At 35.5% G+C, this 72089-nt stretch overlaps 1 protein-coding gene across 3 annotated transcripts; it reads left to right on the top strand.

The window, feature by feature from the left end:
* Positions 1–30852: 30852 nt before the first annotated feature.
* Positions 30853–65341, top strand: LOC131062892 (uncharacterized). 3 transcript variants are annotated; one of them, XR_009110981.2, is made up of 7 exons: positions 30853–32616; positions 32715–32747; positions 56035–56182; positions 56523–56699; positions 56863–56946; positions 62042–62324; positions 63984–64025. XR_009110981.2 is itself a non-coding variant. In XM_057996632.2 (7 exons), exons 1-7 carry the CDS (start codon positions 32282–32284, stop codon positions 64226–64228), a joined length of 885 nt encoding a protein of 294 aa, XP_057852615.2. In that variant the 5' UTR covers positions 30857–32281; the 3' UTR covers positions 64229–64375. The 3 variants fall into 3 exon arrangements, 2 of the variants coding, with proteins under 2 accessions (XP_057852615.2, XP_057852614.2); XM_057996632.2 differs by lacking the exon at positions 62042–62324 and adding an exon at positions 64199–64375 and having other exon boundaries at positions 30857–32616; positions 63984–64061; XM_057996631.2 differs by lacking the exon at positions 62042–62324 and adding an exon at positions 64199–65341 and having other exon boundaries at positions 30860–32616; positions 63984–64065.
* Positions 65342–72089: the final 6748 nt, after the last annotated feature.

Below are 72089 nucleotides of genomic sequence, written 5' to 3'. Positions count from 1 at the left end.
ATCTTTCAATCGGTGACAATTACTTGTCTTGTGTCCTCTTCCTTGATGGAACTCACAGTGTTCAGTATCTCTCCACCATGCCGGATTGACCTGAGGCTCATAGTTTGATAACTTAGGTAGAGTGATCAAATTTTGAGAAATGAGTTGTCGCAACACCGTTTCAATGGGTTCCCCTAAGGGAGTGTATGCACGTTTTTGTTTTTGTGGACGAGGTCTTGGTTCATCATGAGATGTGATGTGACCTTGATTGGAAGGAACATTTGTGTTATTCTGAGGTGGAGGATTTTGTCCTGCAAACCGAACCACAGGTTGTGTATTTTGGATAGTTCGAGCATCCACAACCCCATCGTTGACGATATTCTTATTCTTGTTCCAGAAGTTTGGTTTATCACTATTGAAGCGCGGGCGAGGACCATCTTTTGGTTCATTAAAGATTTTGATGAGTCCTTTCTTGATGAGTGCCCTTTCACATTTTAAACCCTTGGTGATCATATCGTTAAAAGAGTCAGTGTCTTTGACATCCAGGTGAAATTCCATTTCTTTGTTTAAGTTGGAAATGAAAATTTCCACTAGTTCTCGTTCAGGTAACTGAAGAGAACGTCTGCTAGACATTTGGCACCATCGTTGTAGGAATACTGAGAATAGTTCACCTGGTTTTTGTTTGGTATTGCACAGATCAGCCATAGTGATGTCACGTTCAATATTATAAGAGTAATGAGATAGGAACTTCTGGATGAGTTCCTCAAATGTTCTAATGCCACCTGGTAGTCGGGAAAACCATGATGTGGTTGTTCCTCCCAAGCTTTGGGGAAAAAGGCGCATTAGGTATGTGTCTTCATATGCCACTTCAAGACAAGCGGAATGAAATTCTCGGACATGATCTCGGGGATCCCCCTTTCCTCTATATTTTTCAAATTTGGGTGTTTCGAATCCTCGTGGAAAGGGTGGCATATAAAGATTCCTATCAAATAGATAGGGATAGATGTCGTTAAGTGAGAATTGATTGGTCTTAACACCACTATGAAGTTGTTGGGCGAGATTCTCGACTTGTTGCCGCAACATCTCCATTTCATTTCGAGGAGGAGGTGGTGGGTTACCTCGAGGAATGTTATATTTGATGTGATTTCTACCTCTTTCCTCCTCATGGCGACTTTGTCTTTCTGATGCTTGTCTTAATTGGGCAAGATCAAAGTCAGAGGGGAGTTTGGCTCCTTCTTGAGCGAGTTTTAAGAAGTGAGCATTCGCATTGCTTTTGAGTATTTCATCAAACAATCTGTTAAAGTGAGGGTTATGCTGAACCCTTTCGATTGTTGAAGGAGTGGGAGTACTTGGGTTTTCGTCATTCACATTTCCTCCAAGTGCTTCTTGAAATTCATTGAGATTTTCGTCTTCTTCTTCCTCAATTTCTATTTCTCGTTGCCTTGACCGTGATCGGGTTTGAGCCATTTTGCTTGCAAGTTTTTGTTGAAGTTGATTGAAGATGATGATGAGTTGTCAATGAAATGAAAGATTGATGGTTGGTGATTTGTATTGTATGGAGATCTCTAACACTTTAAGGTAGATGTAACCAAAATTCCTTCTTTGAATTGCTTGTTTGTTTGAGGAGTTTGGATGTGATAAGGTGTAGAGAAATCTGAGATGTGTTACAGATTTTGACTACCTAGCAATGAGAGGATTCACTCATGAACTAGTTTTAACCTGCGTAGATGTGTCTCTTAGGATGAGCTTATCCTAGATGTAGAAACAATCTAAAAAGTGATGTGATGTGTTTGATTTCAAGCAATATCTAAAAGAGAACTTGGGACAAGAACCTCTTAATGTTTTGAGAGTTGGGACAGATTGATGATGAAGTGATAATGAATGAGTAAGATGATGGATGTTTTGTTTTCAACTTTCAATAAAAACTTTGTGTTACAAATGGAACGAACTCTACTTCTTCCCTTTCAGGCGTTGGTGGCACTTCTCGAGCTGTGTTGTAGGTGATACAGATGTTTGGGAAGAAGTTGGGATTAATCTTTCCTCCTTGATTTTTGTGATAACTCAGAGCTCTATATTGCATAAAAGCTCTGAGGTTCAAGGATTCTGAATCAAATTCGTTTGTTTTGCCTTGAAGGTAGAGACGCATGCGATGTAGAAAGACTCTATGTGAGACAAAGATTTATCTATTTATATAGAAAAATTTCCTCCTTTTGATCAAAGCCTTTGAGCTTAATGGTCTTCTTTTCAAGTTGATATTCTGATGACGCTTCTTCTTTCGCAAGATGTGAAGAATGGTCATAAAATTTGACTCTTTGTTTGTTTGTACTTTGTTTTTGATGTGTTTGGTTGGATGAATACTTTGTTTTTGGAAAGTGATTTTCTTTTGGATGTTTCTTTGACAAGAAAACAAAGCAAGCACACAAACACAAGAATGTTGCCTAAAAGGCACAAATGAGTATGGGTTTAGATCAACCCAATCCTTGGACTTGTATATGACCCTTCCTTTAGATGTATTTTAAGGTGTATTTCCAAAGCCTGAAGTCGGCTCAATTTGCACTTGGTCTTTAAAATGAACACACTTCAAACACTTTTTATCCCTAAGGTCAAATGGCCAGTTGTGATAAATTTAGCCCACATCTTGATATTTCTTCAACTTTGGTACTACATACCTTATGAATCCCGCCTTGGCAGGTAAGGATGTGATATACTAAGTCTTGCATGAGCATAACAAATAGATGATCCCTATGATGGGGGAGTCACCACTTTTATCAAGCCACAAGTGACTTTTCAAAAAGCTATATTTCTACTCAAGGAAATATGTATGGTGAGTATCTTGGGAGCAAAACCATCTATGCTCTTGCACTAAATTATATCTCAAATATCCTCAATCAATAGAATGGGTGGGATACTATTTAAAGGTGTTTAGTCATGTTCGATGTTTTTGGACATAAGTTCATTCTGCAGTGACTCACTTAAGAGCCTTGTAACTGGTGGTGGGGCCCATTTGTCCTTTCGGCCAGTTACACTATAGGAACAGCTATACCCAAGGCTACAGCTTTCGCTCACACCTGATTTCTATAGCGGCTCGAAGGATTTACCGCTCGAGGTCGTTCCCAAGAGTGATGTGTCTCTTGGCAAGCCTCTCTTAAAAAGATAAAATTTTGAGTGTTACTAACACTTTTCTTTTGCACCTAGGACCACGAAAGCCAAGGGAGAGGATAGTGTGTGTTAGAAGTAGGACCACTCGACCAACTCTTTGCACAAGTGTGCCAAGCACGAAAAACACTTGTTCTTTTTAATCTATCATTGCAATGTGATCTAACTATTTGGAGATGTTGCTCCAACAATCATGGTGTTCTTTTTAATTTTCAAAGGCAATTGTTTGAGTAAACTAGAATTTGAAAATCCTGGTCAACTTAATGAAAAACACGTTTGCATGAAGTAAAATTGCTTTAAAAATGAGACAAGTTGATTGTGAATTTTATTTGCACCAAAAATGGAAGTGTGGATTGTGAGTTTTATCTTGATGCAAGAAATAAAATTTGCCTTGTTGATTTTAAGCACCAAAACGAAGTTTGTTTCTTAACTTGCAAAAAAAGTAAAGTTGTTTTTGTATAAGTTTGTGGTTCTTTTTACCTTGGAACAATGAAATTCTTTTTAAGAGCCCCAAACAAATGTGTGATTCTTTTTTAAAAGCCCAAATTTGAAATGTGAAGTTAATTTTAAACCAAAATAAAAAGTGAATTCATTTTTAAAACCAACTTCAAAAAACAAGTTAGTAAAAAATATAGATCTACTTTTTAATCTAATTTAAATCTGCACAAAAGAGAAAAATAGTTAGTAAAATCTGCCTATTTGGTGGGCTTCTACAAGCCTAATTTTTTTTTTTTTTTTGGTTACAAGGTGATTTGTACAACGTTTTGTTACAATAGCGCTAGTCTGCGTTTGAACAAAGGCACTATTTAACACAAACGCACTAAAAGAAAGGGAAAGACAGAGAAGGAAAAAACACTGAAACAGGGTGAATAGTGCCAAAATAATGTCAAACGCACCAAAACAGTGTCAAAAGCGCAACCTGTGTGACATTTTCAACATTCAAATATGTTATTGGTTAAAAAAAAAAGTTGATCTTTTTGGTGTTTGGATTCACGTCGGGTTCACCAAATGATGCTCTGCAAAAAGGATTAGAAAATCTGTTTGATGGCAACACACACAAGAGCACAAGAAACAAACGTTAGTGTTAGCAACAAAAGATTATCCTAAATAGGCATATCAAGAGAGATATTAAGCATGAAATAGAAAGCATATAAACATAGAATAAAATAGCTAATCAAGATGCTCATAGTTGCTCCTCCCTTGTTCCTCTCCTCTCCAAGTCCCAAATGAGTGTAGCTCTCAGCTTTTAGCACTAGCCATGGATGCCATATGGAGATTCAAGATGGTTGAATATGATAAGCAAATACTATGCAAGAGTAGATAGTGATGCTATGAAAAAGCTCTATTCTAATGCCAGTATAACAACAATACTCTAAAATGCTTCATTTTTCTTGAGGAGAAGGGTTCTATTTATAGAAGAAATGGGGAAATGAAGGGTTAAGATTGAATGGTTTAATCAAGGGCCAAGTTTGAAAGTTGGGGATCCATGTGCATAATTGGCACCAATAAAATGGTGACAAGTGTCAACATAGGATTGGGTTGAGAGAAGAGGTTGGAGGCATTAAAGGTCTGAGAAGACCTCATGGTTATCTAGAGGCTAAGCGTCAAGTCCAAATTAAGATTACCCACTGGATTAAGAGTTAATCCAAGGATGAACCTTTGTGCAAATGTTTAAGAGATAATCATGATCAAAGCATTAATGGCCTGATGAGACCTTTGGGTTGGGTAGAGGTTGAGTCAAAACAAATGTTTTAACCATGTGGGAGGGTTTGAGGTAACCATTAATGGTTATTGGATACTTTGGGGATTAAGTGGTTGAAGGTTGAAAGCCTTCAATAGTTATCAAAGACTTTGAGCCATTTAGTGGTTGAAGGTTGAAAGCCTTTAATGGTTATCAAAGAGTTTGAGGGTTTGAGAAGTGACTTCCCTTTTGCTTAGGAATGTGACAAAGTTTAGAGAAGGGGTTAGGTTATTTAGAAGTGATTAGAAAATTCTAGAAGGGGTTTAGGCATGCAAGTGGATTTTGTAGGAAAATGCAAGTAGGAGAAATTTTGGTATTTTCAATTAAAATAAAATCATTTATTTCAATTAAATGGTGTAATTTGCATTTGGATAAATATTCAAATAAATATTAATTTATTTAAATGAGAAAAATGAAGATAAAGCATTAAAATTCTTGAAGACTTTGAGGGAAACCATTAAAGGCTTGAAGACTTTAAGGAAAACCATTAAAGTCTTAAGAAGACTATAGAAGGAAGTCGTCAAGTTTGAATATTTTAAGGGAAACCATTAAAGGTTTCAAGTGGGTGAGGATAAATAGGATTTTAAATAAATAATTTATTTAAAATAGTTGTGCAACTTGCTTTTGTAGGAAAATACAAGTGGGTGGAGGATAAAGGTGATTTAAATAAATTATTTATTTAAAATAATTGTGCAACTTGGTTTTGTAGGAAAATGCAAGTGGGTAGAGGATAAAGGTGATTTAAATAAATGTTAATTTATTTAAATGTGAGAGGTGGGATTTTGGGGGATTTAAATAAATATTAATTTATTTAAATGTGAGAGAATATTTAATTAAATAAATATGATTTATTTATTTAATTAATGGTCTGAATTTGGTTAAGTGAATTAAATCAAATAAATTGAATAATTTATTTAATTAATAGGAGAAGAGGGTTAAGATGAATTAATTAAATATTAATTTAATTAATTATTAATTGATGGTTAAATAATCAAATAAATACTAAGTATTCATTTAATTAAGTGGACAGATTTATGTGATTACACAACTATTAATCAACATGTGAGCTCACCTGAGTTCCACCTTTTGATCGTTATGTTCTACCTTTCAATCAATCATCTCCAATAATCTATAAATTGAGCATTCAATCTCCATTTTCAACAATCATGAACTTTGAATCTTTGTGGAATTTGCAAGTTGCCAACGCGATATCTGAGAGCCACCATACCACAAAGAAGAGAAGAGCAATGTAAGCTATGTGTAGTCATGGAATAGGAAGAATTGATTGATAAACTTTACATTCCTGTTTCTTGCTTTTGCATTATTTCATTGTGTTTTTGTTTGAATTCTATTAGGATACAGATTTGTGATTTCCCTTTGATTTCTAATTGATTACAAGATGAATTCTTACATACAACAGATTCCAAAAAGAATATGTGTTGTGCGACATTACTAGTACATCCTTCTCAAAGTTGGGCATCTTTTGCATGTTACTCATTGTGTCTTCTTCATCAAAGGTATTGCCTCCTTTTCTTTTGAAAATGCTTGAATTTGTAGGGGTGATGTTTCCTAGGTTTCCCCACATAATTTCTTGATTGTCACCTCCAAAATCATTCCAATTTACTATGTATGTTGTACACAAATTCTCTTTATGTATGCTTCTTTCAGTATCTTCTCTTCACTTGTTGTATTTGTATTAAATGTATTTGGCATAAGGGATGACTCCTAGTCTGCATTTTGTGATTGTTCAAGGTACCACTTCAATTCCAAAGATGACATTTGGTTAGTTTTTGGCGTTGGTTCATATGTACTTCTAATATTCTTTTAGGATTGAGACTAACCTCCTCCACAATTTCAATTTTCTCATCTGACTTTGATGGCTTATGATATCTTTGCTTTCCCTATTCTATTCTTGGCTACACCACGTCCCGCGTTCAATTGCATCCTCTTTGGCATGCTTACCCTTCCCTTTAAATTTTCTTTTGTAAAGTTTCCAACTCGCTATTCATATCTCTTTTTCATTTCTTTTAATCTTTTGTGGTGTCTTTCTTCTCTATCCTGAGTTTGGCTTTCTTTCCTTTCACTAGTTTTCATGCCCATTTCTTCTACAACAAATTCTTTGGTCTCTCTTCTATTCTTACTCTTTCCTTTTGACATAGTACTTGGTTTTGGTGTTCTCCATCTCTTCATATATATGTATTTTCATCATCTAAAACTTGAACAATCATGTCTTATCAAGGATCCTTTTAAATCTCGCTCTGCTTTCCATTTTTCATCCTCTCATTAAGGTAGCCCTTAGGGTGTAGCACAAATTAATTTTCATCCATTTGCCTCCTTTTTCTACTCTAAATTTTCTCACCATCCACTCCAAGGTCCCAACAATGAAATTAATGTTAGCAAGTGGAATGGAGAAACTACAATTTATTGATTTGTACCCCAAGTAGTCTTTATACCCAAGAGGACACAGTAAAAGAAATCAACAAATGTGGAAGTCAACAAAGATTAAAAAAAAACCACTCAATCATCAAAATCCATAGAACAACCACCATAATACACATAAATGGATCAACTACAATATCAATATCTTATGTTGTCACTCTTCAAAATGCAAGTCATACATTACATGTTCTGAATATCAATGTTTATTCTCTGGTAAATCATCCTATCATCATATTCTATATTTTGGATATCAAATGCAATATAATTATATACAATTCTCGAGTTTTGAATTAACTCCTATAGTTAATTAGAGGTCCATTTCTATAGTATAGACCATATGTGGTATCCTGAGTTAGCTTTGTTGTTGTTCTTTTCCTACCAACAATCCTTATAGATTTGAGGCCAATAGTACTTCTCACTTACCAAAAGCTACAATCTTGTTAGTGCCAAAGTACCCTGCTATTCCTCCAAAATGATTCTCTTTAATTAGATTCTCCCACATTGAGCTTCTGAGAATAAATAGTTTGTTCCATTTGAACAACATATCATTTTGAATGAAATAGTCCAACAACTTGCTCCTATCAATTAGTATCATATCTCTACTTGCCTTATAGGCTTCCACAAAATTAGGGTCAAATTCATACAAGTTCTCTAACTCATAAAACCCCATCACTACCACTCTCATCTGCATCATTAGATTTATTCTCCTACTTAGTGCATCAACAACCCTATTTGGCTTCCCACTTGATGTTTCAAGACAAAGATATAACTCTACATAAATGCAACCCATTGCATATGCTTTTGGTTCAACTTGCCTTAACTATTTAATACTAGAGAGACTTATGGTCAGTATATAGCACAAATTTTTTCAATAGTAGATAATTCCTTCACTTCTTCAGAGCTTGAATTAAGACATATAACTCCTAGTCATATAATGAATCTTATTGGGCATCATTCAACTTCTCAATGAAATATGTAATTAGCCTCCCTTCTTGACTTAAGACTTGTGATGCCCGCCAAAATACCCTACAGAAATATAACTATCTAACATGCAAATAGAGATTTTTTTATAAATCACCATCTAATGCAACACCTATACCAAATACTCATATACATCTAACCTACATATACATAATATATGCATATCTACCATGATCTAAACATAAAAGCATAATCATATAAACTCATTACGCAAGCGGAAATAATTACAATCAACATTTATCTTCCCTAGGGTATCTCAACGTCATTACTTAAAACACAACCATAAGAAATAACATCATCATGATTAATTCTAAAATCTAATGCAAATTAATTCTAAATTCTAATGCAACCCTCACATCTAACAATTACTTCTTCCATACATATACATACATCGTCTACAAACCATCTATCATGATTTCTTTCATTTTAATGCAAATGTTGGTAATTCCATTTAAGATTCATTTTAAGAACACCAATCCAAATGATCCTAATTCCAACCTCACATCATTATCATAACAACTTTAAGCCATTTTTATGCCATCTACTACATGTCTAATCCATTTCCAGAAAGTAAGATTATCTACTCATCTCTACGTCAAATCTAAGGTACAAACGTTCCTTATTTCTAATAGAAGATTCCACACAAGTCTAAGCATACCTTTCAACACAATAACATCATTATTCATTTGCGAACCTTAATCTTTAAATTCATAGATACTGACAAACCAAGATACGAAGATTACTACACTGCTACATTCATAAACCATTTCTAACCACAATAGACATACATACTACGCTAATTGCACCTCAATAGACCCAATTACATTATTTCCATCTATAAATCAATATCCATGACACACCAAGATACATAAATTTACAAGTTTCATAACCATATCCTAATACATCAACTACCATTACATGTACAATATCCATTTACATCAAGGAGCATAACTCTCATCTACAAATACAAATATCTCATGATATCTATATATACATATGCCATATGAACCATGAACATCAATCTGCTACAAGTATCCATCCATAAGCTGAAGAGATAAGAATCCACATCCACGCACAAGAGAATCCAATGAAGAACATCCCAATGGAAGAAGGCATCAAACCACCCGACCATGTGGAACCAAAGGAACCACCCCCCGTGCTAGGAGATGACACAAGGTCCCACACGTGTACACTAGACCTAGGTTGACACCTAACAACCAAAGAGAGCTCAACAACTCAAGAACCACAACCAAGAAGTAACACATAACCAATAGGCCATCCACATAACAAGGCTAAACATAAAACATAGAAACTCCTAGAGGCATATCAACAACCATGGCATAAGGAACAAGGATACATGTAGGAGTGGAGTGTCATCACATGCTATCCTCACATAGAGGGGAAAAGCCGCACCTTGATAGACATGTCGTTCCATGCTATCCTCACAAGAAAAGGGAATATCAACCCTGATAGACATGTGGAACCATTTCAACCTATGAGAAATCAAGGGAGTTCAGTTTGCCATCACAATGGCCTTCCCAAGCTTATCCAAAAATATCCTCCCTAGAATTAAGTCTTGGGGATCAAATTCAACCATTATTATCTTGTTTAGATGAATCCTAATTACCCAACCCATCTAATTAATTATTAATATTATCACTTAAACAAACAAGGAAAACTTTCAATGTGCCCTGGTGGTCTAGACTCCAAACATCCTTACTAGGAACCTCTTAGTAGTCTATCTCTCATGACCCTAGTCATCACATGAAATCCCACTCCCCCTAACCATGTTCCAAGACCTTAGGGTGACATAAACAATTACATCAATATAACAAGGAGGTTCAATAGCAACATCATAAAAGTATCCACAACACACGAGCAATAAGCACAATAATCAAATGCCAAAATGCCAATACATAAACAAGAGCCTCAACAATATCCACATATCAATAAACAAGAGTAAGGAACATATCCATCATACTCAGCCACAAACAATATTAAATCCTCAATAACGAGGCACAACCATCTTGCTAGAGCTAACATGAAACTATCCTCTACAGTAAGGCTTATCAGCTCACTAGAGCAATCAATAACACATCCTCAACAACGAGGCATATAAACTTTTTCAGAGCCATAAAAAAATCAAATAATTAAATCTGAACTATAAATAGTGCTAGAAAAACTCAAAAATATTATCAATGCCTTTTTTACAAAAGAAAAAACTGGAAAAACGAACACAAAAGACCAAAAACATCAAAAAACAACTAGCAGGACAGACTGGCGCTGAAGAGCGGAAAATGGAATGAAAGGTTAAATGATCCAAAAACACAATGAAATGAGCAAAAAAATATTAAAACATCAAAAGATCATTTATAATTTTTCTATTTTACCTTCTCCTTCGGATCGAACTTGATGAAGTGGATGATGAGGATGCGCCATTGATGCTCCACTTGATGTGCTACTTGCTTGATTTGGATGTGGAATGCTCTCCAAGTGCTCAACAAGAATAATGGATTTGATAGGATTATTGGATGGATTTGAATTAAAATATTGAAGAAAGAAGAGAGAGGAGAAGAGAGCAACATGATAATGCATGAGAGGTGGATTCTTTGTGAGGAGAATAGGCTCCAATTTATAGGTTGGAGGAGGCCAATGGAGGGCCAAGATTGATTTGATCATGAAGGGTTGAGATTGATTTGAGATAGAAGACATGGATCAAGGGTGCCTTGGGAAAATAAATAGGAATATAAAATTCCTTGGAAAAAGGGGGGAGAAATTTGAATTTCAAATATGAGGAATTAAAAATTTCAAAATAAGGATGCATTGAGGGATTCAAAGAAATTTGAATTTCTTTGAGAGACTCAATGTTGATGTGACATGAGTGGGAATTAAAAATTGAGGGATAATGATAATCATGATTATGAAAGATTCTAGAAGGATTAATTAGGTTGAGTGGGATTAGGAAAAGTGATTTGTAGGAATCACATGACTAGCTTAATTAATTGGAATTAATTAACTGAGTGGGTTTAGAGGAAATGATTATTCGAGGGGACTTTAGAGGAATAGTGGAATAATTAATTTATTTGATAAATTAATTATTGGACAATAGTGACAGGATTAATTAAATTAGATTTAATTGATTCTGAGAGGAATGAGGATAACACAATTAAATTAGTTAATTATGTTGATAGGCTTAAATTAATCAAATATTAATTTTAGATGTCTACATTTTGCCCCTCTTTGATATAGCATCATGAAATGATGTTATATCAAAGAAGAATAAAAAATGGTGGAGGAAAAGGATAGGGACTAGTAGCATGATGCCCTAGTCATGAGATGAAGAAAAAGGATAAGGACTAGTAGCATGATGCCCTAGTCATGGGATGAGGAAGAATGATAAGGAGGAAGGATGATGAGGAAGCAGTGGTATGCCCCCTCGAGAGGACATGTGGGTTTGAAGAACACGGGTGTGCTCTAGAAAGGAATTAGAAGAATAAGTGATGAAATGATGAAGATAATGAAAGAGGGAACTAGGATGGGTTGGAGTGTTGTGAATGAAATGAGACAAAGAAATGATAAATGGATTGGATTTCTTGTTGAGCAAGTATAGAGAGCAAACCTAGATTTGATAATGCCATGGATAGTCTACACCACTGATTATAAGAACCAAGATGATATGAAGATCTGAGGCGTCGACTGACGCTCAGTCAAATAGGAATGCCTTGCACACAATCATGCAAGTGTTGATAAACACTAATGCAGGGTTGTTGGTTCATACAAGGAAGACCTTCAAACACACCATGCCATGAAAAATATGCCCCATTATACACGAGCCAAGACATACCAAGATATAGGATGATCGAGGCAGTCCTAAACAAGTATAGTCCTGGGACACATGATCAAAATAAAAGCAAAAGCTCAAGCATGCCAACAACATGCATATGACAAACTGACATATCTTGCCAAGAGTAGGACATGGATTTGGATAAACTGTCGGACTAGGGAAGGAGACATCCCAATGGGCAGGTGATGGATTTTGATGAACTACCAGACATGGGAAGGATTCATCCCGATGGGCAGAGTGATGGATTGATTGATGGATGACAAAATACAAGTTGGATGTGCAAGATCTGCAGATGAGAGGATTCTTGCTTGGATTGGATTAGCAAAGTATGGATGGGTGCTTGGATTAAGCACAAGTCAAAGCGAGCTCAGGTAGATGGGGAAAGCTTAGTTTGATGGATTGGATAGGATTGGAAGAAGGATAAATGATTAGATAGGATGAAAAGAGGGGATGGATGATTGGATAGGATTGGATTAGGGATGGGATTACTGATTAAATTTGAAGAGATGGAGAATATGATTGGATAAGATGGGGTGGATTGGTGGATAGGATTTGATTGACAAGAACCAATGATAAGGGAGAACCAAAGATTGGTAAGAGGATGGATGAATGGAAGGAGGGAGTTATTGTTTGGATAGGAGACAGGTGGATGGAGTGGATGGATATGGATAAGATATGGAGGAATAAAGGATGGAGGGTAGGGTGATGGAGACCCAAGGACTATGCTGCAAATGAGTGCAATGCCCCACACTAGAGGTAGTGGAATTAAGGATGCAAGGATGGTGGGTAAAGATGTATGAGGTGGGAGGATAATGTGTAATGGATATGGATGGTAGTGAATTTAAGGCTATTAAGGCTTGAATGCTCCAAAGTATGCATGCATATACATTGTTTTGCTTCTTATATGATCGAGATGAAAGATAGGAATGGAGGATTTATTTTGATACGATGAGGGATATGAGATGGAGGATATGGATAGGATAGTCAAGATCAAAGATAGGAAAGGAGAATGGACTTAGATATGATGCAGATGGATGGGAGGATTGTGTGGATGAAGCTTGCCCCCAAATTTAGAGTACAAGAGGATGAGGGGATTACACATGACACTTGTTTGCCAAGTTTTCATCATGGTACTTACCCAGGGTGCCACAAGGAGTGGTTTTCACCATTGGATGAAATGATTTTTCTTTACTTTTTCTATTTTTTATTTTTTGTATTTTTCTTGATTTTTTGATTTTTTTTGTTTGAATTTTTGGAATAGTTTGGATGGATAAGGATGAGGATGAGTGGATATGGAATATAGTGGATGTGTGAAGGAGGAAGGGAGGACTCAAGCATATAGCTCCATGGATGGTATCCCTTAGTATTTCTTTGAAGTGGAGGTATGATCATAGATGTTGGTAACAATAATTGGGGAGATGAAATGGGTAGGAGATGGAAGATAAGGATTTGGAAAGGATTGGACTAATGGAAGGAGATTGTGAAAAGTGGATGGTGGATAATGGATGGGGTTTTGAAGATTTTTTGGAAGATCAACATTGGCACACACCTTGAAAGGTGGTGGAGTAGTGGATGAGAGTGTTTTGAATTAGATGGAGGATAAAGTGTGGATTTTGGGAAATGAGGACCGAAAATAGAAGAAGGGGATGATGGAGTTGGGATGGTGGATTTGGGGACATAGGGACCCAAAATGGATTTTGAAGATGGAGAAGTGTTAGATGGAGGATTGGAGAACTTATGAATGGATGGAGCTTTTGGATTAGCAAGTTTGGATGTCAATTTTGATTTTACTTTGGGATGCATTGCTTCTTTGGGAATCCACATAGTTTTTAAGTTTTTCTTTTGGGGCCTTTGTGGCCTTTTTGATTTTTCTTTCTTTTGAATCACATTTTTCTTTTGAGCATGTCTTTTTGAGTGGACATGTTGATCCTTTGATTTTTGTGGATTTTGAGCTTTATGCTTTTAGATTGGGCATCCAAATTGCTTCCAATAGCAATGGGATGGGTGCATGAGGATGAAGGATTGATGGATTTAATGGATGGGATGGTGGAAAGAGAGTGCTGGGAGGCATCAAAGGATGTGTGCCTTTGTTGATCTTGCTTAGGGATTATTTGAGGTGATGGAGTGGTGGATGGAGAGATGTAAGGACCCAATATGGATGGAAGTGATGGAGGATTGAGCATCAGAACATAGGGGCCCAAAATCGATGGAAGGAATGAAGGATTTAACTTTGGAACATAGGGTCCCAAAACAGATGAGGAAGATGAGGGATAACGAGATTTTGATTGGTATGAGGGAAATTTGGATTTAGGAGGAATAGAGGATGTACCAACATCTTGAGCATTATCTTGAGGACCCTTATTATTTCAGAAACAAGATGCGAGTCCATTTTGAGGGGGATGAGACGTGGAAGGAAGATTAGGGTCTTTAGATGGATTTGGATCATGAGATGGAGATGAAGGGATACTTTGATCTTGACTAGGGAGGGTATCATGAGATGGAGTGGGAGGGTTGATTGGATCATGAGATGGAAGAGGATCATGCAATGATAGAGGAATCATATGATCATGAGAGGAAGTGGAGGGGATTGGATCATTAGATGGAGTGGAGGGAGATGCATCATGATATGGAGAGGTTTCTATGCTAGCATGCTTTTGAACAAGCTTTTGGCATGTTTGGAGTTGTGGGATCGTGTGATGGAGGAAGATATGGAAGCTTTGATGTGAGTAGATGGGGAAATGGGAGTATCATGAAGTGTGGGGATTGGGATTTTTTTTTAGGTGGAGGTGATTGGGGTGGATGGAGGACTTGAGGAGACTTGGCAACTTTGCTTTGAGGTGAGGATTTTGTCTCCTTTGCTAGCATGTATTGGATAAGATTATGGATGATGGATTTGGAGGACGTGGACAATATGGATTTTGAAGGATTAAGATTAGATGGAGAATTGGGATTAGATGGAGGATTGGGATTGGGATTGGATGGAGGATTAGGATAATGGATTAGGGAATTAGGATTGATGCTCCAAAGAATGTGGAGTAAAGGATTTGGATGCGGAGTAGAGGTAATGAATGTGTTGTGAAAGGATGGGGATTGGGATGTAGATGGGAGGGGAGATGGAGGTATACATATTGGATTAGAGGAGTACATGGATGAGGGATAATATGGAGATATGGATGGGGAATAAGATGGATTTCCCTTGTCGAAGGTAGAGGAAGGATAAGAGATATAGTATATATTGGGATTGGGTGTAATGTGTTGAGATGGGATGGATGAAGGTATGATAGGGGAGTGGGAGATTATGGGGTTAACTTGGTAGGCAGGTTCATGAATTTCCATGAGCAACTTCTCATACCAAGATTTGAAATTTTGGGTAGTCATGTTGAGAGTGAAGGATTAGATTGGAATTGGATGAATATGTTTTGGAGGGGAAAGATTATGAAGATGAAGATGATGTTGAATGAAGACGAGGATTAGGACTTGGCTTGGAATGATGATGGATTAGATTTGATTAGGTTTGGATTGGATTTGATTTGGATTGGAATTGGTTTGATTGGATTGGTCCTTGGATTAGGACTTGATTGGAGTGGATTGGTCCTTTGATTGAATGAATTTGATTGAATTGGATTGGATTGGATTGGATTTAATTTGATTTGATTGGATTGGATTGGATTGGATTGGATTAGGTTGGATTTAATTTGATTAGACTAGATTGGATTGGATTGGATTGGATTGGATTGGTCCTTGGACTAGGACTTGGATTGGATTTGATTTGGATTTGGATTTGGATTGGATTGGATTTTTGGATATTTGATTGGATTAGAGGAATAATGAATATTAGTTGAGGAAGGATGATTGTTTGAATGGATGAAAGTGGATTGGGGATTGGAGAATTTCTTGGATAGATAGAGATGGATTAAAGATTTGATGATGAAATTTGGAAAAAGGGAGGATTGATTGGTTGTGGGGGATGGACTTGGCAAGAGATGTCAAGTAAAGAAAACACAATGGTCAAAAGAAGTTAGACTCAAAAGACACTCATACTCCTTCACAATATATCCTATGGTGAGAAAAGACAATAGTCAATGGATCCCAATTGGTTTCCCAGCTACGCTTACCCAGAGCGGACACTTAGATGCTTGACCCCACTGGCTCCCCTCCACGGCACTCACTTATTTGGGGCAACCAAGCATCAATTCCCATGAAAAATCCTCATGGCAAACTTTGTGTCTCTACTAAGAGCCGTAAAAATATGGGTGGCTTTAGAGGTCCGACCTCCTGCACCAATGACTAGAAGGTTTTTGGCCACTGTGCACGAGGTGTTTAGTATGGCTTCCCATTAGGAGCTACCCTTTGCAGTTATGCAAGATCAATTGAAGCCTATAGCCCAATGAAGCACCAAGAGCTTAGTAGTCACGCAAGCATGATTGAGATCTCTAGGATCCTACTAAGCACCCAATGTGAGAGTGAACTCTCATATAGCCCCAACCATTGACCCTTTCGTCATCAATGGCCTATTTATTATAGTGAGTTGGAAACCCCAAATCTGGGTGTACTCACTTGGGTCATTCCCCTCTTACCTTCTCAAAGAGCGATTTGGGAGGGCAAACCCGCTAAGGGCAACACAAGCAATAAACTTAGAAAAGACCAAAGGGGTCTAGATTTCTGATTGCCTAGATAGGCAAGAGCATACTCTCCTACCCTTTGAATCTTCAATACAAGATTATTTTTTCCCCTAATTAGATATAGGTGCCTAAGAAAATGATTAAAAGGACACAATGTTTGCTTGTATCTCCTTAGGCAACCTACAAGAATGATGGATTAGTAGTTTTTGTGATAATCAATCTTGGGAATTCGAAAGAAAAGAAGCTGTAAACACAAGATGATTAGCCCCAAAAATATTGCAAATATTAGTTTCCTTATGATTTTCTAAGTAGTTTCAAAAAAAAGTTTGATAAAAATTAATTTTATATGCTAAAAATATGGAAATCTAAAGTTAAAAAAGAAAGGGTTGACTTTGTATGTGTTAAATTTTTTTTTGTAAATAGATATGAAAAATCTAAAGACAACCCATTTTAGATCTCTGAATTCCCTTTCCAATGCATTTTTAATTTTTGAAATCCGACACCCAAGCGAAACGTTATGCCCTTTTTACAAAACCAATTTTTTTTTATCAAAACGCACGCACTGAACTCGTGGCGCTTGCGCTGTTTTGTAGTTGCTCGTGCTAATTTAGAGGCACTCACATTGAAGCATGTGTGTAGGCGATGTTTTGTAGTTTTTTATGAATTTTGACTATGCGCACATGTTTTGGCATGAGCGTAAGCATTGTTTTGCCTGCGCACGCGCTATTTGATAGTTTTAATGAAAAAAACATTTTTTTACCAAACGCACGCGTTGATTGACCAAAAACTGCAAAAAAGGAGCCAAAAAATTCAAATTTTGAATCGCCCGTGCTGTTTTACCGGCGGACACGTTGAAGTGGAGACAGATGTGTTAAAACGATAATCTGCAATCTAAAAACACTTCAAACTCATAAAAACGTTAAAAATAGGGACGTGGGTCCCACTAGGCATGTCAAAATGAAGAGGGGAAAATGGAATGAAAGGTTAAATGATCCAAAAGCACAATGAAATGAGCAAGAAAACATTAAAACATCAAAAAATCATTTATACCTTTGCTATTTTACCTTCTCCTTCGGATTGAGCTTGATCAAGTGGATGATGAGGATGCATCCTTGATGCTCCACTGATGTGTTGCTTGCTTGATTTAGATGTGGAATGCTCTCCAAGTGCTCAACAAGAATAATGGATTCGATAGGATTATTGGATGGATTTTGGATGGATTTGAATTGAAAGATTGAAGAAAGAAGAGAGAGGAGAAAAGAGCAACATGATAATGCATGAGGTGGATTCTTTGTAAGGAGAATAGGCTCCAATTTATAGGTTGGAGGAGGCCAATGGAGGGCCAAGATTGATTTGATCATGAAGGATTGAGATTGATTTGAGATAGAAGGCATGGATCAAGGGTGCCTTGGGAAAATAAACAGGAATATAAAATTCCTTGGAAAAAGGGGGGAAAATTTTGAATTTCAAATATGAGGAATTAAAAATTCCAAAATAAGGATGCATTGAGGGATTCAAAGAAATTTGAATTTCTTTGAGAGACTCAGTGTTGATGTGACATGAGTGGGAATTAAAAATTGAGGGATAATGATAATAATGATTATGAGAGATTCTAGAAGGATTAATTAGGTTGAATGGGATTAGGAAAAGTGATTTGTAGGAATCACATGACTAGCTTAATTAATTGGAATTAATTAACTGAGTGGGTTTAGAGGAAATGATTACTGGAGGGGACTTTAGAGGAATAGGGGAATAATTTATTTATTTGATAAATTAATTATTGGACAATAGTGACAGGATTAATTAAATTAGATTTAATTGATTCTGAGAGGAATAAGGATAACACAATTAAATTAATTAATTATGTTGATAGGCTTAAATTAATCAAAAATTAATTTTAGGTGTCTATAGGCGCATCTACAAAATAGAATAACGCATTTGACATACAGATTAACACCTTTGATAGGCAAGCTAGCGTTTTTGACTAATGGTTCGACGCTTTTGTAGGATTATGAAGTTTTTAATAACGCATTCACAATATGAACTAACGCTTTTGAATAGGGAAATAGCGCATACACAACATGAGATAGCGCTTCCAACCAAAATAATAACACTTATGCGAGATAAAACATTCATAGATAAGTATAACACATTCATACCAATTACTCAGAGATGGAAAAAACTGAAATACGACAAAGCTCAGAAAGCAATAAAGCTTATAAATTGACACCAAATTAATCCAAAAGGTAACATAATAGCATTTATAAGCCAAAGGAACAAGTAAAAATCTCAATAGTCAATCAATTTATGAATATAAATTCACTCTCAAATGCTACAGGAAAACTCATAGCTCCATAACTCAAAATCCAAACACAATCATGACTGACATAGAGTACCATCTACAAGAAGTTTGATCAAGAATCTGCCAACAGTAATAACCAAAATCTCAAGGCCACGCAACAATCCAACACAAAGACTCCAGACAATAATGAAAATATAATCATGCCATTCGCAACAATGCTACAAACAATTCATAGAATTAATATTTAACAACCCCTAAAACATTATATTATAAATTATATCAATAATCTAACTGCAAGATTATAACTCCCTCTCACAGAGACAAGCTTAGCACAGGCACGAAGAAGACAATCTTTTTTGAAAATAAAATGCATAGAGGAATAAAAATCAACCAACCTCAAAACAATAGGAGTGATGGCAAGAGGTTTGATGAAGAGCCCAATTAAAATCCAAAAGCCTAACAAGCCAAGTCCAAGCAAGCTCCAATCAACCCAAATCTCCAAAATGCAAAAAATAACTCTAGAAGCTAACCCGATAAAATGCCCAGAAAACTAAATAAATAGATTTTATACCAAACTATAGAACATGTCAGCTAAAGGAAAAATAATATGAAATATAATATTATTCTCTCCCCCAAATCTCAACCAATAGGAATATAGGGTAGGTAAGCTTTATAATATTTAATTACTCAAATAGAAACAAGAGAATGCAATAATATAATAACCAATAATAATAAATCAAAGCCCAATAGGGGATGACCCTTTGGTGAAATGGTGGGGCTTCTTTCCTGTAGTGCCTACAGCCTAGGTTCAAACCCCATAGGTTCATCTCTACCCTGTTAACAATGGAGTACACTTTACCTTGGGGAGAACCTTGGAGAAATAGTGGGGCTTCTTGCTTATAGTGCTTACATCCTTGGTTCAAACCATAAAGTTTTGAGCCCGCATGGGTAGCTGAGTTGGCTTAGGTCGTGAGTTTTCTCCCCATTGGTCTCGGGTTCGACTCCCTCCTGGGTTTAAGAGGGGGGATTGCTTGATGGTTGTGGATCCTCCCCGCAAGGGACTAGTCTTGCCTCAACTCATCCCTTCCTCGACCCCAACTTGGCAATAAAGTAAGTCCAAGGTAAGGCAGGTTGGGCGCTGGGTTGGGTCGCAGGGATACCCCTGTTGTTACCAATAAAAAAAAACAAAACAAAGCCCAATAAATAAATCAAAGGCTATATAAATAAATGCTCCAATTAAATATAAATCCACAAATAATATAAATTAATAAAAAAAATTAAATAATAATATCCTCACAATCTCAACTCCCAAGAGGGCCAATCATAACAAGAGGTAGGTACATAAATAATAACAAATAAATAAATAGATAAATAAATAAACTACAAGGCAAATAAATAAATAAATAATCAAAACAATAAATAATTAGATAAACAATAAATAACCCAACAATAAATAAATAAATAACTAAAGGCTCAAATAATAAATATTTAAATAAACATTAAACCATCAAAAAATAATAATAATCCATAAAATAAACATTAATGAATACCAATCTCCCAATAATAATTATGCCACATTAATATTATATATTAATGTCATCCATTAATTTATTTAATGCTTAAGAAACTATACAAATCAATTAATTATTAATTAAATAATCAAATACTCGCAACAACATGAGGCAACCCAACATAGGGTCAAACATCACATCACTAAATACCGACACGATGACTCACACCATGACACTTAAACCGACAAGGATGACAACTTAAGCCTATAGTGTGTAGAGGGAACTCATGACATCTTTAATCAACTTGCCATTGGGATAGAGACATGCTCAGACCTGTGAGACCGGGTGGAGTCGATGTATAGTACCTACAAATCTTGCAACCACCATGAGACAACATATACCATAATATATATCATAAATGATCAGGCAAGTGAGAGAGTCTCACAATGTCATATCATGCTCATAATGAGTGGTATGGCATTGTCTCTATCACGAATACAATAGTAAGACAATCACAATCAACAAAGCATCATCTCATCCATTACAATCATGAAGTGGGGTTAACACTAATAAGATGCCATCATATCCTTATAAATAATATAGTCCATAAATGAATAATGAGTGCATCTAGATCACTACACATAAGTCTAATTATCATAATAATCCAGGGCATAACTTCATCCACTTAAATCATAATGAATCCACTAATGTCAAAGAGAGACTACCAATATAAGAGTGAAACAAGAGATATCAGAACATGCACAAATCTAAAAGTGTTTATCACATCCTCTCATAAAGGATGAGTTAGGGAGGGGCACTATAAGACTACTCCAATAACATTGTCACTAGCATCACAACCCATTTGAAATACCTTGTTGAAATTTGGTAAGGCTAGTACCTCAACCTGACACTAATCGAATCTTCTTTGTTACATTCGCCACACGCTGGAAACAGACAGTTAGTAGCATCAAAACTAGAGAAAATAAAAATACAAAACAAAACGAATTTCAGCATTCTAATGCAAAATTATATTAACATGAATAAAAAATACTAATTTAATGGATGCAAATCACTAACTAAACTAGCATGAAATATTGTTGAAACGATTGTGAAACAGCATAAGGATGAATGCGACAAGGGTTTCTATGAAAAACTAAAAATAAATCATAAGCTGCAAAACAAATAACTTAGATTTCACAGATCTTGGTTAGAAATGTAGGCGCATCCGTGGGAGCATGTTGTACTTGAATATGAGGGCCAAAACTCGTTGTTGATATTGGAAATACTTGATTTGTTCTTCTACCTCATTGACTTGTTGTTTTGCTCTCAAATTCCTATAATACTATCTCAACTATCGTCAATAATCTACTTGTTACTTCAATCTTGCAACTTTAACTCTTATCCTATGGGCCATTGGTTAGATGCATTGTAAATGAGATATGTAATTAATCAACAAAATGTCTAGAATTGGAAAACTAACTGAGATTTGAAACAAAAAGGAAACACAATAGCTAACAAAAACGAGTGAAATGCCTTATGTTGTCTTTACCTGTGATGCATGCGAAACACTCAATAAGCGAATGTGAAATACCATCTCAACACATCCAAAACATCATCTTAACACATGTGAAATACTGTGGATACAAATGCAAAAACCTGTGCACAAGTGTGAAGTTTCGTACACTGTATCTGCCAAAACATAAAAAACAAATAAAAGTTAGGTGGTTGTTATTTCACTTCAGGTTCACCAATGTTTTTACGGGAAATTTAGGCATGAGAAACTATAATAGATGAGCTAACCACTAGAACTCAATTCTAATTAGGTAAATCCATAAATGATAATGAAATAGAATCAAAATCAACAAAATGAAAGATAATCTAATTGAAAACCCCCTTAGTAATTCAAATCATGGCTTTCATTGCTCTTTTGCATTATCGTGGTTGCATGGCTCTTAGTGTTGCACTGGGATTCCTGCATAAGATTGACACAATAATTTTGAAGATAGTGGTTATTGAAATTGGGAAATGTATGCTCAATTTATAGATTTCGAATGAGAAGATTGAATGGTTGAGATGCATCTGAGAATAGAATCGATCAATGGTTGATATCAATTGAGACATAATTGATTGAGAGTTAAACTCATTTGATTGATGAGTTAATTGAGTTGATTGCTTAGTGAAATGGAAAGATTGATCATATGACTAAATCGATTAGTTTGTTTCAAAAAGCCAATTTGGAGTTAGAAAAGGTGATTGGGGAGTTAACTAAGTTAACTAAGGAGATAACTAAATTGACTGAATTGATTGCCTAGTCAGACTAAAAGTTAGTGCCAGTTAGGATTTTGACGTGTTGTAGGAAATTGATTTGAAATTCAAATTTGGTTTGCATTTGGCTTGAATTTGAATTTTCGAAAATATGAAATGAAATGCACATTTTATTGAAATTAGACGAAATTATAATTTGGGGATTTTCAAATTTTGAATATTTGAATATTTAAAAATAATGAATTAGTTAATTAAATAATTTAAAGAAATTATTTAATTATTTAGAAATTGAATTTAATTAAATGTAGTATCATAAAATTGTGACCCTAGAAATTTTCAATTGCATTAGGGTCCTCACGCATGCGAGTTCGAAACCTCTAGCCTGATCGGAGACCGGAGATTGATCAGCCTTCAGAAACAACTTCTTCCTTGGCCCTTGCATCACCCCATCCGCACTCTGCCCTAAAGAAAGGGGTAGGACAGGGGCCTATCCTTGCAAGAAACTCCCCCAATGTTGGCCCGTGACAAAATTTAGATCCACTAACATGTATTTAAGGGGGCATTCATCCTCTCATTTGCAAGAAGTTGGATAGGCTGAATTTGGATAGATTCAAGTTGCATAAGCGATCGAGCATTCTTTTCTAGCATTGAGTATTCTCAAGTCTCCCTTCAAGGCTAGTGTTGAATTCAAGTCAAGGATTCAACCACTGAAGAGAAGATTGATTTCAACATTCAATTCCACACAAGCACTTATATCAACATTGCTACTACAACCTCCCTTGAGGTGATTTACAATTCAATCTTTTATTTACAGCTACTTGCAATTACTTTCTTTCATTACTTGGTTAATTCCAAAACTGGGGTTTGACCTAAAGGCAAACCCCCAATCCCAACCCATTTTCCTCTCTTTTTTGTGTGTAGGTTGCAGGTGCACAGTTGTACTTTCAGATTCAGGCTTCATTTGTAGAGGTGCAAAAACTCTTTTCATTTCGTGGATTTTTCGAAGGACCGTGTACATTCCCACCATGATCCGGGCAACTTTTCCTCAAATTCGCAAGGCAACTTCGTCTCAACATATTACTGCCAGATCCAGGTGCACAACTTCATCCCATATTTCGATCTCAATCTATAATCAATTCTTTGTCACTTTTGCAATAATTCAATCAATTTCCTTTCCATTTCAAACAAGGAAGAGGGGATCAACTTAACATTCCCAATTCATTTAGAATTCAATCTACCATCTTCATGTGGAGAGATTGAATCTAGTGAATTATCCTCTCCTATTCCTAATGTAACATGGTGAAAAGTGTTTGAAGGGTAATCAATAGCGAAACTCTCATCTCTCTTTGAGGGAAAGGGTAGTTCACCACATTACATTAAATAATAAAGATTATTTAATTAAAGGTGTTAATTCAAAACTAATTAAATAATAATATTATTTAATTAATTATAAGAAAGAGGTAAAATGATTTAATGAATAAGATGGAAATTGAATAATTAAAATATGATGAAATGTTAATTAGAAGAATAAAATTAACTTAATTAAAAAATTATTTAATCAATAAAGAGGAATGATTAGCATATTAGCGATGAGACATTTTTAGGTATCTGTAGATGGTACTAAAACTTCTAATAACCAAGGTCCAATTAAAACTTGTCAAGCCATGAAAAGATCTTACCTCCCCAGGGTCTATTGACCAGTTTTTTCCATTTCACAATTGCTCTCACTTTCTTTGGATCCATCTCCAGTCCTTCCACAAAGATGATCAGCCCCAAATAAACTAGCTTTCTCTTCATGAAACTACATTTCTTGATATTGATTAGCAACTTCTCTTCTCTCAGTGGTTGAAACACTTTTTGATATGCCTCAAATATTTATCTTTTGTCTTGCTAAAAATCAGAACATCATCTAGGTAAACAATGAGGATCTTACCTAGGAACTTCTTCAACCCCTCATTCATCAACCACATGAATATGCTTGGTGCATTAATTATTCTAAAGGGTATGCTTAGCCACTCATGTAATCCCTCATTAGTCTCAAATGCAGTCTTCCACTCATCACCTTCCCAGATTCTTATTTTTTATGATATCCACTCTTGAGATCAATCTTAGTGAAGTATTTTGTGTCACTCAAACAATCCATGATTTCATCCATCCTTGGCAAAGGAATTTGGTACTTTATTGTGATCTTGTTGATGCCTTTGGAATTTGTACACATCCTCCATTACCCATCCTTATTTGGTGCTAAGACGACATGTACCACACAAGGGCCCATGCTTTCCCAAATCAATCCCTTCTCCAACAACTCCCGTAGCTGTCTACTCAACTCTGCATTCTCTGTCGATGTCATATAGTATGTTTCTTTGTTTGGTAAACATGCTTTGAGTATGAAGTCTATGTGATGGTTAATACTTTGAATTGACAAAAGTCCTTTTGGAACATTCTCCAACATAATTTCTTGACACTCCTTCAATAATTTTGAGACCTTCTTTTGTGATACTTCTTTTCCCTTTGCGGTGACACTCCTTGTACCTTAATTGACACACTTTGTTTGATTTATGATAAGACATGTCTCAATCCATACAAAACCTTCCTCCCATCTACCAAATAAATCTTGTCATTGCCACATACCACATTCTTCTATTCTTCCTCAAGGGGAATCAAAACATGCTTCTTCTCATTCATAGTCAAAGTGTAGGTATTCTTTCTCCTATCATGTATAGCCCTCCTATCATAATTCCAAGGTCTCCCCAATAGTAAATGACAAGCCTCAATTGACATGATATCACATAGTACTTCATCCCTATATGATCCAATGTTAAATTTGACAAGATATTGTTCACTTACCAAGATTTTGTGATCATCTGAAATCCAAGCAATCTAGTATGAGTTTAGGTGTTTCATCCTCTCCAGGGTCAACTTTCAGATCATAAATCGTTTGTGCTACTGTTGTCAATGATGAAATTATAAGATCTCCCTCTATGTCAATTTCTCCTTGATCTCCATCTGCAATAGAGTTTTTCTAATGACTAGAAATTCTCCTCTTTTTGCATGTCCCATAGATTTGGATGATCCATCTGGTTTTTCCTCGACATATGGTGCTTTGGCTCTAAGCTCTCCTCACTTCCTCACACTTTCTTGGTGGCACTCAAAGGCATGATGTCTTAGTTCTCATACTTGAAACAAGTTCCCTAGAATGGTCCTCGATCAAATATTCTTTCATTCCTCCACTATCCATCATCATTGTGGTAGTCATCACCCTCCTTCATGTTGCAGTAGAAATATTCCCTGGGTCTTCATTCCTCCTTCTGGTATTCCACTTATTCATTCAATGTATGGCCTCCTTTCATTGCAGTGTGATCAATCTTCTAGAATCCTCTCATTCTTTCTTTGTGGCATCTGCTCCAATGTGTTAGCCAACTTCTCTTCTACCCTCAACACAAATTGGTAGGCTTCCTCCATTGTGGTCATCTAGACCAAGCTCAATTCCTCTTGGATGTTGGTTTTGAGACCATTGATATATCATGCGACCTTATCCCTTTCAACTTCTCTATGCCCAGTCATTATGATCATTTTGTGGAGATCCTCTATGTACTCCTTTAGTGTATTCTCCCTTTGGCTCAAATTTTGAAGCTTCTTCGACATTTCTAGCTTATACTAAATAGATGCAGATTGACTCTTTAGTTTCACCACCATCTTCTCCCATTTTGTGATTCTCTCCTTGCCTCTTTGATTTCTATCTAGTTGCACTTCTTTTCACTAGATAGTAGCATGTCCCTTCAATTTAGTTTGCGCCAACATGACTCGCTCTGAATCTTCAACTTCTCCATATTCAAAGTTGTAGCATCCTAATTTGTACACCTTTAATTGGGATGTCCAATTTCACACTCTCTTAGTACCCATTTTAGTGTTTCCTATTCCTCATTGCATTATGAGACCCTTATTGATTTACATAAATATCTAATTCAATATTATGATTCTTATTCTACTTTAATACATCAACACTTTATTATTTGGGCCCTTAATTCTAGGTGTGCACCCTTTATCTTTTATTATCTTGATTTATTATAAATATTGCTTCATTTCAAATCTCAAGGCACATTTCCCCCATCTAAACATTATATATTTTCATACAAATCTATTTTCAGCATTAGGATCCTATTATTTTGCATTCCTAAAAAATTGGGCTGAAATTGTTGGGACGGGGCCATCCAAAGCCATCTTATCCGATTCTTTTTTCCCTGAATTTTGAGAGGATAATATCTAGGTCCTATCCTATTCAAATCTAGCTCCATATGAAAAATATGATAATTATAAGTCAATCTAATGGTTATTCTATTATGGAATCCCTATATAAGGTATCCCTCTCAATTCCTTACATTATCTATTATTATCATCTCATCATTATGATTTCACTCCAATTCAAGAGCAATTATTATTCTTCAAGAGCATATATGATTCAAGGAGAAATAAGTTATATCAAGACATCTTCAAATATGTTTTTCAGTTATTATTTCATGGTGGATTTTTTGTGATTTATCATGTTTTTGCATCAACACATGGAGGACTTAGCCTAAAGACATTACTTCATCAATTGAAGGCATAATCGATTTAGTCAATCATTTCAATTCAAGCATTTCCAATTCAATTTAAATTCAATTCAAGGGTTAATTCCAATTGGGATTTGACTTAGGCGAACCCCTATCAACAACACCATTTCCTCTCTTTCTACGTGTAAGCGACATGTTTAGGAGCCACAATTACATAATTAGGTAGAGCAAATAGAGACGGCCAAACCCAACTTTTGCATGGGTGAAAAGAAAAGGATTGAGTTGCCCCAAGTGACCTAGGCTTGGGTACCATTGTCCTAGCTTCTGGAATACATTCTAGGTAGCATTTTGATTTTGAAAGTATCTTATTTGTCTGCATTTGATAGTTGGAGGAAAAGGTAGCCCCAAGCTCCCCAATCTTATACTTTCGAGCCAATTTTTTAGGCACAAGTTCCTCTCTGTTACCTTACCTCAAATCTAACTTCGTGTTTACATACTACATCTATAACTTATTATTTATGCTATTTTATACCAATCTTCCATCATTTGCCCTAGATCTAGCATTCAAATTACATCCTTTCAATTGTATTTTAAACTCAATCAAAAGGAATAAAATCAAATTAGCATTCAAACCTCTTCCTAATAGAATTGAGGTTGAATCTATTGAGTTCATTCTCCTTTTAATGTGATGTTTGTGAAATAAGTTATTTACATAGCCAAACTTGTGAACCCTATTTCTAACCAAAACAAAAGTATTCTTCCATTTCAATTATCCAGTCAATCAACTCCTCCAGATTCAAATTGCTTGCATAATTATGGATCTATATCCTTGGCCTTTTTCCAATCCTAGATTAACTCTTCTTCCTCTTGACTCTCCTCATTGTCACTGTCCTCCTCTAGTCTAGGGCTTATGCCCTTTCACCTATCCTCCTCCACCACATCTAGCTAGTTTTTCATTTCCCTCATCATGTCCATTATTTTCTATACCCTTCCAATGACATTGGCCATTGTAAGAATCCTCCTTGATGGCATCTTTCATGTTAATTAGGTGCAACTACCTCAGGCCAATGATCTAGCTACAAGGTTATAACTTCCTTAATTTGATGGTTGGTTGACAACACTTGCAGTTTGCCTTAGGTCAATGATTTGTTGAAAATAGGGTCTTCTAGAACACACACTCCCTTAAAGAATTTTAATCTCACTTAATACCACTTGATGTAGTCAAGAATGGAGGGTCCATAATGGATTGTCCAACCTTGCAATAGAATTCGATGCAACACAAACAATATAAAGAAATATGAAGTTTTCTTGATTGGAAATAGAAACCATACATGCTCACCGGCCTTTCTATATGTAGATTTCATTAGGTCCCACTGGCCACATCTATAGGCACATAGGCTCGACAAGCTTATTACAAACGATATGCATAAAATAAGTTTCAGATCCTAATATCCTAACTCCTAACTCCCTAGCTACCCAACTAATTTCCAATTACTTCAGAGGATGATTAAATACAAGCTCCAAGCATTAGGATTAATTTGCATAAGTTTGAGTTAGGTTCCAAGCACAATATTTAGCGAAACATGTGCATAAACTCAAGGAGGATGAAAGAAACATCAAAATTCAATGTGGAAGGGTGAGGATCCATATGGAGGTTTCCTTGACCCATATCCACTATGTGATGTGATGTATAGGCTCCAAAAGGTACATAAGTGTTCCACATGCTATCTCTCATATATTTGGATTCCAACTACTTGACATGAAAATATTTTGGGGAAGAGAACTTTGGACAATAAGTCCTCGATTGTTGTCACCTCAAGGCATGTTGTAGTAGATTCCCCATGACGTCCCCTTTCTAATATACAAAGAGAAATTGGTTGTTGCAATAGGATGTGATAAGGTTCTCTGGGATGCTATTGCATCGATTACTTACAGACATAATTAAATTACATAAAACAAATTTTATTTGTGAAAGCAATAGAATTTCCACACATGAAACTAGAGAAGTTACATATGCAGAGCATAATTGATTGTGTTGGTAGTGTCCTCACTTTCCTAGATTCCAACTTCTTTCCCACTCTTGCTATTTTCTACTGATAGCAAATCTCCAAGGAAGGATGCATAAGGTTTTGTAGATTGGATACATGATGTAAAGGAAGGAATAATGATTAGTGTCGAGCTGTACAAAGGCTTGCAAGGATAAATTAAGCTTCAACATAGGTTGCAAGAAATGAATTTCGGTCACAAATTATGAATTCATGGTGATTTGTGTGGGTAATCCAAAAAATAAGCACCCTTAAATCACCAAGAAGAGGTCTATAGCCTTTTTTAGTTCAAGATTATATTTTTGGGTATAAATTTAGTTGAACTAGGCAAAAAATTAATGAAACTTGCAGATTTGAAAAAAATCACATGTATGGATAAACAAAACTAGTTCACTAGTTTTGATAAACTCATTTTTTTGATAGAAAATTAGTTTACCAAGGTGAACACATCTAGAAAGTGACATACTTGTAACTATATGAAGAAAACAAGATTTCTAAATAAAACAAAGAAGTAAACAATCAATAGATAACAATGAGAAATATGAAAGACATGTTGAGAACCCTAAGAGGTTAGCACATGGTACCTTGCCTTAAAATAGTAATTGAACATCACATTTTTTTGGATTGCTAAGACAATAATTTCTAGCTTGGCTTGATCCAGGTAGGGCTACAAATGTGGGATGTTATCCTTGACACGAATGCACTACATTAACAAGAATAATCCAAACCTATGAGCTTTGTGCTTCTATTGGGCTACAAGGCTCATGAGCGCACTAGCCTAGTGAGGGTTTGACATCAAGTCACTAACATGAACACCGATAACTTCAATGCGAAGGTTCAAACCTATAAGCACAATGGATCAACAAGGGCATAATAGATCAATGAGGACACAATTGCTCTTAATCATGTTGACCTAGGGACGCAACTATTCCGACTCCAAAAATGCCAAAGCATACACCATGTTATTGACATGTTAGTCAATCGCAACTATTGTTTGCAAAATCTATGGTGTAAAACGTGCAACTAACTTGCGTGTTATGCACATTGTACTACCATTTTTGGAACCAGAATAGCTTCGTTTGTTGACCTAGTAGAGGTTTACAATACCACAATTTAACCATTGCACTATGCCATGAACGACACTTGAACATCAAATACCACATAATTTTTTTTTAAATCAATACTATAAAGCTTAACACAAATCTAAACCAAAACAAATTATAATCATTACATTCTAAAATATTTTTACAACCAAATTTTAAAATCTGTGACATCTTAAAAATTCTTTTTAAATTCATTTAATTTTTACAATTCATCAAACATTCAATATTTTTAATTTCAACTCATTTATTTAAATTAATCAAGTATTAATTTATTTCCAGACACTTCGAAATTTGAGCTCCACCTCTCTCATATTGTCTTTCCAAGTATTCAATCAATATGATAACTGTCAAATCCAGTCTACCTGAAAATGTGCTGCTTCGATTTACTTAAAAACAACTTACAAAATCCTTATCATTGCACCGTCTTTCTGTTGATCCAAGCTACAAAATTTTCATGGTAAGGCCAGAACATCTTCCTTGCATCCTTCGAAAAAAAGACAGACGACATTAGCGAGAAATAAGAATACTTCCAACACTAGCCAAATCCGGACTGGCCGCATCGTTCGCCTTTTGTCTGGCAGAGAGTCTTTAATGATAAGTCTCTTCCCCCAATATACTTATCCAAATTCATCGGTTTACTCGCACTGAACATTCTTTCTTCATTTTACACGCAACCCAAATGCTTAGGCACGCCTTTTCTCAATACTACCCAATTCTATTAGGTTTTTAATTACCCTGCTGTATCAGCGCAGGGGCATTGAAATTAACAAGAGAAATGTTAGAAATATATTGAATCTTCCTTCAGGATTTCTTCTGCTTCGGGGATTTTTACCTGGGCTCTTTGCCAAAATAATACAGCTGCCTTTGCTTGGCTCCCAAGTATTGTATAAACTCTGGGACTTCCCTATCTATGGAATTGAGGGCCTTTCAAAGCCTTAAAGAAAATTCAAAATCCAATTGGGTTTGTTTCACTTAATTCAAATATCCTTTTGTCTTTAGTATCAGTATGTGAAAAAAGCATCTGGATATGCACTTTCTGTTTTAGCTGGTTTCTTGTTGCACAATTGTGATATTTCCAAACGTCTACAATCTCCATCCCCAAAGCCAATATCAGTAGACCTGCACTATTTCAGTTTTGTCTGCTCTCACCTAGTACGGGTTTCATACTGCTCTAAAATTTCCACACCTAAATTCAGTATTAACAGATTCAATTTATTTGTTGGTTGGGTTCTTTTCATACAGAAGCGCCATAGCCTGCAATCTAGTAACCAAAACTAGCATAAGCAGAACCAGTTTTTTATTAGTGGTTTCTTTCATACAATTGTCATATTACCTATATTATGATTACAAAAAACTGTATCAATAGACAGACTTTCTATATTTCCTGGATTACCTCAACACAAATGTCTTATTGAGTATAATTGGTACCGAAAACCAGTATCAGTAAATCTAATTTAGTTCCGTCCCCTGCCTAACCTCCTTAATCCTTTTATAGTACCAGAATTCAGTATTACTAGATCCAATTCCTGCTAGAATTGAGATATATTTGGTCAGTGGATCATGATACGCGGTTGCATCATAAGGAACCCAATTATCCCAAAACAAGGACGCCAATATGCTTTAGAAAGTATACTTTCATATGGCTTTGCAACATCCAATTCTAACTAAAAGTAATTAATCACAGGATAGCTTCAGGCCTTGAACTTCGGATCTAGAATTCAGGCAGGTGCAGGGCCGTCGGCAATGGGAACACTTAGTTTTGATATGTCGGAGATTTTCCAAAGACCAGCCATTGTGGAAACTCTGGTGCATGCTGTGTCATGCTTGGTTCCCTTGTGGTTAGCAGTTATGGTAGGAATTGTAATTGGATGGTCGTGGAAACCGAGATGGGCGAGTTTGGTAATTCTGGGATTGAAGAGCAGGCCAAGGCTGGCATGGATAACTGCTCCTCCAGGTTTGGGTGCTCATCGCCTCTGGTTTGCTGTGACTGCCTTGTCCGCCTTTCCAATTTTGAGAAAACTTTGGTACTGTTTCAAACCTTACAGGGACAAAGACGAACAACCTCCAGGTGATGAAAGGTAAACCTGATGTGAAAATTTGGTTTCTCTTTGCAATTTGCTGCCTTGCCCGCCTTTCCAATTTTGAAAAAACTTTGGTACTGTTTCAAATCTTACAGGGACACAGACGAACAACCTCCAGCTGATGAAAGGTAAAACTGATGTGAAAATTTGGTTACTCTTTGCGATTTTTTGTGTAAATGGTTCTTTATGGTAAAGAATTACGCTGAAATGGATACGAATTCTGTTTTTTTTATAGCCAGTTTCTGTAATGAATTTTCCCCAGAAACTGAATTTTGGGTCAGTCAGCTTTTTCTTTCTAAAATTCAAGGAGTACAACTCAAGTGTCTTTTAGAAAGTCAGGACAAGCGTTATAAATTTATTTGGTAACCTGTTCTATTTATGTTATTAAAGGATTTGGTCCAATGTTGAAACTTTATCCGCATGTTACATCCATAAATATACCAGATTTTAAAGGCAAACGAAAGTCAGAATAAGCTTTATAATTCTCTCTGGTAACCTAATTATAGTTCTAGCTGTTGAACTGACTGAAAGGATTTAGTCTAGTGTTCGAACTTTAACTTGTATGTTGCTTTCATAATCGCACCAGTTTCATTTCTACAGGGTTATAGTCAAATTCAAATGGAAGACAGACCAACCATTATAATTCTATTCGGTAATCTATACGCTTATCAGAATTTAACTACTGAACTGACCTGAAAGGGCTTAATATATGAATCTCATTCAAATTAAACCTGTATGTTGCCTTTCATAGGGCCATCAGTTTTGAATTCTTACACGGTATAAGAAAAATCAAATGAATTGAACTAATCAGTTATGGTAATTCTATTGTAACCCATGTAATGTATGATTTTAACTGCTGAACTGACAGAAAGGGTTGGATTTAGTGTTCAGTTAAATCGGCATGTTGCATTCATAAGGGCATTAGTTCTATTTCTACAGGGTTCTAGTCATAGCCAAATGAAATCCAGTAACAGGCACTTGAACCTATATCATGTAAGGCTTTAAATCCTGAAAGTACAAAGAAGGCTTAGCCTAGCGGTCAAACTAACCTGTATATTACATTGGCAAGTGCATGGGTTCCATTCTTACAGGGTTATAGACAAAGAAAAATGTGTTCAAAACTTTGAGCATGTGGAACTTGCACAACATAACTTTTTATTATGTTGAAGGCAGTTTCAATAAATTTAAGTTTTCTGCTTCATAACATCAAATATACATTGAGAGTGAATGTACTTATTTTTTATACCTCTTGTACGGGATAGCAGGAGACTGGGACATTTTCAGCTATGGGAGTCCATGAGGCCATTTTCGAGAGATGGATATATTTCCATATATATGGAATTTCTTACAATTGTGATTGTACATGACATCAAGATTCAAGTTTAGACATTAACATAATACATCAAACAAGAGATTCAATGTTCAATGTTTATTGATTCAAGTATAACAGCGTTACAAACTTCACTGGTTTCATTACAACAATAGGCCCTGAGGCTACACAATTGCAGAATGTCCAATAATAGGTATAACCGTAACAATACAGATATAAAAATATACAATTGTAAAAAATTTAACCTCCTAAAGCAAGGCCTCATTTGGGCTATCAATATCGAAATTGGTCTGACTTTGTGCCCTCTATATCAAATTGCGATTCATCCAATGACACCCCAACCAATCTGTGATGCACCACATCATCAATTTGCTTAACATCTCTAGGATTAGCACCAGAACGTACAGCCAGAGTATATTGATTCTTGAGAGTTTGTTGATTATGAAGTTGCAAGACACTATGATCTGCAACTAACTTCTCTCTTTCCCTAGAGGTGAGCTTATTCCTCTTGACCAAGTAGATGAAGCTATTGGTGAACCAATTCCTCTTTGTAACTTAGGAACTAGCTGCCTATGAGATTAGGTGAATGGCAGACAACTTTAGCTCCACTCTATCCTTCGCATGCCATGTTGACCGTCCAATAGCTTCTTTTTGAGCAAGAGAATCCTTATCTGTGGTAGCCTTAGGTTTGTTGAATGTTAGACCCCAAATATTAACAAATGCAATTCACTGCTCCCAAAGTCTAGATGCATTCTCAATGCTAAGCATCTTCCCAAGGGTGTTTATAAACCAATTATTCCCTCACTATCATTAGAAGAGGGAACTTACCAGCCCTAGGTGCATAACTCTTGGATTTAAGAGCATATGCTGCCATAAGTGATGTCCTGTTCTAGAACATTTCTTATATTTACCTTTAAACAATAACTCTAATTCAAATTGATAGCTGCATTATATTTATAATATGACTTTATCTAAAATTATGGTTTTTTTAATGATATTCAGATTTATAGCTTAGGGCATAATTCTGAAAATTGAACTCATCTTGATTTTCTGCTATAATTCTCCTTCCAATTTGCAGCTAATGATTATCCCTAATATCAACTTAAGTTAGGGGTTTTCATTTACCAACTTGCTAAGAGAAATTAAGGGGTTTCATCCTTGGATCTCTCAATTTTCCTTGGAGAGGCTTTGTCCTTGTCGGCTGTAATATTCATTTGCAATAAGTCATAATATTCATTCTTAAATTTCCTGTCTTTCTCTTCCTGATTCACCTCACCTTTCTTATATAACTTACTTTTAATCAGGGGAAACAACCCTTCATAGATCTTTTGACCATTCATAACTTAACTTTAATTAGTGTTTAATAATCATTTATATCTTCTACCGTGCAATCTTCTTCCAAGTGCTTTTTCCAATGACTCGATCTCTTTTCATTTGCTATAATTTTGTCTTCTAGCGCCTAGACAATGTTTACCTTTACCTTTAATATGGCTGGGTTGGTTTGTCATATTTGGCACCATATGTAATTTATTTTGTTTTCCTTAGCGAATTCCTTTTATTTGGGATCTTTTTGTCTTTTAGTGCTGTTGTGGTTTGTCTCATTCATCATCTCTAATTCCTTTTGTGACTTCTGAATTTAGTGTTAGTTTATAAAAAAGTTACATTCCCTTGTCATGTGGCAGCTGCTCCTAAATGGGGTCTCCCTTAATAAATTAATAATTTACCTAGATTTAGGGGCTCTATAATGAATGGTTCATAAGGCACAACACTTGTTGAAGGTTTTGCAAATGGGGTTGCAAGCTAAGTGGGCTTAACCTTGGAGGAAACTCCATGGTTAAGCGCACTTGAGTTGGAGTAGTACTGGGATGGGTGACTGTAATGTCCCCTACTTGATTAACATAATTTACCTATTTCAATATACTAAAATTGATTGAGAGACTAATCATGAGAACCAGTCATTGATATTCTTCAACTTATTAGTTATTAAGAAGTGCTTATTTATCTTCCTCATTAGATAATTAAATTCATTATTCATAGTTCTTAATATAGATATCAAACCCTGCTACTACTTTAGTTTTTAGGGATAAGGGTCTATGTACGTTATCAAAGCGCTTAGAGACCAACTACAATAGGTTCCCTCAAATTTTACATCCAAGCCCTTAACTATCTTGGGTCTATACCCTCAAGGCTTATGGGTCGCTGATCCCCACCCTATCTTGGGACTTAACCTATTGCTTGGATTTAGACTGCCCCTCTTTGGAACACCTCATCCCCATCTTCATAAATACTGATAATAGCAGCAAGAATGAATAGTATATACATATTCTTCTTAATGTTTATTACCTTAAGAGTTCTTTCTGATTTACAATCTAATATTATTATTTTTTCTAATCAACACACACACACACACACACACACACACACACAGATATATATATATATATATATATATTCATTTATTTTTCAGACATTATTATAAATATATATAACTGCAGAACAGTTCTCAGAAAGAAGCCTCGATACTATAACAATTTATGAATAAAACATACTGATGGCAGCAAGATACAGCAATCTGCTTATATCCACCGATCTCTATTTTATTTCCTTATCATTCGATGCCTTCTTCCCCCTGGGAATCCTGTCCTTATAATCTTTTTTTAATGGTCTTGTGTGCAAGGATGTGGCTCTTAGTCAACACCCTTTCCTTGCACCCCCTTCGGTCATCATGAGTTTCTTAATAAGCTGTTGCTAAGAATTAATGGAATCGTGCTTTTTCAAACAGCACTTCAATACTTATATAAGAATATAAGATAGAAATTGGTTATATAAGAAATAAATTAATAAGATGAGAAATAAGATAATTGATTATATATCAATATTTATGTAGGGATATTATAGTGACCTCTTAGGAAGGCCCAATGCTTCACCTTTGTGAGCATCACCTAGATGCATTGAGTGCTAAGTGTTACATTCATTCTCATGAGAGATGGGTTCTTGTAAACCACTACTCATGAAACATGAGTCAATGAGTTTCACTCAAAAACTACACAGTTGAATCCTGATTGCAATATCATAATTTGACTACTTGTGGAAAATATCGCGTACTTATCAATTGATGAGCTTAAGGGGCTCTATAATGAATGGTTCATAAGGCACAACACTTGCTGAAGGTTTTGCAAATGGGGTTGCAAGTTAAATGCGCTTAACCTTGAAGGAAACTCCATGGTTAAGCATGCTTGAGTTGGAGTAGTACTAGGATGGATGACCTCCCGAGAAGTCTCGATGCTTCACCTCTGTGAGCATCACCTAGATGCAATGAGTACTAAGTGTACCATTCATTCACATGAGAGATATTGGTTCTTGTGAACCACTACTCATGAAAGATGAGTCAATGAGTTTGACTCGAAAACTACATAGTTGAATCCTGATAGCAATATCATAATTTTACTTGCTGTGAAAAATATCTCGTACTTATTGTTGATGCGTTTTTAATTCACTATGCAACGCAAAATAAAATACTAAGTATTCTATCCTCTCTTGGACAAAGACCTCTTGGATGCTAAACAATGTGATCAAACGAGATGACTGTTCTGATTGTCAAGTCTTGATTTTATACATGGATAGACTCAGTGATTGTGATGCGATTTGCTAGAATCACAAGGGGACTTGCGTTGAACATGAAGACTCACTTGATTTGGGAAACAAATAGCAACATGAATTAAGGGTTAAGAAAGCTAATTTGATCCTAAGAATGTAGGAACTAGTTGTTGATTAGGTGTAACCAACCAAGCTTTGTTTTGCCATCAAGGAACAACTACACAAAACTGGTGCAATCTCCTAAGGATAAACAAATGATTTCCATATCACCAATGCACATCAACCACACAAACAATGAGTAGGAAGTAATAGAATTTAAGCTTTCACACAAGTTTAGTTGACTATGCACTGCAATTTGCAAACAACAAACTACAAGTAGTATGAACATTAGGTACGCCATTCATCAACAATGATATTTTCCATTCATCTAACCAACTTTAAAGTAAATGAGAAGTAGAGACCATGCAACATGTTGAATTAACATAGAGAATTCACCATAACTTCAATGAAAACAATATGTCTCTTACAAAAAGATCTGGGCAACAATCTTTGCCTTCTCTTCCTACTCTTCTCTAATTGCTAACTATTGATTGCTTCTGCTACTAACCATTCTCTTACTAACTATTATCCATTACTCCACCATTAACCCTTTACAAATGAGAGGATTGAGCCTTATATAGAGAGCTCATTACAATTTGAAGGCTCAGATCAATTTGAGATCAATGGCCAAGATTCAACAATAAAACCCTAATTAGGGTTTGCTACAACAAACTCTCTCTTACCCCATAAAATAGTTACATTGAATTGGACACATGTTCAACTTTGAATGTGAACTAATAGAAAATGAGGTTAGGTATGTTGAATATTGTGCCTCCATTGAATGAGTCAAGTACATTGCATCTAGACATGCTAACATGGAATTCTTTGATTGGTCAGTGATGACAAGGATGCCACCTCAATTTGCTCTGTAGACTCGATACCTCATCACATGTGTAAATAGTTGAGCAATATCTCTTGATACTCAACATCTCCAATTTTGGTGTGATGATGATGGGAAGCATCATCTTAGTCAAGTCAACCCTTTAACCTTGCTTGCCTATCTTGCCTTAATCGACCTGTCTTGATCAACTTGCCTTCCTGCTAGCTGACTTCTTGATGATGTTTGATGATAAATCTTTTCTTTTTGAAGTCCTTTATTACTATCTTTGATTATCTTCTATGATGCCTACACTTTACTTTGAAAAGCTTGCCTTGATGTGTGGGACGTGGCTAAACTGGGTCCAAAAAGTACGTGTTATTGACTTTTTCGAAAAATCAAAGCCGTAGCTTTTTCTGCCAATCACGATCAAAGATCTGTAATTTTTGACTAACACAAAGGTTATGCGGAAACCGTACAATAACACACTTTTTGGAGCCAGTTTAGCTGCGACCTGATGTGTGAGGGTACCTTCATATGGTACTTTTTGACTTGTGTTTTGTGACCATGCGCAATACAAAATAAAGATTTCGAACTGTCACTTTACTCTCTCTTGATCAAAGTTCAATTGTATGCTAAGATTGCAATAAGCTCAAACAATTGACTCCAAGGTTCCGGTTATGCAATGGATGTGACTCAGTTGGCTTGATGTAATATGTTGGTAATCCAAGAGGACTTAACGTCATTCTTTCACTTCTTTGTTGTGGCTGGAACTTCATCATCATATATGGCGATTCTATGATTCTTCCGCTTCAAATGAACTGAACTGGAATGAACTGAAATTTAAGGGGGAAAGGGTTAGAAGGATCTAAATCTACTCCTAAGGCCAGTGATATCAATAGATAGTGCTTTAGTGGACGAATTCGAAATAAACCAAGTTTTGATTCACCAAGATTAACTACAACTCCACAAGAATTGGTGCAATCTTCCAAGGATGTTGAAGGATTTTCACATCGAGAAAGTGCATTTGAATACCCAAAACGACACAATCCAAACAACTATCCACAATCAAACTTAGCACAAATTTGGTGGCTCAAGCTAACTTTACACTGCAACTTATAATCAAAAAGATGCAAAAAGTATGAACCATGGAAATTCATCAAACACCATTAGATTCTCCATTGAAATCAAAGCGCTACTCTACTTCTACTCTAAGTGAGGAAGGTGAACCATGCAAGTCTTGAAAAATAACTTAAATGGACACCATTAGAGAACAATGTTTCACTGTTATTATCTCAAATACTTATCGCAACAATTTCATACAAATCTCCTTGCTTTAAAAATGAAGGGGTCACCCCCTTATATAGGCTTCCAACCTTGATTACATGCAAACCCTAATTAGGGTTTGACCCAAAAGATTCCACACACAAGATGCAACAAGGTGGGAATAAAAATTAAATGCCATCATGCTCATTTACAATAAATTCTTTCCTACCCAAAATGGCACTCACTGTGCATTAAATGCACCACTCTTTTCAAATTCGCCCTGTGTAATAAATGCTCCATCATCTCCTAAATACGACGGTTACATGCAAAAGATGCTCCACCACCTCACCATGCATTGACTCAACCGCCACTTGGTCAAACGCTCGCCAACAGTAAATGTGCCATCATACCACCATGTATTCAATAGATTCTCAACATGCAAGTGGACCCTGCCGTCATAGGAACTTCTATAATTTTCCGGGTTGTGCTTCATTAATACAAAATATTCTCTTTGCATGTCGCCAACTCATCCTTTACGAGAATCTTTCCATTCCGGGCACACAAAAGACATTTTGGAAGATTTTCTTGCCTTGGGAATAATTTTAACAGATTTACCCGCTCCTGTAGGAATCTTGCACATTTGGAATTCTTGGAGAGAGAAAATTCTTGAAGAGAGAATTTTGTTCTTAAGGAAAATTTCTGTGCACACTTCGTCCTAAGGGAAGATTTTCCCGACCACTGATCATTTTCCATGCTTAAGGAATTTTGTCTTGTTCTGAGCTCTAGAGAGAAAATCTTTTTACTTAGCCAATTTTCCTTGTGCCTTGAAATACTTCACCTTGGGCACATTTCTTCCATGAGGAAGGAATTTCTTCAATCCTTAGCCAAATGTCACATTTTCCAAGAATTTTGTCCTGAAGAAAGGAAATTCCAACATTTAGTCAATTTTTCACTTTCCTAGAATTTGGTCCAGAAGGAAGGAATTTCCAACAGAGTCAATTTTTCACTTTCTTGGAATTTCTTCATCTTGGGTGTAATTTTCTCCTTGGGAAGAAATTTTTGATCAATTCATCACCTTTCCTATTTTTTAGGAATTTTTTCCATTTTGACCTTCGGAGCTTAGGAGAGAGAAAATTCTCTCCCTTCACCAATGTTGTCATTGCCTTGAAATTTCTTCAACTTTTGGGCAATTTTCCATGAGAATTTTTTTTTCTTTCCTGAGGGGATTTTTCTTTCCTCCTTATCCTTGACTTAATTTCCATGCCCCTCTTTCCAACTTCTTCCTTGGGCGTGGAATTCACCTTGTGGAGGAAAGTCTATCTGGAAGGAAAATTCCTTCCATACCCTTATCCAGTGCTCCCCCTTTGATTTGGACACTAACTGCGTGTAGTGGAGGAATTTTGGGTGTGGAGGAAAATTCCTCCACAACCTCATTCTAGCGCTCCTTCCTTGATGTTGGGCATTGAAACCATATGATGAAGGAAAATTGGTCAAGGAGGAAAATCCCTCCTGACCCTCAATTTGGCGCCCAACTACCTGACCTGGGCGTTGAATCCATATAGTGTAGGAAATGTGGAGGAAAATTCCTCCACCACCTAGTTCTAGTGCTCCCCTTGATGCTTGGGCGATAAAAGGACATGGAAAAGGAAATTTGGTCAAAGAGGAAAATTCCTCCATGACCCCAATCTAGCGCCCAGTCCTTGACATGAGCGCCAAAACTACCTAGTCATGGAATTTTGGGGGTGGAGGAAAAATCCTCCATGACCCCAATCTGGCGCCCACCTACTTTTGAAAGCCATTCACTGCCTAGGTAAGGATTCCCTTGGATTTTGCTGGACTTAACCAATTTTGCCCTTTTCCAGACTTGGGATGCCATCTTGGATTGAAGTGGATTTCTCTGCTAGACTTAGAAGATTTTTCAATGCCTTTCCACTTCTGGAATGAATTCACACTTAGTCATTTTTCGATCAACTGCCTTCTTTTTCACACTTTTCGGATATAGACAAATGCCTGCTTTTTCACACTTTTCGGATATAGACAAATGTTCATGAATACTCAGTCTTTAGTGTCGGGACCCCTACCTGTGAAGAACCTGCCAAAATAGTAAGTACATCAAAACATCAAAATTAGGGCAAATAAGGGTGGGATGACACTAATTTTCTGTTTGCCTCTACTTATTCATATCTTGATGGATTGAAAGTCAATATTGATTAATGCTTGAATGTCATATCCCCCATATTTTTACATAGAAACTCCACATATTACTGTTAAAAATATTCATCATAATTGATAATCAGTCATATCTGATATTAGTTTGAAATTTAATATGAATTAAATGAACAATTGATTTGCTTATCTAAAACTGCTGATAATTTATTATTGATATTAAATTATTAATTCTGGTATCTAAAATTGATCAGAACAGATCAGAACTGTATTAAGTTAGAGGCGATAATATATTTTTATATATATATGGAGGAGCTTTGAATATATTTTTATTGATGGAATTAGTGGTAACTAATTTTACTGGTCCTACATTGGGCTCTAACTAACCATTTAATGAATATTAATCAACGTTGAAGGGTGCGATCACTGTTTCTAAATTCTCCGACTGGATCATGAATAGCGATTTAGGAAGGGCAGCGATCTTTCCAAGGAGTCACTGCCACCAGCAGACGTGGCTGAAGGTGCATGACTCTTCATCCACGCTAGGAGGGATATATACCCCCCAGTGGATATAGAAAAAGGTAAGAAGAAGAAGAGGAAATAACACGGGAAGCCTCCATCCCATCACCCACACGATCAGCCAGAGATTCGAACTATAAAAAAACTCTATAAGTTATACATATCAATAGATTATAGATGCATTATAGTATTGTAAGCATGATAATTTCTGCATGTTTACAGTATGAATATGTTGTATATGTGTGATCATATATTTTCTGGCATTAAATTGATCTCTGTCTATAAATATACCTTGAATACATGCTGAATACAGGCAGAGGGAGAACCGCTGAATAAGGCACCCTCTCAGTTTGAGGGAGAACTGCTAATTAAGGCACCCTCTTAGTTTGAGGGAGAACCGTCATTAAGACACCCTCACTGAATGACTTGCTCTAGGATAATCGTATGTTAAGACACCCTATCAAGGCAATTAGATTTCTTATAATTATAATCCAGAACTTTCTATTTCCTTCACTACAATGATGTTTCCATAATTGATTAAATTCTATTATAGTAGTTCTTTAGTTGCAATTCTTTTGATTCATCGATCATAATTAGTTTCTTTCCCTTTCTCTTTTATTTATCTTACATAATTGGTAATGTTTCATATGTTGTAATTAGAATTCTATCCTCTAACTTGTATTGCAGGTTATTTCTGTCAGGAATATAAGAGGATTCCCTTCCTAAAACCCTTTTGACAATTAAGGAAGTGTAACATAGGACAAAATAAGAGCCATTTAGGAAGAGGGACATTACAAGTCATATCAGAGCATGTTCCTGCCAGCCTAAAGGAACTAGTTGATGCACCTAAGTCAGCGAACCCTAAGAGCTTTAGAGAGAGAAAAGAGGAAAGCCACTATAGCCATGGAACATGAATTCATAACTTTCATGGAACAAACTACCCAGACCTTACAAAATATAACAGCAACCATAAGTAACCTCAGGGCAAATCCAGGGATTGTAGGGTAGAGATATCCAAGCCAATCAGAAGATGATGATAGAACCACCCAAGAATCCACTCATAGAACAAACATACACCCTTTTCTAATTAGGGAGGAACCACCCAGAGATGATGCAGAAATTCATGTCCCTGGTTTAAGAGAACTTGCTGCTGAATATACAAAATTAGATCCTGAAATTAAAAGGAGTATCGCCTTCTCTGAATTTTTTAAGGCCAACCCAAAGAGGGACCATAGGAAAAGGAAGGTACAACCTAATAGGGAAATACAAAATAAGGTGGGAAAAATGACCATTCCCAATTTTGATTGGTCTGGGAAAATCACGGCTCATTCATGGATTCAAAAACTAGAAACTTACCTCACCCTCTGTCCCATTGTAGAAAAGGATGCTATCACGTTTGCCATACTGCATTTAGAAGGAACAGCACATGAGTGATGACACCATGGTCTAGTCACACAAGATCATAAAAATATTAAAACCTATGAGGCCTTCAAAAAGAAGCTCATTGAAAGGTTTGATCACACCCACCCTGAGAAACACTTCAAAGAGCTTGCAAGGCAAAAAGGAAGTCATGAGGAATATATTTCAGAATTCCAAAGGCTAGCTCAGACTCATCTACCTGTTCATAGAAGGGTTGAATGATGCAACCCAAGGGCTAGTAAGCGCTTTTGAGCTTCCCACCCTTCAAAAAGCGATCCTTAAAGCTATTCAACTAGAAGCAACCCAAACCAAGGGACGAGATCACTCTAAGAAAGCAACATCCAAAGACAAACACTTACATGACCGAGAGGACCGCAAGATGGCCTTCCTCTCTTATGATGACCGTGATGAGTTAAGAAGGAAAGGCTTGTGTTATAATTGCAAAAAGAAATGGGAGAGAGGACACAAATGTGAGCAAGGTTGGAATGAGAAGCAATGTTATGTTATAAATGCAATGAAGAATGGAGTCCGAAACATGACTGCAAAAAGAAAAACCCAAGGACGAATAGAGTATGCTTCAAATGTGGGGAAAATTGGGAGCCTGGTCATAACTGTGTAAATAAGGGCCAAGCTCATCCCATTGAGTCCGTAAATGAGGAAGATGAGGAGACCCCTTGCAAAAGGGTAAAATACAATGATGAAGATAAAGAGGGGGGTACATTAGCATCTATCTCAACGGCAACAAAGCACCACCCTTTTAGAATTCGAGGAGTAATTAAAGGAAAGAAGGTGACAACTTTGATAGACAGTGGAGCTACACATAACTTTATAGATGAGGATCTAGCCAAAAGATTGGGGGTGGAAACACAAGATTTTAAAGGATTCAAGGTAGCTCTAGCTGATGGGTTTACAACTTCATGTACCAAGAAGATCCCTTAGCTTAACATCTCCATAGGGGAACATGACATCAAGGATAAGTTCTACACTGTAAAACTGGGAGATACATATCTAATTTTGGAAATCCCTTGGCTAGCCTCACTAGGAGATATGAATATGAACTTTTCAAAATTAGTATCAAGTATTGAAAGAAATGGGGAGAAGATTACATTGCAGGGACTCTCCGATGGATCTCCTAGGATAATCTCAGCAAGGAAGATGGAAAAGATCCTTAGGCATAGCCCAATGCCTAATCATGGATAAAACCACTCCCAATGGTAAAGAAGTCCACATTGATATCCAACCACTGCTAAGGAAACATAAAAAGGTTTTTGATAATATTCCTCCAGGTTTACCTCCCAAAAGAGGATTTGAACACTCCATTGAACTTGAGGAAGGGACAAAACCAGTTGTTACTACACCTTATCACCATCCACACAAATATAAGGAGGAAATTGAAAAGACTATAAAAGAATTATTAGAGATGGGACACATCTAGCCAAGCTGCAGCCTGCTCGCTTCATCCGTTGTGTTCTCCAAGGAAAAAGATGGCACAATGAGGACGTGCATTGACTACAAGACATTAAATAAGAAAACAATAAAGAATAAGTACCCCATCCCTTGGATTGATGAGCTCATTGATGAACTTCACGGAGCAATCTATTTTCCAAAATAGATTTAAGATCAGGGTACCATCAAATTCAGCTGAGGGAGGAAGACATACCAAAGACAGCTTTCAGATGCCATTATGGGCATTTCAAATTTCTTGTTCTACTGTTTGGCTTGACAAATGCCCCCGCCACCTTCCAGTCTTGTATGAACCACATTTTTTGAGGCCAATCAAGGAAGTTTTTACTAGTTTTTCTTTGATGACATCTTGATTTATAGCAAGACCTTGGAAGACCATTTGAAGCACATAGATGAAGTTTTAAGGATACTTGAGCAAAATTCCTTATATGCAAAATTTACAAAATGTGAATTCGATACGGAAGAAATCTTATATTTGGGGTATACGATTAATGTGCAGGGAGTGAGGGTAGATGAAGAGAAGATTGAGGCCATCAGGAGTTGGCCAAATCCTAGAACCCTTACTCACCTACGAGGGTTTTTAGGCCTATGCAACTACTATAGGAGGTTTGTAAAAGATTTTTCAAAGCTAATAGCACCACTCACTGATCTCACAAAAAAATGAGCTTTTGTATGGAGTGAAGGGGCCCAACCAACATTCGAGGAACTCAAGAAGGTTATGAGCTCTTGCCCTATTCTAGCCATACCAGATTTTTCTTTACCTTTTGAATTATATTGTGATGCCTCAGGAGAAGGTATTGGAGCTGTGTTGATGCATAATAGAATAAACACCCCATAGCTTTTGAAAGCAGGAAACTTAAGGAACATGTAATGACATTTTCCATTTTTGACAAGGAGATGCTAGCAATAATGCATTCCCTAGCAAAATTCAGACAATACTTAATTTGTGGGAGGTTCATTGTAAAAACCGATCACAACAGCTTAAGGTTTTTCTTAAATAAAAAAGATTTAAATGACAGGCAACAGAAATGAGTGAGTAAATTGCAGGCATATGATTTTGATATTGAATACATGAAAGGTAAGAATAACATTGTAGCAGGTGCTCTATCTCAGAGACCCTACCTTAATGCATTGACTACAATATCAACTAGTTGGAAAACATCCATACTCACTGAATATGCCAAGGATACATTTTCTAGTGACCTAATTGAAGGAAAGGTACATGATGAAAATTACTGGATTGTAGATGACCTCATCCTTTATAAAGATCGGATATACATCACACCTGGATCTAAGGTGAAGAAAGAGATTTTACAAAATTATCATGACAATCCCTCGGCAAGTCATTAGGGATACTACAAAACTTATAAACAAATCAGAGAGAGGTTCTCATGGAAGGGCCTTAAGAGAGATGTGCTAACATATTATAAGGAATGCATGGTATGTCAGAGGAACAAGGATGAGCATACTTTTCTTGTAGGATTACTCCAATCATTGCCGATTCCCAACCAAAAATGGGAAGGTATATCTATGGATTTTATAACCGGATTGCCCAAAGTACAGGGGAAAGATTGAATTTATTTAATTTCCTCTTCTCAATTGTAATCAGTTCAGTTGGCCATTAGCCTATTCCGAAGACCTGTAGGCTAGTTGGAGCAGAAATTAGGGTTTCCTATTTTTTAGGACTCATTGTTTTCAGGGATGAATTTGATGGAGTTTGGCAGTATGGATTTTAGATTCCTTTTGGGTTTTTTGAGAGCTTCGCGATGGTATAACATACAAATGAACCTAAAGACTTTTTTGAACTTACTATTTTTAGTAAGTGCTATTTATAACAATGCTATTTTTGGCAGGTTCTTGCGTTCAAGCTCTAATGCCTATTTTTGGCAATGCAGTTCAGTACCTTGGCCTCAGCTCAATGTAGGCAGTTGTCAGTTTTTGAAGAGGGCATATTTTAATGACTTTGGCTTACATGTACTTCATCCAAACTTGGATGACTTATAGAAGGAAATATTATTTTATCCTAAATCTTTTGGCGAAATATTTCACCTTCATTTTGGGACACCATAGTGCAATTTTATTAATGTTATTTTATAAGCCTTAAGTTATCCAAAAAGTGCGATCAAGGGAGGTTTTTGACTTGGATGCCATATGCTAAGGGAATGAAATGAAATGCCAACGCCAAATTAGGAGGAAATGAAAGTGCATTTGATTTGGGCGCCATTTGGAGTGGGTTTGAATTTGAATTTGGCCTGGTGAGAATTTATAAATAAAGGCCTTGGGCTTTCATTTGGATCATCCATGAATATTATAACGAAGTGCTGCCGAAATGTTGTTGGAATGCTTCAAGGAATGCTTACCTCCTAGACTATATGCTTATCTTCTCACTTGAAAGATAGCGACTAGTTGAGATTTGGGACTGTTCTTCACTAAGAAGAATGGATGGATTCATTGCAAAGTGTGTGTTTGAGTTTTTCTGATTTTGGAGTGTTGTGTGTGTGTTCCAGGTTGTTGGTTTCAGTGTGTTGGTTTTAGTGTGTCTGTAGCTTATTTTCATTCATATCTCTCTGCCCGTGCGTCCGTTCATTTTGGGTATCGGCTCATTATTTCTCTATGCTATAGGCGATCATATTTGTAAGTTTTTAATGCCTATCTTTGAGTCTTGAATTTTAAATGCAAATCGAATTTTCTGCCTGGCCGTACCCTGCTGTAATTGCCTTAGGATGCGTGCAAAATAATTTGGGGTCTGTTTGATGCGTTTTATCAGTCCTAGCTTCATCTCCTATCTTCTAGCTTTCATTTGCATCTGATTTGGGGTCATTATGTTGAGTGCTAGCTTCATCTCCTATCTTCTAGCTTTCATTTGCATCTGATTTGGGGTCATTATGTTGAGTGTGGGCAAAGTTGTGAACATTTTGGTGAGTTTTAGGTTGCTGGTCTACGTTTTTCTAGCATGTGGTTTGCATATCAGAATCTGAAAATTGATAATGTGGAGTGTGTTCTTGGTGTGGTTGGTCTGTGTTGGTTTTGGGAGTGCTTATATTATCTGATGCTCTGCAAAAAGGGAAGGTTAGTCAATGATATCAAGACACAAAACAAGAAAAGAAAGGAAACCGTTAGTGTTAGAAATCACAAACAAAATACTTTCCTACACAAGCATATCAAAAGAGATATCAAAAGCATGATAAAATATCTAACTAAGAAGGTAAATATGACAAGGCATCTCCAAATGCCTCCTAACATGCTCTTGGTTTCTTCTCCCTTGTTCCTCTCCTCTCCAAGTTCCAAAATAGTGTAGCTCTCAGCAGCTTTTTGCACTATGGATGCTTATGGAGGTTTGAGATTGAAGTATTGCTCTAAATGTAAATAAAGAAGCTAATACTAAATGCTATTGATGCTAAAATGATTTATTTTATCCAAGATGACAAGATATTAATTGATTATGCTAAAATGCTCTCTTAAAATGCCTATAGCTTAAATGCATACCAGTTTTCAGGATCTGGATTATGAAGAAATGGGCTCTTTTTATAGGAAAAATGGAGCAATGGATGGTTGAGATTAAGCAATCTCAACAAGGGTCAGGGTTGAGTGATTTTAAATCCATGTGAGGTCTTTTAACCCAATCCCAGGATGACAAGTGTCAATGTGAGATAGGTTGAGAGGAAAGGGAATAAGCATTAAATGCTTGACATGACCTTGGAAGTTAGGGTCAAGGTTAGTTGAATGAATAAACTCTTTATTCAAAGAATAAAGCTTTTATCCAATGGATAAACTCTTGTGCAAAGGCAAGAGGGATAAACATGGTCAAAGCAATAAATGCTTGAGGAGACACATGAGTGCAAGTTGAAATAACCATAAATGGTTATGTAAGAGCCATTAATGGTCATGTAAGAGCCATTAGTGGTCTTGGAAGACTTTGGAGGTTAAATTGTTGAACACACAAAGCATTAAATGTTTTTCAAAGACTTTGAAGTCTTTGAGAAGTGACTCCATGTTGCTTAGGAATGTGACAATAATTAGGGGATGAATTAGGTTAATTAGGAAGGGGTTAGAAGAATCTAGAAGGGGTTTAGGAATGCAAGTGGATTTGGTGGGTGAGGGAAAATAGGATTTTTATTTAAAATAAATTAATTTATTTCAATAAATGTGGGCAAGTTGCATTTGTAGGAAAATGCAAGTGGGGGGAGATAAATGATTTAAATAAATTTTTTATTTAATTTATTTAAAAGAGGAAAAAAGGGGATTTAATTAAATAAATAGATTTTATTCATTTAATTGATTGTGAATTTGGTTTAATGAATTAATTAAAATAAATTGAATAATTTATTTAATTAATAGGAGAATGTTTGAAGATGAATTAATTAAATGTTAATTTAATTAACTGATGGCTAGTAGATTTTTAATCAAATAAATAGCAATTATTTATTTAATTAAGCTGGACATATTTGTGTGACTACATTATCATTTGCAGCGATGGACAGTGATGTTCTTAATCTAAAATCTCATGCTCTTTATTGTAAAGCTGATTAGTAGTACTAACAACTACTTCTTTCTGGATTGTAACATCAGACCCATTGAATAAGTGGAAGAGGTTGGTTCGCCGCCTTTCTTTGTTATTGTAATACTATCCTCCAGCTGAATAAGTGGTCGACTAGATTGTAATTTCATTTTCAGTCCTCCCACTAGATAAGTGGTCGAGTGATTGTTGTTCATTTCAGTTTCTTAGATTTTATAATTTGGCTGGTTGCACCACCAAACTGCTTTGGAAATCTCTATCACCAGCTGGATAAGTGGAAGGGGCTGGCTTGCTGCCTAGTATTGCAATTTGAATTGAAATATCCAGTTGATTATTAAGCTAATGATCCCCTTATCGTCTTATGCTCTAACCTTCCCACACTGGGCTCTTGGTGATCAAAAAGTGTAAGGATTCCTTTCAGAAGTGTTTGATTATCATTTCCTAACCCTAATGGGTGCTTTGATGTGTTAAAAAATAAAAAAAAAGGTAAGGGGATATTTTTATATTGTTGTAGTTGACCGGCTGACAAATATGCACACTTCACGGCAATTTCCACATAATTTAGAGCACCTCAAATAGCTAAGATTTTCTTTAAAGATGTTTTTAGATTGCATGGATTACCCCGCAACATTGTACGTGATCGGGACAGTCGCTTCCTCAGTCTTTTTTGGCAAGAGCTCTTCAGGCTAGTTGGAACAAAATTAACCCCCAGCACAAGCTACCATCCACAAATAGATGGGCAGACTGAAATAGTTAACAAATGGTTGGAAGGATACCTACGAAATTATGTTACGAGACAAAAAGTTGCACGAGTCAAGTGGCTTCATTTAGGAGAATATTGTTATAATAATACTCATCATATGTCTATAGGAATGAGCCTCTTCAAGGCTTTGCATGGATACACTGCAACATCTTTTGGAGATTTGGTTCACTCTAAGAGTCGAGTTCTAGGAGCCAGAGACTTCGTACAGGAAAGCATGAATATAATGAATGAACTTAAGGATAACTTTCTCCAAGCCCAAAATCAGTAGAAGGTATATGCAGATAAAAGAGGACAGAACGAACTTTTGAGACAAGAGACATGGTTTTCTTAAGGCTGCAGCCCTACAAGCAATCATCACTCAAAACCAATGGAGCAAAAAAGCTTAAGCCCCATTTCTATGGGCCATAAAAAGTAGTAAGGAAAATTGGAGAGGTGGCTTATGAGTTGGAGTTGCCCTCAAATAGTAGGATCCATAATGTGTTCCATGTGTCTTGCCTTAAAAGGGTATTGGGGCAGCACGCCATTCCATGTCCGAATTTGCCTCCATTAGATGATGAAGGTAAATTAACTTTGGAGCCAGAATTGATACTTAATGTACAAGAGAAAAGGTTGAGAAATAAGACCCTTGAGGAGTACTTGGTCAAATGGAAAGGACTACCTACCGAAGATGCAACATGGGAGGAACCTGAAGTGTTCAATCATCCCAATTTAAAATTGCTTGAGGACAAGCAAAATTAAGGGGGGAGGACTGTCATATCCCCCATATTGTTACATAGAAACTCCACATATTACTGTTAAAAATATTCATCATAATTAATAATCAGTCATATCTGATATTAGTTTGAAATTTATTATGAAATAAATGAACAATTGATTTGCTTATCTAAAACTGATGATAATTTATTATTGATATTAAATTATTAATTCTGGTATCTAAAATTGATTAGAACAGATCAGAACTTCATTAAGTTACAGGCGATAATATATTTTTATATATATATGGAGGAGCTTTGAATATATTTTTATTGATGGAATTAGTGTCAACTAATTTTACCGGTCCATTATTACTAACTATGTCGGGCTCTAACTAACCGTTTAATGAATATTAATCAAACGTTGAAGGGTGCGATCACTATTTCTAAATTCTCCGATTGGATCATGAATAGCGATTTAGGAAGGGCAGTGACCTTTCCAAGGAGTCGCTGCCACCAGCAGACGTGGCTGAAGGTGCATGACTCTTCATCCACGCTGGGAGGGATAAATACCCCCTAGTGGATATAGGAAAAAGTAAGAAGAAGAGGAAATAACACGGGAAGCCTCCATCCTGTCACCCACGCAATCAGCCAGAGATTCGAACTATAAAAAATCTCTGTAAGTTATACATCAGTAGATTATAGATGCATTATAGTATTATAAGCATCATAATTTCTGCATGTTTACAGTATGAATATTTTGTATATGTATGATCCTATATTTTCTGGCATTAAATTGATCTATGTCTATAAATATACCTTGAATACATGCTGAATACAGTCAGAGGGAGAACCGCTGAATAAGGCACCCTTTATCACAATATCACTACCCTTGAAAACATAATTTAATTTACTCGCAAAGTCACATAATGTTCTATTGGCAATTGAATGATTGAATGCTTGTTTCCTTTATGAATTGATGATTTATTCCATAATTCTCTCAATGAAATGATTTTCCCTTGATATCCATTTCTTGGAGTCACTACTCTTCGCAAGAATTGAGTCATCTCCCTCCATTGCTGCCTTCTGAGAATAATAATTTATTTCCAAATTGATTGATTTCTTCCTTCATTCCCAATTGATGATGATCCATGGATGTCCTCAAATGAAATGATCTCCCTTTTATATCTCATGTTTGAGGGAGTCCCAACGATTCATTTCATGCCTTTTGACCATTCATTAAACTTAATTAAATTTAATTATATTATTATTAATTATTATTTTTTATTTTTAATTTCATTAATAAATCCCATTTCAAAAGGGGACATTCCAAAACACGACAAATCCTAGCTCACAATAATAATAGTTTGCACAATTAAACATAAATATGAAATCAACCAAAAATTGCAGCTTAATAGTTCATTATCTAATTCAGATATGATGTTTAGAATATAAATCAGAAAAGGCCAAATTATCTCGTGCAATAGCAGCTAGTAAATCTCTGAATCTGTAGCAATGTACTTTTTAATGAAATGTCTTTAAAATGCCTCCAAATCTGCTTGCTATCTACCTTAGAATATCAAGACCAGCTGCTGGTTTAAAGATTATATGATCCAAACTGAAGTTTATCAAATTTGCACAATGATGATTTTTATGTGAAATCACTCTAAAGAATTGAGGAGGGTTGTCAGATTAAATGGACCGTAGTTCCATGTTCCACAAGAAGTAAAAATTAAACAATATTATTTTTCTCAATGGTCCTCCTTTTTGCTTGGTCTCTCTGAAATACCTTTTTGCTCCAATAGACAACTCTTAAGATGCCCCCTTGACACTTATTAAAAATAAATTTTAATTATACTTTCAGTTTATCATTACTTAAACGCAGTCAAATGACTAAACTCCTTTTTGCAGTGGCTGGCTTGACTATGACAATTCTTCTAATATGCCAATTCCTTCTTATTTCATAAAACTGCGATTTCATTGAAGAGCAACTCCTTTAGCTACATCTTTTTTATTTTATTTAAATCATTTGTCTTTTATTGCCAGTGCGTCTATGGTATGTAGTAATTGATTTTAATTACTTAAATTCTTTTGTGTCTTTTCTGAAGGCTGGGAATTGCATTTTCTTGGAGAATACCTCTATGCTGTGCTGGTATATATTTCGTCACATGATCATGTCACAGGTCGTGGATGCCACTTATCAATAGTGATCTATTATCTTGTGTGGATATAGTTTAAGTTTGAAGAGGGAACATTACATATCGTCATCAATAAGCCTAGCAAGACTATCCAAATCAAACATTGCACGACTTTCTAAGGAGTATACCTTTTGAAGATCGACCCTTCTATTGACAAGAAAATCTGACATTTTGTTTTGTTTCTTAAAGGAATTTACCATCTCTATGGAATCAAATCTGTTTTTCCACATTAAAATCTATGTAGCCACTTGGGGCAATATGTTATTTTCAAAGCATTGACAACTATTGAAGAGTTGCCCTCCATTGTGATATTATGAAAACGTTTATAATAAGCTATAGAAAAATCTCAGCTAGGTGTGCCTCCCATCTGGCTTCATTATTTCCAACCTCCCCCTACATATTTTTTTAAGATAGGGATGCAGCTAAATGTGAGGCACTCCCCTGCATAGAAAAAATGCCAGCTAGGAGTGCCTCCAATTTAGCTTCATTGTCATTCAATGTAAAAATTTAAACTACCTTGGTAGATACATTCAGAAAGGATGGAAGTCGAAGACATGGACTCAGGATTCAGGACCTTCCCTCACATGCCTTGTGTATATGCAAATAAATCAAGATCAATTTTTTCTCATCTTTAGTTTATTTGCCTGCTTGTGGAAGTGGATCATCTTCCAGCTCAAGTGTGTTATTGACATTCTATATCTTTAGTTATATTTTATATTTCAAGATGTGCATGTTCCATTTCAAAGACTCTATGAGTCATAATTGACATATTTAAATTCAAATTTATATACATATTTAAATATGACCAATATATACATTATATTCAAGTATGACAAATAAATGACATAAATTTATATACAATTTATTGATTAATTTATGCATTTAAAATTAAATTACTCTGTTTCTTTTTATTTAAATTTACCTGCCGTTTAATTGTTTTTTATGGCATATTTAAATTTAATTCTTTTAATCAAATATGGCCATCAAATGACATAAATATATACAATTAAATTTAAACATGACAAATATATACATATATAAATTCGATGATATATATATATTTTTTATCAGTTAACAGAAAAGTCAAAAGTTGATATTAAAGAAAAAGGTTGCAGGATTACAAAAATATAACAGTCTGCCTGCCCATCAAAGCTTGCCATATCAAAGGAAGATTGCCTGATTAAATCTATTATCAATCCGCAAAATATTCGAAGATTTCTTCAAAAAATTAGCAAGCAACCTATCTGCACCACTAGTTTAATGTTATCAACATTACACCTTGATACTTAAATTCAAAAATCCATAAAAAAACAGAGTCTGCATGTAAATTCATATCTTTTTCTTATATGAAAGCACTCCTAGGATGAAGACCCAGGGTGGGAACTGGATTTTGAAAAACCACGACCACCATGACCACACTCCCTGCCTCGACCCCTTCCTCGACCGCGTCCTCGTCCGCCAGCTTGGCTACCCTGCCCTCAACCACTTCCTTGGCCTCTCTGCAGATGAGCTGAATTGTTGCCATTATGGATGGGGACATCTCCTTCTATGAGGGAGAGGCAACCATTTAAGATAGCGAAATCTCTAAATTCTTCCTCCTTGTCCGGATCTTCAACACAATCTCTAGAGAACTTCCATTTCAAAAAAGCATGTGCCATAGCAACAATTGCCCTATGGAAATTTTTATTTTTAAATCTACGTAATTGTCATATTTAAATTTATATATATTCATGTCATCTTTCTCTTTTTGTCTTCATTTTTAACCTTTTTTATGTCTTTTAAATTAACTTATTTCTTTCTAATTATTGGACAAATCTAAATATAGAAATATGACATATACATACATACATTCATAAAGGTATTTGTATGCATACATATATCACATATATATATTTAGATTTGCAACTTTGTGTTTTTTCTTGCCCTTTAAAAGTTTTTTCCTCATTTTCTTCATTGTCATTTCCTTCTTGCCCCCTTTTCCTTATCTTTTTATTCATTTCTCACTCTTACTTTTGCTTGTTCTCATCTATTCCTTCTCGTTCATATTCTCTTAATTTTTTATTTTTAACTTTTTCTTAACTGATTTATTAAATTATTATTTTTCTCTTACTTATTGTCATTCTAATTATATATTTACCTGTATATTTATCCTTACTTCTCTTCTTTTTCATTCTCTTGATTCATATTTATTCTCGTATTCTGATTTTTAACTAAATCTATGCATACACTTATCCACATACCTCTTTCAACCACAAGCTTAAATTCTTCCATCTACCTTGAACCATGTGCAACTTCCCAGCCCCTCCCCCTCTCTTTTTATCTTGTTTGGGTCTGCAATTCATTCTACTCCTTTAGCTCTCTACTATCCCGATGATGGATCACGGAGTGTGACCTGAAACGTTGATACTAAACAAATCTTACACAGCTGAATCTAAAAACTACTCGTGCCTATTATCATGGTCCATGGAAATTTAATGTCTTTATTTGAATTATATTGCATGGTTGCATTGGTTTGTATGATACACTTTTATTGAATCAATAATAATAACAGTTGCCTGTTTATTTCCAGTGTGCAGGAGCAAGAAATTGTGACTTTTGAGGATCTAAGAAATTTATTTTGTCTGTTGGAAGATAAAGATGGAGGTCCAGTGTGGCAATTAATGATGGACAAGTCCACACCAAACATTACCTACCAAGCTTGGCGTCGTGACCCAGAGGTAATGCTGAAGGTTTGTTGAGAACACTTTTTGACATTTGTTGATCATCTCCACCAAAACATAGGAGGACAAAAATCTATTATGTCTATTTTTGAGTCACAAATCATAGTAAGACTGGTCCTTTTAAGTTTTTAACATATCAATTGCAAATTGATCCATTTATGAAGGTGTTCTAGATGCCAAAGTAATCATAGAAATTGGTATTTACATAATAACTGGTGCATAGTGCGAGAGAATATTAGTTCTGGTGTGCACTGATAGAGGAACTAATGATTGGTGGGGACTTGGTGAGGTCCACTCTGTAATGTATGTTTGTTTTATATTGTCATGTCATTTCTAGATTGGTCCCACACAGTACCGCACAAGAACAATATTTGAGGATGTGATACCAGAATTAGTGAGGGACTTTTTTTGGGATGATGACTTTCGCCCCAAGTGGGATGATATGCTTATTTATTTTAAAACTCTGGAGGAATGCCCTCGTACAGGATCCATGATCAGTCACTGGATTAGAAAGGTCAGATATACATTTAGCAGTCTCATATTTACTGCCTTTCATCGTCCATTGTATACGCCAGTTTCTTATGGTCTGACACTGACTAGCTTTAAGAATTCCATTCTTTCCTTTTACCCGACGCTATTGAGTTTATTATGATTTTAACTGCCCCTATTATCTGCAGCTTCCCTTCTTCTGTGGTGATCGAGAATACATTATTGGTCGCAGAATTTGGGAGTCTGGAAGAACCTACTTCTGTGTGACAAAGGTATGCCTAATGTTGAGTTTAATTATTTTTGTTGTTTGTTTAACCTTTGCTTGGTTCTAGCATGCCCTCTCTAGTTTAAAAGTCATGTGATTCTTCTGTTGCAACATTGGAATGTACTGCTAAAAGAACAGTAGAAAGGTCTTAACTTCCTTTCATACCCCCATATGCTACTGAATAGACCAATTGCTTTGAACAGGGTAAATATTACTACTTTTTCTATGGATGGGTGAAAACAGATTTTCTTTATTTGTATCTTAATTAAAGTGGATGATGTATTCATGTTTCTTTATATACGACTCATTTGTCAGGTGTTCTCAATTCTTCAAAACTAGGAATATTCAGATCTTTCTAACAACTATGGTTTTGAGATGCCTGGGTCAATGGTTATTTTGTAACCTTATGAAACTCAATTTTCATACTTATTTTTTAGCTATAGTTGTTGTGCTTGAACCAAATTTGACTCGTGGTTATCTCTGTCAGCTTGCGAGGTCATTTGTGTCAAAATTTTACTCTTAAAACTAACAACTGTTATAGGTTGGTAAAGGTTTTAGCTGTTATTTGTCAAACAAGGGCGAGATTTGAATAAGATATAAGTGGCTTGGTGATGAAGAAGAGTTGGAAGTGGGCTGAGTTACATCTTTTCTTTCACTTCATTTCAAGTTTGGCAAGAGTAAAACATGAGGTCTGCCCAAATGGAAAGTGGCAAAGTACTTAGAGATTTCCAACATGGCAAATATAACACAAAGTTCCACTTAAGTCATGGAAACTGGCAACATGGGGTGAAAAATCCTCTTGGCAAAGAAGCATAAATGAATGCGAATTCTGCTTGGCAAGAAAAAAAGGTGGCAAAAGCATCTAAAAGTTCCACCCAAAAGATAAATGTGGTGTGAGTGAAGACAACTTATCTGTCAGCTTGCAAGGTCATTTGTGTCAAAATTTTACTCTTAAAACTACAATTGTTATAGGTTGATAAAGGCTTTAGGTGTTCTCTGTCAAACAAGGGCGAGATTTGAATAAGATATAAGTGCCTTGGTGACGAAGAAGAGTTGGAAAGTGGGCTGAGTTATATATTTTCTTCCACTTCATTTCAAGTTTGGTAAGAGTAAAATATGAGATCTGCCCAAATGAAAAGTGGCAAAGTACTTCGAGATTTCCAACATGGCAAATATAACACAAAGTTCCACTTAAGTCATGGAAAACTGGCAACATGGGGTGAGAAATCCTCTTGGCAAAGAAGCATAAATGAATGTGAATTCTACTTGGCAAGAAAAAAAGGTGGCAAAAGCATCTAAAAGTTCCACCCAAAAGATAAATCTGGTGTGAGTGAAGACAACTCATGCCCAAGCTATAAAAAGTTGGCAAAGTCAACAAGTTTTTCAGTTTGTTGTATTTTAAACAGGGTTCAAACTTCAACCAAACAGTGTTTTCACCAGCCTTTTTTGAACTGGCTAAAGTAATAATGCTGCATAAATCTTATAGAACATGGCTAAAGCAGGTAAGGCGTGCGCTTCAAGTGGCCTAACCAGTAGAAACCTCTGGTTAAAGTTACAAAAAGGTGGCAAATGTAAAAGAAGCATGCACTTGGACTGTATTAATCGTATTTAAATTTTCAGCAGTGAGAAGTATGGTGAAGAGGAGTGAGGCATGGAAGCCAAGCTTGGCTGAGCTATTGCAAAACTCTACTTGGCAACGTTAGTGGAGATTTCTGCCATGACAAAACCACTCCTTTATCCTTTCTCCTTCAATGGGTGTCCGTAACCTGTTTGGAAGCTCTCATCGTGGTGTAGGCAAGAGGATGCAATCAAAGGTTTAGGTGTCCAGCTTTTATACTTGCCAATTGCATTTACTTGAAAGTTCCTTAAGCCTATTCAACAAATCTATTTCATGGATATCCTGTAGCTGTTGAAATCCATGAGATCACCTTTCTCAACTCTCTTATCCCTTCTTGCTCACTTCACAAATGCTGAGCAGGGGATGCCATTCCTCATAATAGCATTATAGTACCCCTTCTTGACGCCATATCCTTTGATTAAATATATTGATGGATGTCCATGTCTTGCTCCACCTCTTTGTCCTTAGATTGGCTTGCTTTGAATGATTGCCTTTTAATTAATTTATGAGTTTTTAATATCTGTTTGTAGTTATCTTAAATATTTTTTCCATGTAGGCCCTGTGTGAAAATAGGCTTCTACATGGGATGTGACATAAGGCTCAAATATATTCTCCCTAAAATCATTTTTGATACCTAAACGGGTCTCATAAAAGGTATATTTAATAGAATTAATTACTAGTTGAGAGGGTTTGGGATGGGCTAATAAATCCAATCAAGAGTTCTGTATGATGCTTGATTTTGAGGAGGTATATGATTGAGCTGAATGGTCATTTATTATTCTTGTAGAGGAATCCTTTGGTTTTCCTCAAATATTTTGCAGTACTGTCAATATGCTTCTCAAAGATGCACAAGCTCAATTGATATAACTTATAAGTGGTTCACTCTCTAGTCCATTTTGTTTGCAAAGCTATAGAAGGCAAGGTTGCCACTCAGCTCTGGTCCTTTTTGTAATTTCCTCAAATGCTTTACATTATATTTTAATGTCTAATATTTTTGGATGCCTTGTAACAGAAATTTGTCTGCCCAATTATGATAATTTGATCAATATTCGATTTGCTGATGATACTGTATTATTTCAGAACCGACTGAAGAAAATTTTAATAATATTTTGAATATACTTGGTATATATTGTAGAGCATTTGGAGCTGAGATTTGAAAAAAAACAAATTTGTTGTGCTTGACTAGGAGGATTCTCCTCCAGATTGGTTTTATAAGATGAATTGGCAATGGATAGGGCCCTACTAAATTTAAGTATTTGGATATGTGGGAACAGATGTTTTAAAAAAATTAACAGAAAAACTTCAAATTGCAATCCCAACTCCTCTCTCTCTCTAGGTAGATTGCAAGTTTGCCAAAAAGTTCTCTTATTACAACATTTAATACTCATACGCTTGGCTCTTAGGTAGCTGCCACATTGAAAAAAATTCAAAAGTTGTTAATATGGCGGAGGCAATAAAAAAGAAATGCTAATTGGGATGCTGTTTTCTGTCCAAGTCAAAGGAGGGTCAAGGTTTCAAGGATATCAAATATTAAGGTCTTGTTTTGGCTCTGAAATGGCTTTTGATGGAAAAAGTAAAAACCTCAGAATACCTTGACAAGAATAATATTAGCTTGGGTGTGCCTTAAATTGGTAGAAACTTGAAACTGTTGAAAGAGTTTCATCCACATAACTTATTGTCTGGGAAAATTTCTGTTAAGCCTTTTCGTTCTAATGTGCTTTGTAGTGTTTGGAGAGCATGGGAGGCTATCAAACACCTTATTGTGGGGCATGATGCCTTTTCTAGGACTGATGCCTTTTTCTTCAGCTACAGAGTACAGATCTATTTCGTGAAATTTGGTTTGGAAAATTAAACCCCTTTCTCTATTACAAGGATGTTCTGCAAAATACCAGGCATTTAAATATGTAAACAATTTCAAGGCTAGAGACCATGCTATTGATACTTTTAGCCTTTTTAAGTGGCTCTTCCATGAACTCAAAGAGGTCAAAATTAACTAGAGAGCTTTGGGGAGCAAGCTGGAAGCTATGCTCACTCCTACCTGTCAAGATAAACAGAATGGTGATGGTCAGTGGACTAAGGAAGAGAAAAAATCTGTTGTGGATTGTATTAACAGAGTTGTCGCTAGCATTGATCATATGAAGAAAGGGGTTGAAGATTGATTCTCCGTTGTTGAGGATTACAAGAAAATCCAGCGTACTCTCATGACCATAATGTCCAATAGTCACAGAATTGTCAAACAGACTGCTGATGCAATGAATATCATGGTGAATAATCTTGAAGGTCAGGACAAGATGCTGGTCAGTGTGGATGAGGACAAAGATAATACTCAGGTGGATTTTGGCTCTTGTAAGTGGACTAGGGGGAACTTGAAGAAGAAAGCTGCTGCTCAGATTTTGGACCATAAAGAACTTAGGTCTGTTGCTGACAAAATGAGTCTTCTGGAGGCTGAGGTTGTTGAGACCCGTAAGAACCTCATGTAATTTTTGTTCTCTGTTTTTCTGGTTCTGTCTTTGTCTGGTTGCTGGTCCGTGGGTTTCTGCTGGTTTTTTATTGCTAGTTTGGTTTTTTGCTGGCTTTTTATTGCTAGTTTGGTTTTTTGCTGGCTCTTAGGCTGCCAAATGTATCGCTCTATCTTCTGCAGCCTATTTTGTTTTGGATTATGTTTTGTTGTGTACATTCTAAACCTTTTAGAATCTTCTTTGTAAAGGGTTTCAGGGACCCTTCAAAACCTGTTTTTGCCTTAATCCAAAACAATTTCAAGGTTATATTTGAAAAAGGGTAGTTAAAAAGTTGGGATTAAATTTACATGTTTTTCTCTTTTCTTAAATCTCAGAGGAGCATTTATAGTTTTGTAAATGGCCTTATATAGTATCAGATTTCCAGTTGCTTTATAATTCAATATTGATATTTTGGATAACTTATCTAGGATTGAAGGCTCTGTTTTCTCCAAGATCAATGCTAAAAAGTTATATAATATGTTAATCAACACCCATATGGTACCGCCTATTCATAATAACAAGTAAAATACTAACATTGATAAGGAATAGTGGCCTGTTGTATTAAACCTTACTGGTTTAAAGTTATGGAACCTTAAAAGGCATGTTATAAATGACTTTTTCTATTCAAAAAACTTGATGTTGAGTTTGATTCAACTTATGTTGGTCTTGCCTCTTACTCTTGTAGTTCGTGTATTGTGTTTGAAACTAGTGAATGTGCCTCTTTTTTTATTGTATCTTATGCTAGAAATGTTTGATCTTCCTTTTTCGGTGATTGGGTTGGATCTATAATAATGGTTTTACTTGGCAGGAAATTTTGTTTGATAATGCGAATAATTTTGGTGTGATTCAACATATTCTCATTGATTTTGACTACTAAGATTTTGTGGCATATTTGGAAAAGAGGAAATGATGAAGTATTCCAGAACAGAAGAAGGTATCTAATGGAGTCTCTTAGTGGGCTCACGTTTGTCCATGTTGTTATGCAGGTTACAATGGTAATGGAAATTCCTAAAGGCAGGTTCTTTAAATTGTTGGAAGAAGGAACCACTATTATATACAAAAAAGAGATCAAAAGTGCACAATTCTGGCAGCATGATAGGAGGAAAGTGAATGAACAGTTTGTTAAAGAATATGTGGAATTCCAAAAATAATACTTGAAAACTCAGAAATATAACATTCCAGAATTAGATGAGGCTAACAACGTTCATAACTAGCAGGCTGAGATAGAAGTTGTTCATCAGACAACTATGATGGATATGCAAGATGTTGGTAACAAGATTGACGGCAGCAATGTCCTATTTGTTCCTCCCATTGTTGCTTTTAATTTGACTCTTATAAATGCAGCGATCATTTAAAATGCTGCTGGTAATGGGGCATATTGTGAATGATCTCTTTGAATGCTGTATTTCTATTGTTATCTTGCAGACATGACTTGATTAAGTAGTTGTTTTGTATGCACCAGGCCTTTAGTTACAGACCTTGGTAGTGATTCATTTTTAGCTGGATCTGGTTCTTTTTTGTTTATCAGATTTGAACTGACTGAATATCTTTGTTGATGGTGTATTCTTTTTGACACACCTTCTAATCGTAACCTGCTATTTTAGTAAACTTTATTTTCATTTGAAGAAAAAAACTGTAAATTTTTTAGCATATCTAATATATATAAATCCTACATATATATACTGCTGTCCCTGAATCACTGTACACGGAATCCCATGGAACATAGCTAATGTGGCTTTTCTTTAGGTGTGAGTGCGCACACATGACATCAAGAACTCCAGATATTTCACCCAGCATTTTTTTTAGACCAAGCCCTTTTTAGGAATAACATGTTTCATCTTGGGGGGATTTTGATTCAACGAATAGATTGTCATTGTACTCACCTCCTCTCAGCAATTTTTTTAGGAAGATTCTTTGTTTCAACGTATTGCAAATTTTCTCTGCTATCAACCCGTTGTTTCTCTTTTTAACTCCATGTTGTTGCATATATGGATGCCTTATCCTTTAAAATGTTTTTGAATTCATCAAAGATATATTTTTCTCCATTGTTTGTTTTCACCACAATTTTTATCCTTGATAAGGTTCTCCTCTTGATGGAATTCAGCCTTAAAAATCTCTCTTGCCATCTCAATGACTGACTGAAGATTATGGTTCATCTCAGGATGTGGCATGACTTTTTTTTATTTTTTTAACTATTTGGCACCTCTAAATTTGATTGGTATGTGATGGAAGGCCTTTTATCTGGTGTTGCCTCTCATCTCCTTGAGTGATGAGTAGATTTACATTGTGTAGAATTGTTTCTGGTAGGTGTGTAGAATTGATGTCCTCAGAGTGGACAGTTTACTGAGGAGAAGGATGATTAGAACATTTTGTATTTGCATTGGTCATGCCATGTATAGATTTTTGGTATGTTGAATCGATAGCCTCACAACATATGACCTACAAGGAGTGAATCTTGATGTTGAGAAATGTAAATCTATAAGAGACATGACATTTCCAGTCCATCATAAAGAATTCTACAGAGCTTTAACCAGAAACAACTCTAAACTATTACATTATCTAACGGACTGGAAATATCATCTTGTATAGATTTACATTTCTCAACTTAAAGATTCACTCCTCCTAGATCATATGCTGTGAGGCTATTGATTCAACGTACCAAACATCTATGCATGGCTCGACGAGTGCAGATACAAAATCTCCTAGTAATCCTTCTCCTCAGCAAATTGTCCATTCTGTGAATGTCCAACATAAAAGGGTGGTATTTTAGGAGCATAAGATGTATTTGCTCATGTGTGATTACAGCTGTATCTTTGTATTATTAACATAGTGGACTTTAAAATGGTAAATTAGAAGCAGTAATCTCTTTTCAAAATATTGACTTTGTTGTTGATGATAGGCATTGATCTTTGTTTTTTATGTTTACAGGCTGTACCATATCCCTCATTACCAAGGCACAATAAACCAAAACGTGTTGATACTTACCATTCCTGTTGGAAAATTCAGGCAGGTAGGATTCATCATGCTCTCTATTTAAAGCTACATAAATATTTAGTTTTTAGTGGGCTAGAGATGTCAGTGATTGGTTCACTCCCTTAATTTTCGTCTTGACCATATTACTTGTTTCTTGCATTACACTACAGTGGAGTCAAGGAAAAGAGATGGGCGGTTAACTGCTTGTGAGGTGATCTTTTTTCATCAGGAAGATACGGGGTTACCCAAAGAGCTTGTGAAGTTTGGAGTCCGTCGAGGAATGTGGGCACAAGTTAAAAAACTATGTCATGGGTTGTATGCTTATCAAAATGAACAAATGTCAGGAGCTCCTCTATCACATTGTGCATTCATGGCTAGAATAAGTATGAAGGTGCCTGCGTCATTTTTTAGCAACTTGGCGAATCCCATAAAAATAGAGGATGTAGCACAAGTTTCATCGGCTCAAGTTTCATCAACTCAAGCTTCATCAGCTCAAGTTTCATCAGCTCAAGATTCATCAAATGCACAAAAAGGGGACAGATGGAAATGGGCTATTGTAGGAGGAATTATAGTTCTAGTATGTTGTCTTGACAAGGGAGCTTTGAGTAAGGCATTAATATTTGGGGCAACAAGAAGGCTAAAGAATCTTAGGAAAAAGAATGATCCGTGATAGAAGAATTGTGATCAATATATTCTTTTTAGCACAACACTTGCGGAGCTAGAAGTGTAAGTTGTGTTTAAGATGATCAACATGTATAGCTCAGTGGTCTATTGATCAAGTTAATTGTCAGTCTAAATGGACTTGAAATTTTTTACGAAAATGAATATTTTGGCATTTTTAAAATGCTGATATGTCGAGTCACTGCACATTGATGTCACTAACAGAGCTGATGTTCAATATCAGGAGTCATCATTTATGCAAAAAATGAGGCACTTTTTAGCTCATCCAAATATCCTTACAAGATATGGGTGAAAAAAACTGATGGTGATTTACAGATCTGAGTTTTCCAAACCGTTCATGTTAACAACTCAGTTTTCTGGATACTAGGTGCAAGAGTTTCTATTTGTCACTGCAAAGTGAGTTTTCAGGGTTCAATGCGCTTCTCCAACTACTACAGTTAAGAGAAACCATAAAATTATTCGCTTTCATGTCAGTTCCAGATCAAGCCACAAAACATCTTAACATCATAAGTCAGGATCGCATGAATTAGTTAGAAAAGACTTACAATATGGGTTTTATCTTGTATGAATTGGGTGCAGAGGTACCACTGTATGCCTTTTTTTTTTTCGTCATAAAGAGATATTGGACATTATCTCACTGATGTCATGACGATTATATTGATTTTGTAGATCAAGATAGAGAGTTCAAAGACAGTTTGTAAACTAAGATGAATTCCCTTTATTTTTTTTACAAACTTTGTGGAGCAATCTTTTTAACCTTTGTCGTCTAGGGGACTGGCTTTCACAAGTTAAAGGCCATTTGAGACTCAAACCTATGACCACACAGCAAACATTGAATTGTTTTTAGCCTGTAGCTTGTCGACATACCAATATATATTCATTCCACTTATAGGTTGAGGAGCTTGAGTAAGCCCAAGTGAAGCACAGGATGATAATATATAATACTTTTAAAGGGCTATAGCTAAGGCCACATTATAATTTTATACAATTGGTTTTATTTTTTATTTTTTTCATTTATTATAGAGGAATGGATTTTTATGTGAAGTTGGCCCTGTAGTTGTCACAGGATTTTTTTAACCTTTGTTTATATATCATTTTGATTACTAAGAATTAATTCAAGACTGGGTGACGCTTTGTAATATTTTGTAATGCGTGTTCAAGGTCAGTAGCTCAATTAGTTTGCAGATTTTAGGGAAGAACTTGTTTTGATTTTTTGTTGTAACTTATGAACGAATGAATTAAGAAAAATCAAGGCTATCAAATACCAAATATTAAGAAATTTTCGTTTTTGAGAGAATTTTTTTTTGATAAAATATGTTCCATATTTGAAATTTTGATCTTTACCAATTTCAGAGTATTAAATCAACTAATCCTGGTAGATTTTTTACTAGTCATAAAAAGTTTTGCTAATTAGGCAGCAGGCAAGGGTGACTAACAAAAGTTCTCATTTGAAAATGGGACTATAAGGTTAAATGGTGAAAGTGATGGATTTTTTAAAGGTTATTACTAGTAACGAATGCTCTGGATGAAGTGGTATATTCAATTCACAATGACTAGCATCTTAATTAAAATAAATTTAATTATTCTAATGATTTTTTTTCCTTTTTTCTTCAATATATTGAATACTATTTTATTTTTTATTTTTTTTCAATATATTATAACTATTTTATAGTGGTGATAACTTCATAAAATAAAAATATATTTACTTATCAACCTCTTAATTATGTATACACATTGTGATTAGATTAATTATTTGTCACTATAACTTATTACTATGATCTTAGAGTAAAAATAAAGACAATAAATTATAGTGAGAAACAATTAATCTACCAATAATGTGATGAGATAGTAACAATGTTACATATGCTTTTTGAAATGATACGGAAAATAGATTTGGTTTTGATTGTAATAATGAAATAATTTGTTGAAGATTTATTCAATGATTTTAGTTATTAAAATTGATATTTTTCTTCCTATTTTCTAGTTTAGGTCAAATCTACATTATTAAATTTATCTTCACTCTTGTAGAAATGAACTTGATTTGTAGATTCACCTTGTGCTTTTAAAAATGGCATACACACATTTTTGGTGTTTGAAACTTGTCTATATTTGTGTTCTAACATGTGTCTAAAGAATGGAAGTGTTGATGAACACCTTTAGGAGCTTGCTATGTGAGGATCCCTTTGGTCAAACCCTTTGATCCAAATTGACAATTGAATAATCATTGAAGATGTGTCAAGCAATCACGTTGTATTCTTAGTTCAATGCTATTGAGGTAGATGTTCATGTAGGCTCATGATGCAACACAATTATGTGGATTGCTCTTGAATTGATTGGATTATTAAACACATTGAATGCCTAAAAGTGAATTAAGGTTTGTCTTATATAGCACCATAACGTGCAAATCACACATTTCATGTCAATCAACAAGTAACAATGAGTTGGAAGGGAGTTGACCTGTGGCCATTTTGAAATTTGAATTTAACGGTTTATGCGTTAAATCCACAATGCACTTTTGAATTATGTTTACTGTGGTGTGAATAGATTTGACCTAGCTAATTGAATGTATAAATTGTAGATTCAATTTGAATCCTTGGGATGTGAAAAGTCAAATTTAGATAGGAACTTGATTATTCACCTACTTTATATGGAAACATGCCTCCAGTAAACTAGGCATTGCATTTAGGGAAAATGGATCAAGGTGAGTTCAAAATGAAGTAAAAATGTTTTAAATGTGCATTTTTCACCCAAACACTTTGACTTGATTGTGAAGTATTATGAATATGCATGTCGAAGTAAATAACTATCAACAATCTTGATGCAAGAGCATCTTGGAAGGAACTTCAGACAAATCTTGCATCACCTTCAAATTTGATGTGTGAAATTTATCGAAGACCAAACACCATTCTAAAGCCTACAGAGTCGATTTGAAGGTTTCAGACAAATTGTGTTGAAAGCAAGCAAATCAAATAATTGAAATTGATGCCATATTGTGTGGGAGATATATGATTTGAGAAATGAAAAGTCTTGTTACAAATTTAAAGTGGATAGGCTAAAACATCATAAGTGTGTAGACAAAGAAGAGGTGTATCCTTGAACTTCCAATGTACAATGAAATGCAAAACTAAAAATTACAGATTAATAGTTGTAATCTAGATTATAGAGGATGCATAAAAGACAAAGAGGAGTCACATCAGTAGAAAATTTGTAGACTTTAAAGTAATAAAAAATTCTTCCAATATGTGCAGATTACAAATTAGCAATCTAAAATAAAGAGGATAAGAAGACAAGGAAATGAGCCTATGGAGAGAGATTGAAGAACTTTGTTGCAAATTTAAATGACAAATTAGCAATCTAAAATAAAGAAGATAAGAAGACAAGGAAAGGAGCCTAAGGAGATAGATTAAAGAACTGTTTTGCAAATTTAAATGAATGAGAGGTGTAGAGAGAGAGAGAGAGAGAGAGAGAGAGAGAGAGAGAGAGAGAGAGAGAGAGAGAGAGATGTGAAATGAATAAGCTAGAGCAAGAGAAGATGGAAATAAAGAGGAGAAAAAGTGCATAGCAAATGAAATTAGAGAATGCACAAAGGGAAATTTGTTTGTAGTTAAGTGTAGACATAGAAACTAGGAGAGAACTCATTGGGTAGAATGTATCTTTGAGTAGCAGAGCATGAAAATTTTATGTATGTGATGTAGATTTGAGTTCAAGAATGGAAATGGAAACAATTCATGTTAAATTGAATGTTTGAGTTGTTTATGTCTTTGTGAGTTTGTGGCTAGGAATTTGAGCTTATCTCCAAATTTTGTCTACATCATTTGGTATCAAAGCAATATTAATGGCATCAAGATGATTACAGAATGTGAGAGAGTTATAGTTATTTTCTTGGAAGAATGGAGAACAATGAGTGTAGCTGGGAAAAAATGATGTCAAACATCCTCAAATTAGACAAATTGCAATGTGTGTGTAAGTTGTTATCCTCCATAGAGATTAACGCTAGGTGGAAGGTGTACTAGAGAGAAGTGTCTTTCAAGAACTTGTATGTTGGGTAGAGGATAAGTAAGAGTGAGTTTTCTTTAGGGATGACCTATGATTGCAGAGAGACTAGTGGGTCTCTAAGTGAATTGTCAAGGAGTAAGAAGATAAGTATGAAAGGGAGGATGAGATGGATCACAAGGAGATCTGTGATAACTCCAATTTTGAAAAAATATTGGAAAATAGGAAGTCTCGTGAAGTATTGGAAAAGATTCAATCCAACTTAGGTGTATTGGAAGGCGATATTCAAATGGAAGAGAGATATGGGAAGAAGAAAGCCCCCTTGAAAGAAGACAGTTGTACTCCTTGGATAGAGGGAAAATGGAAGAAGAAATATGTTATCACAATTCTTACTCTTATAAATAATATTCAATTAAAAATCTAAAACTTACTTTTGTCTAGATCTATAAATTTAGCTTTTAAAAATATAATTTTTTAAATATCTTAACTAATATTTTTTTATGTTAACTAAAAATAAGTCATCAACACAAAAATATAAGGTTGATTATCCTCTCAAAGAAATATCAAGTTTATTTAAAACTTTGAAATTTTGTCTTAAAGAGAGATCCAATATTGAGGTGGTATAATTTTTATTTTATTTTGAATGATTCTACATGGAGATGATATACCCGTCAAAATAACTGTGTTTTTTTAGTACATGTAACTTTCAATATTTATTTTTTAAAAAAAAAATTAATACAAAAAAGTGAAGTTATTGATAGAAAAAAATTGAAGAAAGATATTTAACTTTTTGAAGCAAATGAATGAAAACAAAGAAGAATGGACCCAGTGAACAAAAAATCAAAAAAGAAGAAAAAAACAGATGTAGGAGGAAACAACAAGCAAGGCATACCCTCACAAAGAGATACAAGAGCTTGTGATGTACCCCATGAGTTGCCTTGAGAAAAGAATAAACCCTAGAAAATATTTCACAACCAAAAAACAAAAGAAATAATAACCTTTGGCTAGGGGGTTGCCCCCTTCTTTACCAACAAAGTTATTGCTGATGTTCTTTCCCCTAGTCTTCATTAAGATTCTTTCTTGGAACATTAGAGAACTTAATAGTCTTTTTAAACAACATCTCATAAAGAACAACATTATGGATCAGAAATTAGATATTATCCTCATTCAAGAAACTAAGATGACGAAATCTACTTTTGCTCAGATTGTTAAAAACATATAGTCAGGTGTTGACTTCTTTATAAGCTTAGCAGATGGGGCTTTGAGAGGTATCGTAATGTTGTGGAATCCCTCTAGAGTTAAAGGGGTTATAAATTTCAATTGCAAAAATAGTTAGTTTATTACTTTTGAGGATCTCAAAAACTCAGTTAAATGTAACCTTGTTAACATTTATGCTCCTAACTCAAGGCTTGCTAGAAAACAAATTTGGGACTCTTTGTTGAATTTAATAAATGGTAGACCTTAGGATAAATGAATGCTAGGTGGAGATTTCAATACACCTTTATTTCCCTCTGAGAAATTAGGAGGCGTAGAGTTGAATGGTTGAGACTTTCTAAACTAGAAGAACTTTACTAGAAACATTAGTCCTCAAAATTATACCAAAGAGAGAGATACTAGAGTTAAATGTTTGAGACTTTCTAAACTGGAAGAACTTTACTAGAAACAAAAGTCTAGAACTAATGGTTGATAGAAGGAGATCACAATATGAAGTTTTTTCATCAAACTACTATAAAACATATAATTAGAAATCTCTCATCTAAGAAAAACTTGTCCCTACAAAGGAAGATGATATTGCTCAATCTATTGTACTTTTTCAAAAGAAATTTTAGCTAACTCCAACCCGAATTTGTTGGGTCTTGAAGATCTTTTGGATGTTATTACTAATGTTTTGAATGACAATGACATTAAGGATATCCAAAAACCTATTTTCTTGGAAGACATTAGAAATATAGTCTTCTCATTTCCTACCTTCAAAGCTTAAAGGTCAAATGGGTTTCCCCCAACTTTCTTTTAGGATTTATGGGAAATTATTGTTGACAATCTCCTTAATTCTACGAGAGACTTCTTTAGATTTGGAAGACTTCTCAATAAGTTAAATTTTACATTTATAGTCCTTATTCTTAAAAAGGATGAAGCCTATTCTTTGCAGAACCATAAACCTGTCTTTGCAACACCACCTATAAGATCTTCTCTAAGGTCTTATTTAACATACTAAAACATATTATGCATCGCCTCACATTTCCTAACTAGAAGCGTTTCTTAAAGGGCATCAAATCCTGGATGCTACCCTAACTACTCATAAAATTATTCGCTCTATGGATTCCAACAAAAAACCAAGTATGGTCTTGAAGTTGGATATATCATAAGCTTATGATATGGTTTCATGACCTTTTTCATCTCCAGTGTTGCATACGTTTGCCTTCAAAAGTATAATTATCAACCTCACCAAAGCATGTGTCTCAATAGCTAAATGCTCAATCTTGGTTGATGGGGTCCCTAGAGTTTCTAGGGTTTTTTCCCTCCTATAGAAGAGGCTTAAGGCAAGGAGACCCTTTTGTCTCCTTACCTTTTCATTATTGTTAATGAGATCCTAGGGATAAACTTTCAAAATAAGTTCAATTTAAGGGTTCTTAATAGTGTCAAAGTTGTTTCATCCTTGTCCCCCTCCAATCACCAACAATTCATTGATCTGATACTATCCTTTTTGGTGATGCTTTAGTTATGGAAGCTAAGCAGTATAAGTCCGCACTTGAGGATTATGCTAAAGCTTCAGGGCAATATATAAATTACAACAAAAGCAAGTTCTATTTTTTAAACACTAAGAATTATGTAAACATAAGATTATTAGGATCTTACAATGTCAACACGTAGAATTAATGGATACCTATCTTGGTTTACCTCTTATTACCAAAAATCCTCCAATTTTTTTGTGGATAAGCATAGTTGAGATTTTCCAAAGAAGTTACTTGGATGGGAAGGGAAACTTCTTAGTCAAGATGGAAAATTGCAACTTTTCAATCCATCTCTTCACAATATTCTTGTCTACAATCTATCCATGTTCAAGATTCCTATTTTCATATCTGATAAGATTGAACATGTCCAGAGAAAATTTATTTGGAGAAGGACAATATAACACTCAATGATAGCTTAATTCAATCAGGAGACTATGTGTAAGTCCAAAAGGCTAGGAGGTTTGGGTGTCAAAAAAATTCAAATTTTCAATAATTCTCCTCTTGCTAAGGTTGAGTGTGGTGCAGGTGCACCTAGATGGCCATATGCTTCTATTTGGCCATGTTGAGTCATTTTAATTTTAAAACACATTCCAAATTTTAATAAGTTCATGAATGACCATTATCATGTAATAAGGTCCTTGAAGACCAATTTGTA

Source organism: Cryptomeria japonica, chromosome 9 (assembly GCF_030272615.1).
Source record: "Cryptomeria japonica chromosome 9, Sugi_1.0, whole genome shotgun sequence".
Lineage (NCBI taxonomy): Eukaryota > Viridiplantae > Streptophyta > Pinopsida > Cupressales > Cupressaceae > Cryptomeria > Cryptomeria japonica.
Note: the sequence above shows the minus strand (reverse complement) of the source record. Positions and strands in the feature narration are given on the sequence as shown.

What these genes read in the sequence shown, in the direction of transcription:
- LOC131062892 (XM_057996631.2), top strand. Translation starts at nt 32,282, where the DNA reads ATGGGAACACTTAGTTTTGATATGTCGGAGATTTTCCAAAGACCAGCC. An exon ending in CAACCTCCAGCTGATGAAAG is followed by an intron (nt 32,748 to 56,034) that starts GTAAAACTGATG and finishes GTTTATTTCCAG; the next exon opens with TGTGCAGGAGCAAGAAATTG. An exon ending in CTTGGCGTCGTGACCCAGAG is followed by an intron (nt 56,183 to 56,522) that starts GTAATGCTGAAG and finishes TGTCATTTCTAG; the next exon opens with ATTGGTCCCACACAGTACCG.